Genomic DNA, 72,089 nt, shown 5'->3' on the forward strand with positions numbered 1-72,089 from the left:
CAATAGGGCACAATATGTAGATGATCAGCCAAGGTCAAAACCTCTCCACTTGAGAGGAAAACCCACAAGAAGTCTTCTTCTTATAGAATCTTTAATTAATGAATTCCAAGACCTATAACCCTTAAACAAGACCCTCCGAGACCAAGTCCTTTGATGATATTTCCTTCTCAGCAACTCTTGCATTTTGACCTCTAGCAAATTCTTCTACCCAACAGATTATTCTGCAACTTTGACCCCTCTGGCATATTCTTCTCCAACTTCATCCAACATATTCTTCTACAAAATTCCTAGGTGACATAATAATGATGGATACATTGATCTTCTTTTCTTCTTCGCTTGAGATGAGACCTCATTCTTATCAATCAACTTTCAAGATATATTTCCTTTGACTAGAAAATCAGCCTTCTTGAAGTGATTGCAACTCGATTTCTATTGCTACAAGATGATTCCCTAACCTTCGCACGTATGGAGAATATAACCCAAAACAAACTAGAAATTTTTTCTTTTCTTATCTTCTTTTCAACTCTCTCTTCTTCGCACTTCTTACTCTTCCTTGTACGAATTGGTGAGTGAATTTTTCTCCTCCAAGTGAGGTTGAAGTCTTCATTATATAGGTCTTCCACTAGGTCGAATTGCATCTTTTAGGCCAACTTATCCATGTGTGTAGGACGATTTGATATTTACATCATGACGAGGTATTGGAGGGTCTTTTGACTTTATTTTGACTCAAATAATTTTATCCTTACCATATGTAACATGTCCAAATGGGTCTTCAATACATGACAATGACTCAATTTACTTTATGACAAACCTAGAAACACTCAATGGGTGCTTGACCTATAAAATAACTTTCCTTGATCATGAAACCCATGCCTCAAAGATATCAATAATAAATTTATTTTTCTCATTACATCAAATTCATAAAATAATGATTACATATGTCATTATGAAGACTAAACCTAGTTACATATTTCCACACTCCCTCTTAACTAGGGAGGTATTCATAATCCATACCAGGTACCTGGACATTCTCAATATGAAGAATTCTCATAAGAAGAGTCTAATTGGTAAGCCATCTGTTTATAATCATACCAACCAACATTGTCACATAGAAAGGTCTTGAATAACAACTCAATCTCTCCACAAGATCGAAGCACAATGCTGGCGAGATCGACTGATAGAAACCATAATCATTGTCTCTGAAGGCACGTACCCCAACCAGGTGTTCACAGGGTATGTCCTTCTAGGACTATTCTTATCTTGAATTCCTAGTCCTCAAAGAATATCGGTCCTCTACGACTACTCTTATCATGGATGCCCTATCTCATCCTCAAAGAGTATCAGAGATCATGTGTTTATCCAAACCTCCATTCGTTTTTCTCAAAGTGAAGACAAGAATGATGTGTTTGTCTCTCCCTCTCAATTAGGGAAGATATACCCATTCCTACAAAGGAATGTACCCAAGTTGCCTCTTATCCAAGGACTTGTCCAAGCTCCCTCTTAATTAGGGACTTCCTTTCAGCAACTTCCTGCTCTTTGGTGGAGATCACAGGACCTTTAGTTGCTTGTAGAGCTCCTCTTTTCGATGTCATGAATTTCATCTTTTTCATTATGGAGCCTTCATCTTTTAGCTCTTCTTTGTAGGGAATTGACCATCCATCACTTTCCTACAACGAATCATAGGAGTGAAATAATACTTATGTCATCCTTATTTTAATCAGAACGTGATATTCTAATCCACATCTAGCTTTTCTTCATACAACTACCTCTTCCAAGTAATGTTTCCTTCAAGATATTCCATCTAACCACATGAGTGTTAGTTGTAGGTGACATCTACAAGTCTTTTTTTGGTAGCCCTGTATCAACCCATCCAGATGTTTTTCAAAAATAAAAAATGAAAATCAAATCAAAGTTACCTTTTGTGATGGTCTTTCGTCATGACATATGCTTGCCTACAACATCAACATCCTACACATTCATAAACACATCTCGAAGACTTTCAATGTCAAGGGTCTCCTTTCTTTATAGACCTTATCAGGGTCTTCATGTCTTCTCTAAGGAGATGCCATGGCAAATTCTTTTAGTCATCATATGTTGATTTCTTTTCTTACGTGATCATAGTTTCATCTTTCACAGTCTCTTATTTCTTTCTTCACATATTGCATCCTAGGAAGTTCCTTCATATTTTTGAACCTCCTCATATTCCATATGAGGTAATATTATGTTGATTTCCTCTTTTCAATATGTGGACCAAGTATTCATGCACCTTTTCAAAGAAGAGATTCCATTTTTTTTTATCATTTCCATGAGATAAAGAATTTACCCATGCTATCTGCAACTATATGATGACATGACTTAATATGTCAAATATATGCATGCCTCTTTTCTTTTTTAGGTCATCTAGACTTCCTTGGATAAATTCCTTTCCTTGATTGAAATTACTTCAACCATCTTGACCTACTACACTTGTCTGCACCATACCACCATCCTTCTAAATAATGCATCCCATACAAGGTGGAATGATCAGTGAGACACTTGCTTCTTCCAATTAGAGGTGAATCTTCTAATGAAGATTCCAACGGAGGACCTTGATTATCCTCATCTTGAAAATGCTCCTTCCTAATGATGATATATGATGATCTCTTTTTACCCTGCTAGATGACTTTATTTCAACCATATAAACTATCTATTAATGTGGTTGCCAAGAGCTCCTTCCTTTTTATGATGAATTCTACATATATGTAGACTTCTACTTCAGCTATCTTTCAAGCTTCTATAAGGATGTCATGAGTTCTTGCTTCAATCATATGCTTCTAATATGATGCCATATCCTAATATGATGCATCTAGTCATTCTTATAATGATTTATACCATGATGAAAACTAATAAAAGAACATAGTGAAGGTGATTATCTTAGTCGTAGTAGAGATCTCTCACTCCCTCCTTCTTTGATTTCTTCTTTTCAGCTTCTTCCACTTCTTCGGTGACATAGGCTTTCCCCTTCCTCTTTTGTTTTTTTCCTTCTTGAGTTTAGGATAATTTCTCTTGTAGTGCCCATATTCATGACATCTATAGCATTGGATCTTTGACATATCGATCTTCTTCTTTTTCTGAGGAGAAAACTTCCCAAACTTCCCTTTTCTCTTAGCCATGGCAGCAAATGCTTGAACTTGTTCGCTTGGTCCCACATCACTTTTTACTTTTAACCTAGTTTCTTCAATTTTACATAATCACCAAAGTTCACTGAATTGGGTGGCTTCCTTCTTTTCATATATACTTGATACAAAGTTAACCCATTCATCAGGTAGTGCATTGAGCACCACGATGGTCATTTTTTTTATCAAACATTATTTCCCCCAACTCTTGCAATTGGTCTTGTATTTCTGATACTCTCGTAAAGTATGAGGCTATTCCTTCTTCCTTTGATATCTTCATCTTGTAGAGCTCAGTTCTTAATGATATTACTTCCGTTGCAGTACTTACGAAGAATATCTCTACCAATTTGTCATAGATATCTTTTGACTTTTCCAATTTTGCTACATATGGAATGAGAGAATCCTTGATTGATTCTATAAGGATTCTTTGAGCCCTTATTCCCCCCTTAACATATTTTGTTAGAGCTTGAGATTATTCTTTTGATGATTTGACAATTAAACCTTTAACATGATTAATGACTTCATTTTCTATGAGGATCAAATCTGTCCTCTTTTTCCATGCAATATAGTTTGTTGACCCAACTAATTTGTTGCTTCCCTTGCAAAATGAAGTCATTTTGATAGAAAATTCATACATAAATATAGAGATACTTACTTGTCAAGTGAATATTCTTCCTAATAGTGATATCTTCAACTTTATTCCTTTCTTGATAATGTGGATGATAGAAAATGTCTTCTTGAAGATAACTTCCTTCAAAAGTGATCCTTCAAAGAAAGGGAGATCACCTTGATTATTTGATGATGATGAAAACAACTCTTCTTGCTTCAAGATTCTTCAATGTGTAGTCCTTCTTTGCGTGAGCTTCTTAAGAATGCTTCAAGTGTATAACCTTTCTTCATATGAGATAGGGTTTTGAGGTCTTCTTCTCTTTGAGATGTGATGATCCTTGAAACATGATTAATGGCCCTCCTTAATGATCCTTAGAGTTTTGTGGTCCTTAAGTATCCCTGCTTGATGGTTCATTTTCCTCTTTGATACCTTGACCTTTATTGATACTCCTTTTGATGGTCCTTCTTCAAGATGTAATTCCTTTATGTAGTCACCTTAGCTCCGATACCATGTTGAGAAATCTAGGAGCAACAAGTGTAGGTGATTTCTCTCCTTTAATAATTACTTGTGAAGTCCTTTTAATGATATTGATTATTCTTCTTTTCCTTAATTGTTATTATGTTTTTTTCATCAAATAGCTACCAAAATATAAAGAATAATGAAACAATAGGACAAGATGTAGGCAATCATCCAAGGCCAAAACCTCTCTACTTGAGAGGAAAACCCACAAGAATTCCTCTTCTTATGGAATATTTAATTGATGAATTCCAAGACCTATAACCCTTGCCCAAGACCCTCCAATACCAAATCCTTTGATGAGCTTTCCTTCTCAGCAACTCTTGCAATTTCGACCCCCATCAGATTCTTCTGCCCAACAGATTCTTCTACAACTTCGATGCCTCTAGCAGGTTCTTCTACAACTTTGTCCAATAGATTCTTCTGCATAAGCCCTAGGTGACACGTGTGAGATAATGACGAAGATTGTGTCCTTATTTTATTCTTTGCTTGAGATGAGACCTCCTTCTTATCAACTAGACTTGCAAGATAAACTTCCTTTGACTAAAAAACCAACCTTCTTAAATTGATTGCAACTTGATTTCTATTGTTGCAAGATGATGCCCTAACCTTCACATGTGTAGAGAATATAGCCCAAAATAAATAAATAAATTTCTCTTTTCTTATCTTCTTCTAGTCTCTCTCTTCTTCGCACTTCTTGCTCTTCCTTGTACGAATTGGTGAGTGAATGTGTATCCTCCAAGTGAGGTCGAAGTCTCCTTTATATAGGTCTTCCACTAGGTCGAATTGCATCTTTTAGGATGACTTGTCCATGTGTGTAGGCCGACTTGATCTTTACATCATGACGAGGTCTTGGAGGGTCTTTTGACTCAAATAAATTTTTCTTTACCATATGTAGCATGCCCAAATGGGTCTTCAATACATGATAATGACCCAATTGGCTTTATGACAAATCTAGAAGCACTCAATGGGTGCTTTACCTATAAGATAAATGTCCTTGAGCATGAAACCCATGCCTCAATGATATCAATAATAAATTTATTTTTCTCATTACATCAAATACAAAAAATCATGATTACATATGTCATTATGAAGACCAAACCTAGTTACATATTTCAACATATTTATGCCAATAAACATAATCCTTTTAAAATTAATAGCTTGAATATGTTTTATAAGATCTCATCAGCCATCTATTTTATAAATACATGTATCCACCCGATTTCATTTATTATTTGATATTTTATATGTGAATTTCATAATTGTTTTAGGTAAATATAAAAAGATAAACAGGAATTTAGAGATGAAAAATAGTTAATATTTAAAATTCCCATTACCTTACAGGATACTACCAAATATACCAATATCTTACATTAAAGATTATAAAATAAAAATTTAGTTTAGAAAAAAAAATCTATCAATATTCTATAAAACATATAATATATATATATTAGACTAAAGAGGACATCATCTAATAACTAGTAACAGAACCAAGCTCAGGTGAGGAATCCTGATTAGTGATGGTCCTGTGATAAAAAACTCTGGTCCCTAAAATTCTGTGTTCATGTCCTCCTGAGTGAACAATGTAATGATATGTAAATATTATATCAACCAAAAAAACTCGTAACAGAACCAAATGGCAACATAACCTTAAGTATAAAAACATAATTCATGTAGAATAAGAAATGATACCCAACACACGAAATACTTTGTCGTAGGAGAGACGATGTAAAATTCATTACATGAAGTTGTAAACAATGGTGTTTATTTATTTTTTTAAATTGGAAGATAAGATGCTCATTAAGATAACAAGGCAGCCACTGTCGTAGCGGTAATCCCTGTCGGGGTTGAGAAACTCGAGTTCTTTGAGCTGCCACAATGACTCCAAAATAAAATATATGTACACGCAACCTGCTTCACTGAATAATTTAGCCTTGTTTAACTATTATTCCTCCTTTACAGAATAATGTTATGTTGTAAATTCATGAGTCTGTCCAAAGAAGTTATAAGAGCCAAAACTTCATTGAAATACATCAGTGTGGATCCAGACTCCACAAAGTATAAATATGGTTTTCATTTCATTAACACATACTTGACATCTCCTTACAGGGCATCTAGCTTCTCTGGATCTGATTTTACTTCAGCTACACCTGTCTATATCTTACTGACAACAATATTAAATGTACTGTTACGTGCATAATGCTTCAGCTTTTCTGAACTGTTTTTTAAACATTAAATGATAGTGTAAATCATTAAAATATGGTTTTCATTTTGTATCTCTCTACCAGACCTGGAATTTCAAGTATATCTTGTTATCTCCCTACCACACCTGGAATGCCAAATATATCTTGTTATCTATCTCCCTGGCAGACCTGGAATTTAAAAAATATCTTGATCGAAGATTTGATCAAGGGGAATTTTTTTTCAGGCATGTCATTTCAGGTATTTTAAGTGTCATATTTTTTTGGTATTGTTATATGTAATTTCTTTATAACCATAAGAAGGGAGGTTTGAATGTGTTTACTTTTAAAAGAAAAAAGGTATAATAGCTTATTAATTTAGCTCCATAACATCAAAAGAATTATTTAATTGTTTATAAAATGTATGTAACCATGATTCGTTACTAAAATATTTCTCAGCATTTACTTTTAGCTCTATAACATCAAAAAAATTATTAAATTGTTTATAAGATGTATGTAGCTCTATAACATCAAAAAAATTATTAAATTGTTTATAAAATGTATGTAACCATGATTCGTTACTAAAATATTTCTCAGCATTTACTTTTATCTATAAGACTCTCATTTCCAACCAATTTACTAAAAAAATCTTGACAAGAAATAGATATTACAACAGTGTCTAACTTGGTTTCTGTTTAAAACCACTCATTAAACTTTACTACTGTTTGGTCATCAAATTTACTGTTTCATATTTTTTTTACCCGTCACCTTTAGATGTTTCAAAATTTTCCTTACCGTCAAAGACTCTTATAAAGGCAAAATTCCAGGCCTGCTCCCTCAAAGGGTACCTAGCTTCTCTGAATCTGAATCTGAAGCTACTGAAGTAGGTCCATATTACCGGCTAACAATAATAAATGCACTGCTAAGGTACTACTGCTGCGTGAATAATGCTTCAGCTTCTGTAAGTGCAATGAATTTTTTTGTTGTTGCAGAGTAAACCAAAATTTCATATATACTCACCCCAGATACTGTTGAAGTTCCGACTTCAGCAGCCTTCACAAACATCTGTTTCATCAAACAGAGATAAGCTATATAATACTTCGAAAGATTGGAAAAACAAGAAGAACAGAATTCAGCAGCCTTCACAAACATCTGTTTCATCAAACAGAGATAAGCTATATAATACTTCCAGAGATTGGAAAAACAAGAAGAACAGAATTCATGAAGCATAGAAGACATATCAGTAAACATCGCATTTGTTACCTGAAGAACAAATACAATGATCCCAAAATATAGGACAAACCACCTACTTGCAGAATGATAAGAAATGCAGAAGACAGAAGTTTAGACAAACACACGGGAGCTCACAGGTGCAGATCACCAGGAGCTCCCTCCAGCAAATGCATTTGCTTCCCCTTATTCATTAATCATCAGGAATTAAATAGATACATAGGCAAAAACAGATTCCTAATTAATATGAACTGAATGTCAAATAAAGAGCAAATCATAACTACGTAACCTATTCTCCATTAATTTCTAACATCCCCTTAATGGAGAAAGGGATTTTTAAACACACCTAAAATGTCCCTAAACAAATCAAACTTCAGTCTTCCTAGTGGCTTAGTGAATTGTGGTTCCTGTGTGGGAAGATCAACAACAGTTGTAAGCCTATTAACAACCTCCATAGAGTGCAGGCTCATGTCCATATTGACAAGTACTTTGAAATAGTCTGCTATATGTACTGAATTCATCAACTTCAGAAGCACTTCAACAGCAATTACAGGATTGTTTTCAACCAATTCCGGGAGACAACGTGGAGACAACCCACAGTGATAAACAAGCTTTGGATCAGCTTCAAGCTCCATGAGGACTCTCTGCTGTTGTGTAGGCGCAAGTGCTCCTTTTAGAGCTTTGCCTATCAAATCCCTGACAGTAGCTCCACGACTAGTGTCAGCACACATGCCTTTATCCTAGAGCAACTCATGATTGTTATCAGGTGTAAGCCACACTAACTCTCCATCTTGTTCAGGAAGCCTGGGTGGGACTGGCCTAATCCATGGTGGTTCAAGTCCTTTCAATGATGTATTCTGAATCAGGCCAGCTGCTGCTGTCTCTCTATTTCCACCACCTATTCGATATTTACCTAAGGGAGTGGAGTCATCAAGCTCAGGTGCATCTGCATCACAGCCTTGGGGAATATCTGGATCTCGTATTACATTTTTGATAGATGCATTTTTAAAATAACTTTTATATGACTCTACTGGTAGCTTATCAGAATATTGTTTCTGCAGTTGCTCACGAGTCAAGAATGTATGTGAATTTGGATCAAAAGTCCTGATGTACTCGGCTGCAGTTTGGCTTACAATCTCCTTTTTGTTGTTGTTGCTATGTGTAGAACCAAGAAACTGAAGCAGAAATGCCCTCTCCACAATGTTAGCACTGTCATCAGAGGCAACATCAATGAGGAAAGAATTAAATGGATTCACAAATGACTGTTCCCCACAATAGAGATCATGCAGAATATAAAATGCTACCAAGCGCTGAGACTGCTTCAAGATTCTCTTATCCTCTATGAGGAGGACAAGAGTGCAGCAGATATCGAAATGATCATGGCGTTTGAATTTGGAAAAGAATTCGGGGATGACGTTCTCCAGCGTTCGATCCTGGCTGAGCAATGCCAAGAGAGCCTTGGTATCTGTGACATTAATCATTTTGATATCTCTCAAACTAATCAATTTTTGAGAACTCTGTTGAGGGATCTGCTCGCTCGCTCCCAGCTCTTGGCCACTGTCACCTAAACCTGAAATGACAGAATGGCTTATAAAACGAATAAGCCATCCAAGCCTGAGAATTCCCATTAAACACTCCAAGATGCCAACTAGAAGAGCCAACAGTATTGCAAGCTCTGTGTATAGGTCATCAGTTGAATCCACAATACTGGATAAGGTGTTAGAAACCAAAAGTGAAACCAACGCTACGGGTCCAATGGCAAGTTGCCTCGATGAGCCAAAAATTGCATACGCAAATACAGGAACAAAACCAGAATAAAGTCCATAAATTTGGTGAAGTCCAGCTAACTTTGCATATGACATTGCCTGAGGAACGAGCATTGTGCCGACTGTGATCCCGGCCATAATGTCGGCCTGCAGGTATTCTCTCCATTTGTAGGTTCGAATCCAGCGGGTGCAGGGCAGCAACAGCTCCAGCCATTCCATGGCAGACTTTCTTTGTATCCTGGAAAGCCATTTGGCAAAATGACTAGGACTGGGACACAGATTTGCTTTAGCAATAGAATACTCAGACAACCCAAGATATGATTCCAGAGCAGACAACTGTTTGTCAAACTGTCCGGCGCCATCCTCTGTTTTGTAACAATCGTCTGTCCCACCATCGACCTCAATAGGGGTGTCCACAGGTTTGGCCTTAACAACATCATCGACCGGCTTAATGTCCACAAAGGCAGACTCATTTCCGTCTTCACATATAGAAGAAACTTCTGGGGTATTTATTTCTTGAGCCAACTTGTAGAGTCCGTCTTCATTTGCAGACTTATTTGACGCCATCAAGGCTTGCTGAGGCGTACTTTTCACATCCAACTTGTAGAGTCCTCCTATGCGAATACCTGTAGCAATGGGCTTCATCTGATCCAACAAATCTTTAATAATGCAATAAGATTTAAAAAATTCTACCTTGAGGTCCTGATCTGTAATCTTGGACACAGAAATCAGGTTCTTCTTAATGCCAGGAACATACCACACATCAGATATATTCGTGATCTTACCATCAGGCATAGTAACAAGGACATCTCCATGTCCCTTGATCTCGTACCCACTATTATCTCCAAGATAGACTTTTACTCCAGTGTTGGATTCTTTAAAATTTCTGAACCATTGCTTTTTACCTAACATATGCGAGGAGGCTCCAGAATCCACGATCCAAATATCTGATTCATCCTCCTCAATAGCAGTGTCACCCTCGGCCATAAATAGTTTAACATCCAGATTCTGATCTGGGTCTGTATCTGCATCTGCCAAATGACCTGCATGCCTTTTCTGATTGTACCTCTCTTGATTTGCCTTCTTCTTGCGACAAAATTTAGCAATATGGCCCATCTTACCACAATAAAAACATTCAGGAGCAGAGTCATTTCTATACGAGGTCATACCTTGTGGTGTCATTTCTGATGTGTTGCCCCTCCTCTGATCAGCCATCGCTCTCCATTTTGGCTTGAACTTTGTTATCAATGCAAGATCTGGATCTTGAGGCTTGAGAGACGACCTCCTTTCCTCTTCATGTAGCAAAATTCCAGTAAGCTCTTCAAAACTTGGAGGCTTTTCCCTTGCATTCAATCCAGTTATAAACATCTGATAGTCATCTGTCATACCGTTCATGGTGATTGTCACCAGATCATCATTTGCCACGGTTTGACCGATATCAGATAGTTTATCTTTAACTTCCTTTATCCGAGATAAGAATGACGAAACAGACTCATTCTCCTCCATCTTGATTGAGAGGATCTTCTTCCTGAGGAACAAGGTTCGGCTGGTGTTCTTGATTTCATACATGTCTTTGAGAGTTGTCCAAATCTCATTCGCTGTCTTGCAATCCCGAATATGAGGGATGATGCAATCTTTAACTGACAATTTTAGTAGGACCTTTGCCTTCAGCTCCCTTTTCTCCCATTCTTGAGTTGTTGCATTCGTTCCACCATTTGCAATAGTTGGCTTACCTTCATCACCGATGACAATGCTGTAGGTATTCTGACCTTCAAGCAAAGTCTGAAGCTTAAATTTCCAATTTATGTAATTGGAACCATCCAATTTGCTGCTTTCATTTAAATAATCTGCCATCTGAGAATTCATCTTGAAAAAAAAAACAGGTTACCCGGCAACTTAAAAAAAACGATTATCAAGCAATATTTGATTTACAGGAATCAGTTTTAGCAGAAAAATGATGCTCAGAAAATTTCTGCTGCATGGAAATCTAAACTCAATCTTGATGCTAGATCCCAGATCACTATTGTCGAGGCACGCGCATTCCTGAAACTCTTGGTTTCTTACGGAATTTTGAAGGAATTTGAGAGAGAAGAACTGCAATTTACAATTCGCTCAACGCCCTCTCGGCACAACTCACGATCTGCCTCTCTGACTAGCAGAGCTCAGATCTTCGATGAAGGGGCAACCGCTTCACAACAATGGCTACCGTTGCTGAGTGCACCTAGTTTAAATCAACCACACAAGGCCACTAACGAGAAGACGCCCCTGCTGGGCAACCGATCCTGCAACTCCTCTAGATGCGGACTCCTCTGGCACCACGGGATGCTGTTTTCCACAGGCTTCACTAGATCCACTCTCCACGCTACTAGATCTGAACTCCTTGTAGCCCTACTGGCAATCTAGCCTCCTCCGCTGTTCCCTTCGACGATCTGGCCTCCTCTCTACGGCCTCTTCCCAAACGGCAGTCCTCTGCTCAATGTTCCATAGCTCCAACACCTCCACGCAGCCTCGATTAGCCTCCACTCCGTCAAATGATAGGTACTGTATTCATATCGACAGATCCCTAAATATCACAATTCTTAAACCATCATATCCTGAAACAATGGCTGATTTCAGAAGTTAAACCCTCGATTTGGCCGAATTCAGAGTTCTACAGATTTAGAGAGATTAATTGAAATGAGCTATGAACCCTTCTCGTAGTCATTTCACCCCAGCGCAACGACTCTCTCCGATCTCACTATTATACGCTCTAAGCTCAGCTCACGGACTGTAAAAACAAGCTACCGCTGCTCCACACTAGTCTGCACATCGCAACTATGATTTTCCTTCAGCACAATGGATCCAAATGCACCTCCTCACAACACAGGTTCAGATCTTAGCAGCTCTGATACCATGATAAGAAATGCAGAAGACAAAAGTTTAGACAAACACACGGGAGCTCACAGGTGTAGATCACCAGGAGCTCCCTCCAGCAAATGCATTTGCTTCCCCTTATTCATTAATCATCAGGAATTAAATAGATACATAGGCAAAAACAGATTCCTAATTAATAGGAACTGAATGTCAAATAAAGAGCAAATCATAACTACATAACCTATTCTCCATTAATTTCTAACACAGAAGCCATGGAAGCTGCTAATAGTCAGATGGGGTATATACACAAGTGAAGAACTTAGATGTCCTAATTCAGCAGAGAAGATGGAGGCACGTTGAGTCACCCATCAAGGTTCATTTCTGCGAGAGACAGAGCTTTCAAAAAGACACTTGTAACACATGCAAAAAAAATATAATACAAAAATATATTTCAAACACGCAAAATCCCGTGGGCCCACAATTTTACCACCACCTGCCTGCCTCTCGTCCTTCTTGCATACCCAACGTCTTTACCTCTGTCTCTTTTGCATGTCCAACGTATCGCACAGCCATAATAGGCGAGCTTTTGACGAAGCTCTGCAGGGATCTGCCTCTCGTGTTGCCGTGGGGCGTGTCCATCCCGGAGGCTAATCAATCCTTCTTGCATACCCATCGTCTTTACCTCTGTCTCTTTTGCATGTCCAACGTGTCGCACAACCATAATAGGCGGGCTTTTGACGAAGCTCTGCAGGGATTTGCCTCTCGTGTTGTCGTGGGGCGTCCGGAGGCTAAGCCGTTGGGATCGTTCCGTCTACTCCAACAATATCGCTTGGACAAAGGTGGGTGCGGTCCGCGGAAGGGGGCAACTCATTAAGCAAAACCTCAGATGCAGCTAACTCCCTCTTTCCATCTTCCAATTCCTCTTTGAAAAATCTGAGCCACCCACCTGAGAAAATCCTGGTTTCAGTGGCTGTTTGTTGTGAAAAATCTCAGGTACCCACCTGAGACTAACCGGGTGGTTTCAGTGGCTGTGCTGAGATCTTTGGGACTTTGGGTTTGTGGGACTCTGTTCCACCATGTCGATGTATGGGCGAGATCCGTGGGGAGGAGCCCTGGAGATCAATGCCGATTCAGCCACGGACGATGACAGGAGCAGGAACTTGCAGGACTTTGACAGATCCGCTCTTTCCAGGCAGCTAGATGAGACTCAATAGAGCTGGCTGTTGGGGCCTGGAGAGCAGAAGAAGAAGAAGTATGTGGATCTGGGATGCATTGTCTGCAGCAGGACTGTTTTCAAGTGGATTGTTATATCAATTTTATTGTCGGGTTCAATAGCCGGACTGGTGACTCTTATTGTCAAATTGGTGCCCAGACATAAACATTCTGCTCCGCCTCCTGATAGTTATACCAAGGCACTTCACAAGGCTCTGATGTTTTTCAATGCACAGAGATGTAAGTTGGGAGACCCACTCTTTTACATCTGGCTTTAAATTTTATTTTTTTTCCAATGCAAGTCAATTGTTGTGTTACAGATTGTCCTAAAAGTCCAAATTTTGCAGTTTTTGCGTGGTTAGGTAACCTGGTTCTCTTTTCCTATATTGATCTTTGATTCTCTTGGTGAAATGGTTGTAGCGATGTGGCTACAGTATAGAATTCATTTGGCTATAGTATAGGACCGATTTGTGTCAAATTGTGGCCTGTGTGGTTGGTGAAAACTGGTAGTCAATATAGTTACTTGAAAGCTTCTTATCAAGGTTCAAGGTTTCGTTAAAATAAAACTTTCATGTAGTACAGAAGAAAGAGAAATTTCCTGAAAAGGTGAAGAATGCAAACCTATCCCTAGAGTCTCCAAACTGTAGTATATGCAACAACGGATTAGAAGGGTTTGAGATGTAGCATGCCCGGAATACAGGGCCATGCAACGATATGCAACAATATGCAATTCAAGCAATGGATGTTATTATTTGAATTCCAATATCTGAATAGAACCATGAAGACATTTGTAACTGTGCATGAACATGGTAACCACCTGGAGAATGAAAAATCCTGCCAAGCAAGGCATGAGGCAACTATCAAAAGAGAGTCCTTAGTACAGTGTTTGCCAGTCTTTGCTCATGAGGCAATTATCAAAAGAGAGCCCTTAGTACAGTCTTTGCCAGTCTTTGGCAGACTTTACATATTTGGTATTCCGTTCCAAGTAACAGGTTTCCATAAGTCTCTGAAGACTTACTCCTCTTGTCATACTTCATTTTGGTAAGTCCATTTGAATTAAGTAATTAAGAAATTACAGTTTAACTGAATTTAGAAATTCAAAATTGTTTTTTGAAGAAGCATATAAAAAACAAGCTACTGTAATCATTTTTATAACTTGTTTAACTAAATTTCGAAATTCAAAATTGTTTTTTGAAGAAGCATAACAAAAACAAGCTACTGTAATAATTTTTATAATGAAAAGTCATGGTTTTTTTAGGCTGACAAAAAAAAATAATTGAATTTCAAAATTGTACCTCCAGGCGCAGATTAACTCGATAAGATAGGCATTGGGTGAAGCCGTGGATCGATGAAAAAGTGCAAATTAACTAAAGAAGTGTTCAGTGAAATAGTGGATCAACGAAGAAGTGCAATTAGGCTCTTGTCTTTCTCTGCTTTTCTTCTGCGAATTGAACCCGCTGGCTCTGATGCAAATTGAATTGGACCGACTGTGCTCTGATGCAAATTGAACTGTCTGGCTCTGATGCAAATTGAATTGAACCGACTGTATACAATCTATTGTAAGCCACATGAGGATGCCTCTATCAATGTGACTACATGCAAAAAGACTCACAGATGGTCACCACCTATCTCGTCATGTAGTTCATTGCTCTGAACAATCATGTCAGCACACAACAGTGACAAGTGTAAAAAAGAGAAAACTTAGGATAAAATAACTTGCCTTCACTAAAATCACATCGGGGCAAGAGACGCTTGCAATAAGAGGGTGAAATCGAAAGTTTGGTTAAAAATTTTTGAAGCCAAATCGCCAGCAATAAACATTGCTTAAACACTGAAAGTTTACGGTCAACAAAAGAACTAATACCTGGTCAACGCTCAATCGAACGCTATAGTCCCTGCTATGCTGGAGGCACGCTATAGTCCCTGTTATGCTGGAGGCAGGGACTAATAATATTTGATTCTTTAAATTATATTTTTGACAATAGAAATAAATAAATAGAAAATTCAAATTTTATAAAATTAATAACTTATAATTATAATATTTTCAATAGTTAATTAGATTTTGAGTTAAATTGTGTAAATTTAATATATATATATATATATATATATATATATATATAAAAGGAGTAATTTTCCATTATTTTTATAATAATGAGTAATTTTCCATTAACTTTGTGTTTAGTCACAACAAAATATTCGGGAAATTTTATGTTGCAATCTTAGAGCAAGTTTTGCGTGAGGGAAAAAAATAGAAGAACCGAGATCTTCAACGAGTATATTGTTTTTGACATACATATGGCAAACTAGGCGACAATTATAGATATGACAAAACTAACCACATAGAAATACATCATTGCAGATTGAGGTCATGAAACAAGGTTGGAGTATACAAAGATATTATCAGATTGGTCCTCATGGGAACTACTTACATCTTGTGGAGTATACAAAGATATTATCAAATTGTTCCTCATGGGAACTACTTGCAAAGATGTGATGGTTTCCTTCTTTTCTCAGAGTTTTCAATTTGACCAATTGGTTACAGAGGGCGCCAATCTCAATGCCCTAATGATTTACTTGAAGCCGTTGCATTTCCTCAATTAGGTGTAGAATAATATTGGATTGTTGGAAAATATTCCCTTGGAGATCACCATTTTCCACATGAAAATTGATAGGAGGATGTGGGAAGAGGTTTCAAACACTTTTTCCACGTGAATTCTCCAAGTTCTCTTGTTTATATCCTTGGTTTTCCATAGTAATCCAGGGAAACAAGTGAGAGTTGGTGTCCGAAAACTGATTTAGCTAGAGAAGGGAATCCTAAGAACTGGGGGAAGGGCTCATCGTTGGTGAGTGAGGGCCGAAATTTTTGAAATTATGAAGGCTCCTCAAATTGGAAAGAAAATAGGAATCGACCCAATAGAGACACTCAAATTGAATATAAAAGAGAATGACAACCAATTTAACAATAAAAATGAATTTTTTGTACCTTCCTTTCCTCAGTTGACCAAAATTGGTATGTAAAATCACCCGCGACAACTTCCTTCTGACATAGCCTCCACCATCCAAAAAGAGAGGGGCAAGGGCACACTAAATGGTAGAGAGACTTGGATTGTTTTAGCCTAGAGAACCATTGACAAACCAATAGAAAACAAAACCCATCTCCAATCCAAGCAACAAATAGACTCACTGGCAAATATGCAGAGGAGAAACACCAAGAATGAGAGTCAGAGAGTGTTGAACTAGGCACCATTCAAGATACAAAACAAGAGACCCATGCCATTGTTGAATTTCTTTGAACCTCTAGAGATATTGACTGTAAGGGAGCCCCGGTGATCAACAAGAGAGACCAAGCTTCCAAACTAACACCAAAAGCCCATTTATTGCATGTTGAACTTAAGGCCAACTTCCATGAATACAATTTTGGAACCATAGGACACACACACTACAAAGATCGCATCACCCTTATGGTTCATTAAATTTCACATCCCTGAATCCATGAATGAATCAGGTACATAGGAATGCAAATAGATAGGGGAATGACTAACTGTTGAGTTCACCTTAGGTAAAAAGTGTGGAGGCCCATGACATGTAGACCCATAGCCCACCACGTCACCTTTGGCAATAAGCTTGTACCAGGCCACTAATAAATTCACATGCAAATTATAAAAAAAAAAATGTATAACTTATGAAGATGGATCTTAATAACCCCTCTAAAACAAATATTTTTATTCTTAAACTCAAGAATAACAAAATAAAAATTATATATATATATATAAAATTTATTTACCCCACATATATATATATATATATGCAACCTAACAATTTAGGCTACACATACTTTTCATATAACTTTGACCTCTTTTGAATAATTTGTGTTGTTGAACTTTTAAGTGAATTATAAAGTGAAACTTGATAATATGTTCGATGTCTTCTATTCAGGATTTATGCATCGATCCATGGAACAAGTATGATGTTAAACTTAAAGAATAGTATGCTAATTTATAATTAATCTATCTTCCTAAGCTATCCATGGTCCAAGAGGCTTCCACATAAAAGCGGCTATGAGTAAACTTTAATTGTAACTATCAGATATTAAGTTAAGGGTTGATTTGGTTAAAGATTCATACAATAAGTTAAGGGTTGATTTGGTTAAAGATTCATACAATAATTTAATTATCATCTCTAAATAAGTCAAGGTTTGTTTTATTGAAAATGTTAGGTCTACATTTTTAATATTATGGCCCACTAGATATTTTTGAAAATTTCTTTAGTTTTTAGGTGTCTTTTGTCATGTCTACAGTCGGATATACACTAATATAGAGACAAGTGTAGTTAGTAGACATAGAGACAAACTCTCCGTTTTTAAGTCTATGGATTTATTTTCTATATAGACAACGCAAAATACGTAGGGAGGCTGCCCATAATCCAACTATTTTCTAATATAACATGAATATTCATTTCACTAAAAAGAATTAGTTTAAGACATTTTTTAAATAATAATATGATGCGTTAAAAAATAATGTTATTCTCACAATTTTTAGTGGTAATATAATACAATCCAACATGGACACGAATTTCTTGGTGTTTAATTTTTTTTTAATGAGAAAATAGAAAATAAACAATAAGTTGAAATGATTCATTTCTTAATTAGATAATTATTGCAGTATCAGAGTCTAGTTTTTGTTGGGGTTGTTCCAATATAGAGAAGACAAAGAATTGTTAACGTTGCTTTAAAAAAAATTGCGAACTAACATGATATTTCAATTAAATTTATTTTTATTATTAAAATTTATATCAAAATGAATTATCACATATTATTATGTTATTGTTTGTGCACTGATATTTATGATCGAGTTGTGGTTATTAATTTGTATGTATTGTGGAAAGTTTCCAAATTTCTATAAGTAACATTAGCTTTTTGTTTGAATTTTTTGGGTGACGTTAGCTTGCCACCGCATGGTTCCAGATTTTGAGGGTAGACATTATCCTTCCATACACGGTTGATCGGGTTGATTGGATAGTATAGAGGAGAGTGATTTTGTGTACAATGGGAGTTAAGTTGGACCTGCTTTGAGCTATGGTGCCATAAATTTGGTTTTAAGAGTGTTGGTGGACAATTTATTAACAACTTATCGATAATCACATTTCTAATTAATTGTGAGTTGTTTTCTTGGTGTTGTGGCGCTCATTGAAGCTCAAATTCCCATTTACATGCCTGCATTTTCTTTGTGGCATAGCTCTCGCTTCTGAGGCTTCCGTTGTTACCAAGGAAGCTACTTGTTGCATATTTTTTTTTACTTCATCGGGTGCAAGCAATAATTTTTTCTGCAAAACCTTAAAGGTGTTTGGTTATGTGCTAGGTCACAGGATTACCGACCTCCTCGACGACCATCTGACATGTAAATGTATGAACATTAATCTCTGGTTTAATCGTCGTGGTGCATAGTTTGGACTTCTAATGGTTCACTGTTTCGCAGAATTCCTTTAGAATTTAGACAACAACAATTGTTCAGGTAAGCAGATTGTTGGATTCTAGCAACAGAAACTTGGTGAGTTTTTGAGATCTCCCTACGAGAAAACTCTGGTTTAATGCGTGATTTTATTTCTTAACAAAAAATTATGGAGTTTGTGGGTAAATATAAAAATAACACCAAAGTTTCAGTGTTAAATGCATTGCGGGGTCGAGTTTCGATGCTTTGAGTGCAATGTTGTAGGAGTAAAGTAGTAGTAACTGGCCACAACTAAGTTGGAAGTTGGCCCATATTTGCATTTTTGCAAGTCTTGTGAGCAAGGTGCCAACCTCGATTCCATATGGTTTGCTAACCTTGATTCCATGTTTTTCTATAGCAGTTGCGACTAAGTTTTCTAGGAATTTAACACTTTGAAAGTTGCGAAGTCAGAAGTATACACATCTTTGCATTTTCAGAAGGCTCGTGAGCAAGGTGTCGGCTCCAACTCCATATCGTGGTGTTTTAGATAGTCGGGGGGTTGGAGTTCTATTGACATAAACATCTAGATGCGGAAGAAAATAACTTTGAGTTCAGTCAGACGTGACACATAAACACAAGGATGTGTTAATTATTTACTTTCTAAAATTTGCGATGTCAGAAGTTGACGCATGTTTTCGTTTCCACAAGACCCATGAGCAAGGTCTTGACCCTGACTCCATATCATGGCCTTTTAAATAGTCGAGGAGTCGAAGTTTTGTTGGCATAAATATCTAGATGGTGAAGAAAATAACGTCGACCTCAATCAAGCTCGATGCATAGATGCAACGTTTTAAGTTTCTAAAATTTGTAATGTCGGAAGTTGGTCGATCTTTCCATTTCCACAAGACCCTTGAGCAATAAATATATGAACAAATAAATAAATAACGCTGCATATGCAAGTTTTCTCATGGCTTTTACATTCACTCCACTGTCCATAAGACACATTGTTGCTACTAATTTGTTTTTCAAAACACTAAATTTACTGAAATAAAAATTATAATTTAACTGACGAAAAATTACAATAATGTGTAATTATCAATTAAAAAACAAAAACATAAAAAGAATTAACCAGAAAAAATCTTTAATTGTAACTCTCAGATAAGTTAAGGGTTGATCTAGTTAAAGATTCATACAATAATTTAATTATCATCTCTAAATAAGTCAAGGTTTGTTTTATTGAAAATGTTAGGTTTAAATTTTTAATATTATGGCACAGATTTTTGAAAATTTGTGATTATCAATTAAAAAAACAAAAACATAAAAGAATTAACAATAAAAATTCTTTAATTGTAACTGATAAGTTAAGGGTTGATCTAGTTAAAGATTATACAATAATTTAATTATCATCTTTAAATAAGTCAAGGTTTGTTTTATTGAAAATGTTAGGTTTAAATTTTTAATATTATGGCACAAATTAAATTATTATTTCTAAATAAGTCAAGGTTTGTTTTATTGAAAATGTTAGGTTTAAATTTTTAATATTATGGCGCAGATTTCTGAAAATTTCTTGTTAGTTGTTTATATAGACTTTGATGTTAGGTCATTATAGGGAGTTTTTAGGTGTCTTTTGTCATGTCTACAGTTGGATATACATTAGGATAAGTGTAATTAGTAGATATAGAGACAAACTTTTTTTTTTTTTTTGAGTCTCTAGATGTAATTCCTATAAACAATGCAAAATACGTACGGAGACTGGCTCCGAATCCAACATTTTTCACATATAATATGAATACTCATTTCCTTAAAAGAAAATGAGGTTTAAAAAAAAAAAACCAATATTGATATTTAGAATTTTTTTATAATAAAATCTAAAGACATTTTAATAATAATATGATGTGTTTAAAAATAATGTTATTCTCACATTTTTTTTTTTAGAGATAATATAATACCAGCCAAGACAAGCTAGCATGGACACAAATTTCTTGGTATTTATTTTTTTTAATGAGAAAATAGAAAATATACAATATGATTAATTTATTTAACTCTATAATAATTGTATTTAATAGAGTATCAGATTCTAGTTTTGTTGGGTTTGTTCCAATATAGAAAAGACAAAGAATTGTTATTGTGGCCTAAAAAAATTGCGAGTCAACATGATATTTCAATTAAATTTATTTTTATTATTAAAATTTATATCCACACGAGTTATCACATATTATTTAAATATATTCGTTAATAAATTTATTTTTTTAACTTCTTTAATGTATATAATTCAGAGACATTTAATATATATATAAGAATTTAATACATTTCAATGATACATAAAAAACAAATTAAGCACCATATATAAACATCATGATATGTTTATATATATTGTTTAATTTAATGAATATAAGGACGCATATTGGAAACATATATTCATTAAATTAAGCAAACATATTTATTACGAACCATTAATGAGGCATTGCCACTGTATCAATTTTTTTTTTTTTTTTACTTTATACTATTATCGCAAAACAAGTGAATTATATAAGAGTTAAATAATGAATCCATATAGGTGAGGATAGTTTTTAGATAGAGGAGGAATGACTTGTTATAGAGTTTTGTGAACCCAATGTTTCGGACTACAAGTGAGTCCATCATCAGGGGATGCGTCAATAGATATTCTACATATTGACGCATCACCTGATGATGGACTCACTTGATAGTTCGAAACGTTGGGTTCACAAAACTCTATAATAGGTCATTCCTCCAGGCCTCTATCATCCAGGCTACAAAGGAGGCTTAAGGACTCTTGGAGCAAGTGCATGATTGGTTAGGCTATTTGGCTAGGAAAAATAAACCAGTTTACCCTCTGTGCCACCATGCTAATCATTTGTTTAACCAAGTTATGGGTACCAAAGACAAGACATGGCAGAAGGAGCTTCTAGCACAGGTGGATGCCCTCGAGGCCCAAATCCAACAAATCGAGGATGAGTCAAGCAAGGCCAAGCATATCCTTCGTGACCTTAAGTCACCAACACAATCTCACTTGGAGACACTATAGTAGATCAACGAGGAAACGAAAGCACAGTGGAATACTCTCCTGAGGATGCGCGTTGTTAATCCGACTACTGAACTCACGACGTAGTTTCTCGACCAAGCATGCACTCTTATAGGCTCATGGAAGATGACCCTCAATGCATACATGTAGTTCAGCAATTCAGCCATTGAGTCTGTCCCAAAGTTGTGTCCTTCTGTGGAAGGAATCAGTGAAGAAGGAACAACACAAGAAGAAGCACCAACAACAATGAATGAACCACAAAATTGATAAATGATTGACTCAGGGACGAGTCAATGCACTGTGGTCGGGGCCTATTGGGTCCTTCCGTTTTGGGTTGCAATACATTATGGAGGTTGACCACATTTTGACCAGAGGTAACCATTGGGAAGTCGTGGAGAAGATAATTGGAGAAGAAGAAGGGACCCGCCAAAGACCAATAGTTGCAGAAGGAAGGCCAGAGAAACCAGGACTTAGGCAATCACAACTGAGCTGAGATGAACGCTTGACAACTGAGGAAGTAGACATAACCAAGAAAAAAATGCAGTCGTAAGAGGAAAAGGTGGAGCATCCGAGGGAGAAGTCGCAATCCAAGTGAGTGCAGGGTTTAAGAAGGCCGAGCGGAAAGCCGAGAAGGGAGAGATAGAGGGTATACTAAAATCTTCTTGTGGACCCATTTGATCCTGCTCTATTCCTTATTATCTTGTTTATGTATTTCTCTATCGTGTTAGTTTCCTGTTAGTTCTATGAGGCCTTCGAGGAAGATGAAATGTTGCAATGTTGTAGGATTTAATAGAAGAAGAGATTACAGGGATATATGTGTACCTATATGTATGGTCTTTTGTGGGGTTTTCAAAATTTTAACATGCTTGTACCTATGTGATATTACTTCTCTATGCGTGCTTGGGTGTCTAACTGTTATAGTTCACAATATACTGGGTATTGATAACCTCTATGTGGTGCATTCCTACACTGGATTCCAACCCCTTAACTAACTAAGGTCACGACACGTCTCGGGTCAGACGCTTTATTCATCATGAATAAGGTGAGAATGCCAACATTGTGCTAGAATACGACGGAGCCTTTGTTGGTCCCTATGCCTGAACCCAAGTTCTCAACCCATCAATTATTTTTCCGCCAATAGACACCCATTTGAGGCAATTCCACTGATCTCTAAATCAGAAAAATATTTTCGATCGCCAAATTCTTTGCCTTCCATGCATAGTATTTCCTTTTGAACTTCCAATGGAGCAGATTCAAAAAAAAGTTGGCCACGAACTCTCATCCAAAGAGATGACGATGTCTGGTTGAGGAAGACACAACTGCTCTACCTCTTCTTGTCGGTTGCCACATCCTTAGAGCCATAATTAACCTACATTCAACAAAGACCACTACTGCAATAGACCACGGGAAAGGATTTACAGAGGGAGAGGAAGAGTGTAATACTTGGACATGGGTAGTGACACTATAAGCAGTTGTATGGCTAGGCAAAGAGAATTGAATAAGAATACGAACCGTAAGGTGGATTGAATAACGCGGGCTAAAGGCTACTTGCGAAAACCGACTGGACAAATTAATAAGAGCAATTAACAGAGAGACCTGAGAGAGCTGCTTAGGTTGACGAAACTTGAGAGAAAAACTTGGTCTTTGTGGAGGACAAAACACTTAAATGTGCTCTCAAAACTAGATAGAGAATGTCCCTATGTACCATACTCCACAATTAAGAGTACTGGGTAGTTAAACGAGACCCTAGTTGGCTCTGCACTTTGCAAGAAAGTCGGGGACATAACGACCATCAACTCAAAAGATGGGCCAACCCCCATATTGCACAAGAAGAGCACAAAAAACATGGAGTATCTTACCCAACCAGAAACCTTGGACTCCTGTATAGATGAGAACAACATGCAACACTGTGATAAGAGTATAACAAGAATGAGCGAGACCTAGATATGGGTTGAGCACCCAATAATGAAAACAACCACCTTGGATGAAACACGATTCTATAATCTAGTGAACGAGAAAGGATAGACACTGATAGAACATATGATGGGTAAAAGAGGGAACAAAAATTAAACGAACATTGAAATGGAGCGAACGCCCAACAGTAAAACCACCCGCCCATTTTGAGACTCAGTTTAGTTACCCAGAGAATGACATTATCAACATAAATAGGACCTCCCGACCTCCGTAGCCCCAATAACCTTAGCAAATTATGAGCCTATTAGTCAGCAAAATCTGCCTGTTAGGGAATTCTGTGGTGATAGCCAATTGACCATCAGAGGAGGTCACCATGATCACATCAACAAAAGGAATGAGCATGTATCTCAATCCTGGAGACGTGGTTATGTTGAAGTTTGTAGGTGTAACATTTAACACCCGGTGCTGTAACCTGTGAGGTATTGTACCCAATACACATGCTTGCCACGCAGTTAGCATACAGAGGAAGTGGGGGAGGTCGGAGGATTTAATGAAAACCGCCAGAGGTCAGAGTCGGTGGAGGACACGTGTGCCAAGAGTTCACATATGGAATAAATGAGTTATAAGAACTTTGTGTCTACCGGAAAGCGGTGTTTCCCGTCGCCAGAAAATTCCTTTAATGAACACTCCATCAAAAACTATCAATAATCACTCATATTCAAACATCTAATAAACATTAAAATATAAAAAGAAAAAATTAACAAAATTTTAATAATTATTACTCCCATCAAATATAAACTTATATGTAAGAATGTGCATATGTGTTTTTCCTATATATATCTTAGTGTTATTAAGTATTTATATAAAATATATGTTTATCCTAAAAACATATTATTTTTTGATTTGTTTTTTAAATGTATATTACTTATGTATAATAAAGTTTTAAATACTCAGATAAATTGAAAATAATTTTAATTAAATTTATTTTAATTATTTAAAAATAATATCCAAAACTCTTTTTTATAACGTAATTAAATACATTAACTATCCAATTACGGAAATGACTCATTTTAGCTTATTTTATATTTTCCAATAAAGAAATTAAAACACCAAGCATTGGTGTTCCATATTGTCTTATGTGATATTATCACTAAAAAAACCTCTGCGATATCATTATTTTTAAACACATTCCATTAATGGTAAAACGTCTCTCGATTTAATTGCAAGAAAATCTTAATACCATTATGGATAAGGAAAAAATTCAATAGAAGTATAAGTTAGTATAATAATTAAAAACTCATTACAATCAATTTATAATCTCAAAACCTAATCCCTAAATTCATGAATATTTTGACCAGATCAACCTTTAACTTACTGAAACATGACATTTAAAGTTCATTGAAATGTACTACGTCTCTGAATCTAATTATTGCCAATTTTATTCCAAAAAGCTTCTTAAATTATAGATCATTTATTAATATAAATTAATTAACATTTTTATATTATTTTTTTGCATTTAGTATTATATTTTTTTTCCCTAGATTTATGCAATTGAATGGAAACCATTAAACATATTATCAGACTTTACTCTAAAACTCGAGTTCAATAAGACATTTCATTTGTTTTGTTTATTGCATGATTATTTCAAGTTACATACTTTGGAATTTTTCTTAAAATCTTTTAGTGTATCATTTGTTCTAAGGGTAAAGAATAAAAGCTTGTAATGAACACATCACCTTCTTTCTAGGGACCAAGGTTAATGATCTCTTTGTACACGTACTTTTTTTTTTTTTGGCTCACTTTGGAGTTGCACTTTGTGAACATGAATTTGGTAAAGAGGAGTCATGACACAGAATTAATATTGATATTGTTAGATAGTTAATTTTTGGGGTTAAAGATTGGGATAGTTTGAATAATTATTAAAGTCTAAAACAATTCGGAAATTAATTTAACAATTTTTTGTATGTATTAATATGTACATATTATATATTATTGATCAATCTTTGTACATGTATTTTTTTTAGTTCACTTTAGAGTTGCACTTCAGGAATATGAATTTAGTATAGATTAGCCATAGCACTGAATTAAATATTGTTAGAGAGTTAATCTTCGGGGTTAAAGATTGAGTTAGTTTGAGTAGTTACTAGAGTCTAAAAAGACCCGAAAACTAATTCAACAATTTCTTGTATGTATTAATATGTACATATTATATATCAATGATTGAAATAATCATTTATATACTAGTTTCACATTTAAACATCTTACAAATATAACTATATGACAAGGCCTTTAGCTGTGAAATAGAAAATATAATCCCTAACAAATATTAAAATTACTCATTATAAATATATATATAATAACTTAAAAGATATAAAAATATGCATAAATATTTTTCAAAATAACATATACAAAGTAAATCCTATGTTTCACATACCAATATGATTGGGTTGATATGCTTTCATTTCAATTTAAATAAATTCATATTAAAATTACTCATTAAAAATATATATATTATAACTTAAAGATATAGAGATATACATAATATTTTTCGAAATAACATATACAAAGTAAATCCTATGTTTCACATACCAATATGATTGGGTTGATATGCTTTCATTTCAATTTAAATAAATTGATATCAATGACTTTCTATGGCAATTTTTCCAATTACATCATACATGTCTGTACCTATTCACAATATTTTTTTTTTTTTAATTTTTATGTATAAATATTAGTTATAACCCTCAACTTTGAATATAAGAAAAGTTGTATTCAAGGAAAATGTAAAACATTAAGAATGTGAGAATATGGATAGATTAAAATTAATTTTAATCGTTGAACTTAGAGAGGTCATAAACATGTGAATTTTAGAGTGAATGGTATGTGCTACTCATGCCTCATCCAATCACACGCACTGTAGCGGGTTGTTTTTCACAATGTCATGCCCCTGAGACCTAATGTGATATAAGGAATATTTAGTGTGTTAACAAGTCCATTCATAGATTAATTATCGTTACTAGATGTATATAAAGGTATATTTTTACTTGCATACCAATAAAATGCTTTATAGTTACCTAAGACTAGGTAATTTTATACATGCATGAATAGTTATGACGAATATGCATTCCCTTTTTTATTGTAAGATATTGAAAATCATGTTTGAAGTTTATATTAGTAAACAAGTAGAACTTAGTTTTATGTTATAAGGGAAAATAAAAAGTTTATTTTACGGTGTAAAACTGTTATGAAACTAGTTCACAAAAAGTTAGAAAAAAAAAAAAGATAAACGCTTTAGAATTTGGCTTTTTCAAGGGGGCAACCTCTTTTACATTACACAAGTGAACAATCTTTGGATGATACAAATGACAAGACGTCCTTTCTATATATAGGAGTCTAAGGGGTCATAATATAATTAGAGTTGGCATAACAATAATAATGTAAGGGCACAATAATAACAATAGTGGGCTTCTATGAGGCACAATAAATAACAATATGGGGACTACATGGGCACAACAATATAATAAAGGGGTTGTACTGATAACAATAAGGGGTTACACTAGTAGTATAGGGTAACAAAAACTTACATAATGCATGTTATCCAAAATGTTATTGGATAGTTTCTATATTTGGATTATAATGGTATAATATATTTTGTTGGTTAAGTTAATGATATTACAAATATAAATTTGTGGTTACGAAGTGTTATTATAGTAGAGTATGCATGTAAGAGTACTTGCATGTTAGGGTTTAGTATATAAAATCAAATCTTGGTATAGATGTACCTAATGAATGTGGAATAAGTGTTATAACATATATTTTTTCTTAAAAGTGGATTATTACTAGTGATGGTATGAATATTTACTTTGACAAAAGATTTTGGGAAAAAATCGCATTAGTGGCATATGTAAATTTGGAATTGAAGATAAGTATGAGTTTATAGGGGTTGTGTGTGGTTGGAACTCAATATTTGGGAAAAGTTAGATCCTCCTAACTAAAAGAATCACAATCAGTCTAAACAAAAGAAAATCTTATTTTTAGCTTTGAATTTTTGCAAAATGAACACCAAGCTACACTAATATGCATGCACAAGTCTCAAAGCTCATTCAATTTGATTAATATATATGCACAAGTATCAAATTTCATTCAATTTGAGTGGTTCAGATTGTAAATAATTTGTTAAGTTAGTTTACATAATTATGAATACTTATTTTTGTGCTAGTCATAAAATGCTTGATTGTACAAAAATAGGAAATAGATGCCTAGTAAAACCCTAGATGCACGTCCGGCTTGTAAAAGGTGTGCCAAGGTTATATTATACCTTATATTTGAGTTGTTAAATTTGCTTTCCTGATGGGGGTAACCTTCTAGTGAACAATGATCGGAGAAACCCTGCTAGCCGTTTTCCGACATTCGGGTAATCTTACGACAATGAGTGACATGCAAAGGAATTATTTGGCCAAGCTGGAGGCGACCTTTGGGGGGTGTGCCATACCCTCCACTTGGCTCACTACCTCATACGCGTGGCTAGGGGCTTTGCTAAGGGATGTGGCTGTTTGGTTGAAGGCTTTTTGCATTTATTTCACGAGGGTTGATAACAGTGGAGATCGGTTCATTTATTCCATAACATAATTGTTCTATGATTTTGATGCAGGCATGGAGGTGCATGTATACAGGGGATTGGACGTTGGGGTGATCTGTTCTGATAGATGATCACATTCCATTAATGATCGCCATATCATGTGAGATCTTAGGTAGGCAGAACCCAAGGGAAGGTCTTACATTTGGCGCCTGTTGGGATTATGGCTTTGGCCTTGTTCAGGGACTGGGAAATGGTGATTTGTGTCTACAACATTATATATCACCTTCTTTGACGCACTGGGGTGGAAAATTTTGGTAGTACACTCGGGGTGGAGCCTCCCAGCTTCATTCCTCTCAGGGTATTTTCTGAACATTATTTTTTGCCATCGTAACTCAGTTTTTCAGGATAGCCTTAGTAATTCTACTAGATTACATGCTTTGGTGCTTTATAGCCCCAACATCTGCAGTCTTGGTTAGTTTTCGTTTTAGTACTGGTGCGCATTTGACATTGTTGAATTTTCATCTAATATCAAGCATCTTTATGCTCAGTGGTCATCAGGGTTTTTATGCTATCGGTCTAGAACAATTGAAGGTACATTGTTGTTCCTCGTTCTTAGTTTTTGGAGGTTCAGACTGTCTCAAGTCTTGTTATTGGGTATTGTTATGGGTGGGTGGTATTTTTGTGGCTTAGGCTCTTTTGTGAGTCTCACACAAGAAGTATTATAGGAAGTGTTGTGGGGTCAAGTGAAGGAAACAAATGTTCTTTGTGTGTTTTCTACACAATTCATCATCTGGGCCTTCATTTGAGTTGGTTGTGATTCTCCCTTTTGCTGATTTATAATCTCTTGAACCCTATGGCATATTGTTTAACTTCCCTGTTTTTTTGTCAGAGTCTGGTATACCAGTTCCTTTTTTATATGGTTCTAACACTGTTTTTAGTTGAATCTCACTGGGTCACATTGGGACTCATAGGGAGCTGAACTATTTGTTGTGTTGCAAATCAATTATTGTTGTGTCTGTCTAGGATTAAATATCTATGTTTATGGATTTCTAGATGATGTCATTTTTGTGTTTCTGCCAGTGTTTTCAAAGATCCCAGTGCCTTTGAGTGTGATAAACTGGAGCCTAGTTTGTCGATCTCACCTTGCCGTTCAACCAAACTTTTTAAGTGTTGGGTGTGTGTTATATTCTTTCCACAACTAGTTGCAGGCGTCACAGGGGGGTTTCAACCCCCCTGTTCGTTTCGTCGGGCACAACAAGGGAATAATAGGGGGGCACAACCCCTCCTATTTGGGGGTTGCATGGGGGTAGTAGCCCCCCTGTATGAGGTTAGGGGAAATACCCCGGGAATTTTTTTTGGACACTAGATTAGGTGGGTGGACCTACCTATGGTTTTGTGGGATTTTGCACATGTTTTTGGACATAATGGTTTTCTGCCCATGGTATTTTGTAGATCCGGTCAAGTGAACTATGGTTATGTTCTAATCCAAGGTTAATGGATTGGGGTTTATGAATTCTTCGACATGTATATCTATATATATATAGATGTATGTATATATATTGTAACATTGAAAGGAATATAATGAAAAATCAATGTGGTAGTCCTGGTTTTGGGAGCTAGGGGAAAATCTTTGTGTATTTGTTTTGTGTTTCTCGCCATTGTATATTTTCTATTATCAAGAATTTGTTTGCAGGTAATTTCTGTACAGGTTTAAAACCTACATTTAGTAGGTAGTCCCAAAGGCTCTTTGTGAGGTTGGTTTGCAGGTCAAAAATCCATATGGATCCACAGTAACATTTAACGAACCGTAGAGGAGGAACATTAATGACATCCTCCTCCAGTCATCGATGACTGTTCAGTTGAGAGTCGGTGTCCAATTTATTTGATGCTATGCCATTGAAGGTGCGTAAGGAAATTTTCACCTTAGAAGTGAGATAATTTGGTGACATAATGTATCATTCAAAATCTGAGCTTTGTGTTGGTAAAACCAAATGGGTACTAGACCTAGGAAAATGGAGGAAGGGAAGGCTTTACTTTCTACACTCGTTATTTACACACAGATAGATGGATACTCTTCTTCACACGGTGTTACTAGATAAACAGATGGATAATTAAAACCTCTTTGCTGGGGGGGGGGGGGGAATTGAAAAGGATAATGAGGGATATCTGATATGATATGGATGAAATTATAGTTCCTTTGAACAAAATAGAATGCTATATAACCTCAGACTCAGATGCTGAATCCATTGCACCTCAGAATGGAGAAGTGGTCATCAATGCTACCCCAATCAACATGGTCAGTGAAAATTCCTCTCCAGATCAACTCGATGATCATTTTGGATGAATGATTCCACTTCTATATCTGTTCCTCGAAGTTGTTCTCATGTTCTCTTGGTATTTTGGTTTATTGCTATTGCTACTGTCCTAATATGTTTGTATTTACTCTCTGTTGTAGCGGCTACAACAGCCTCCAAAATTTTTCCTTAGCCTGTTTTGGAGCCTCCCCTACCAACCTTACACAACACTTTGTCTTGCTTCGTCAAGTACTCAAGCTTCAACATTTTCCTTGCGCAAAGGCAACCTTTCGATCACATTTCATCCATTCCCCTCACAAGTTTCTCACCCAGACTTGGTCCAGTTGTAGGCTGAGCAGCTTCCCCTTGAAAATTGTGCATTCCTGGAGGGAAACCAGCCTTCCCTCTAGGAATTGCACAATCCTCTCTAACAACCTGCTGGGCTCTAAGATTGCGCAATCCTACTAGCCAACCCTCCTAGCAGGATTTGAGCAATTTTTCCTAGCAGCAGGCTGTTTAGCCTAGGATTTGTGCAAATCTGGGCAGCAGTCAGCTGCTCTGCCCAGAAATTGCGTAATTCCCTTGGGCAGTCAGCCCTGCTTACAGTCAAGAATGCGCATTTTTCTCAAGAAGTTGAGCACTGGCATGCATGGACAGTCTGGTTGACTAGTTCCACCCGGGATCGAGGAAAATTGACTTGCATGCATGCATGACTTGATATTCCCCAAATAGCAAGAGACAACATGCAAATTGCATCCCATGATTTAGGGAACTATTTTTAGCAGCCAGGGGTTACATGCAAAGTTGCATTAGAAGTTTCCCTCAAAGTGTCTCTTTTTCCTCAATTTGTGGCATGCGCGTCATGAGACCAAACATATTTATTTCTACACATTAGAGCTCATTCATTCACATCGATTTTGGAACTTTAACATCCCACAACACATCTAGGACTCTTCGACACATTTGGCTCAGCTATGCACGGGTAAGTGGCCTTAACTTGTCTTTTTCATCATTTCTGTTGCTTTTTGTGTATTCACTTGTGTGAGTGTTGTTTTCTTGATTTCTTTGAACGCCTGATGCCGTTTACATATATTCTAGCTTGTCCTAGCTCTATTTCAATTTTCGTTGCTATCTCATTGTTGTCGCATGCATGAAATTGTTTTGCATGGACATTCACCCAACCGACGAATGACCTCACACACATGCATGTTGATATGTCTGCTGAATCTTCCATTCATGTTTTTCATGCACTGCTTATCACTTCTACTATCACTTAGTGTCACCGTGCATTTCATCGACGCACTTGATTTCCATTGCCCATTGGCGAGTTGGGCCAACCTTGGCCCAGTCTCTGCCTTCACCAAGGCTTCATTGTGTAATCGGGAGAAGGAAGGCTCACCTTCCTCTCCATATTTGCGCATTTTGGCCCAGCACTGGCCTCTTGGACTGATTTGTGCATTTTTGGAGGGCAGTGGTTGCTTGGCCGAAGAATTTGCACAAATCTATCCCTGGGCCAACACTCCTTCTCAGTTGGGATTGCACATTCTGCAGTCCCAACAACCAACTATCTGTTTGGATTGCGCATTTCAGAGATCCAGTAGCCAGTCCAGCCTCCCAGTGAGTCTAGATTGCCTTTTGTGTAGTTTTGGCAGCCAATCACTCAGCCTCCCAGTGAAATTTGTGCAATCTTGCTCATCAGTTTCCCAGGTATGTGTTGTGTCCTTCCCAGGATTTGCTTTGTTTTCACTAACATATTTCTTGTCATGCATGCTACTTGTTTCCAGATCTTTCAGGTGTTCATCTGTCTCAATGGCTTCCACGAGAATAGGATCTTAGGACACTGATGGTATGGTAGCTGGAACAACAACTTAGTAGGTGTCGTTTGCTCTACCGATTTATGAAGATACGAAGTTGTATCTAGACAAGGACATCAAACTGAAGTGGCAAGAGGTGAATGAAACATTTGCAGGTACTTTTGGGGAAGACCTTGAATACCATCAGGTGTACGTGAACATTCATAAGTCTAGCTTGTATCGGATTGCATGCAGATACCCCGTGTTCCCATGTGTAGAAATGATTCACAGGATCATCTCCCACACTGACCCCAAGACGATGACCTTGAGTAGTGTCAGTGGGACGAAGCTTGCAACCTTCTGGGCACAAGAGTACGATGAGATGTTCAGATGACCAAGCGCAAGATTGTCATGACTCCCTCGTTCAGCTTGCCCAACAACAGAGGCCACTGTAAGATTCTCACTGCAGATTAAACTAATTATGTAATGTACTAAAGAAAAATACTTAATCTACTTCTACTATCAAACTTGCGGAAGCTTAATCGATTTTGAGAAAGATCAAATAGAACACATATAATGGAGAAGAAGATTCAATCACACATGAAACACAAAAGAATACTCTGGGGAAAGCCTCAGCTAAAAACCTCGCTATCTGTATTATCATATAAGTGGAAATATCTTAGGATTACACAAAGCTTTAGCTCTCAAGCTATCCAGCTCTCAGTACAATCCCTCACTACTGCTCATAGATAGAATAAACAACACATATGCCTTCCTTCAGTCCTTAAAGCCTCCTATTTCCTTGCACAATTTCTCGTGGGTCCTCCAGTTGCCACCTATGTGATTCTCACTTCACACACTGCTCTGACCTCTGAAGTAACTGCACAATCCTCAAGGAATGAATTCCTTCTGCATGCAAGAGATATTCACATGGGAATATTCTAGCAATTGATAGTACATTGTCCCTACCTTTAATCTTAACTGGGTCTTTGTCTGAATTGACGTGCATGAGTTATTTATGAGAGAATATTCAGTTATCTAGAGAACACTAGTTTCATGCATGCATGCATTAACTGACTAAACTCACAATTAGTTACACAAACTGTTTGGAACTAATTTAACTAGACTTAACTCAGTTAACTGAACTAACTAATTACAACTCAAATACAACTCATCCTTATCTCCTTAATTAAGGGATAACTTCCTCAATCAAAGGGATAATTGTTGCATGTCTTCACAAAAACTTCATGTTTGAATTTATCCAACTAATTAACTCAAGATGAATTAATTAATTATTTTTCAAACAGCTGGTGAGACTAAATTCGAATTTTAATTCTCAATTTTAATTTCAAGGACAAATTAAAATTGGAACATATCCTGAAATGTTATCTATAACAATGCTATTTTTAGCATTTCTTATTGCTATTTTCACTACTCCATCTCAACAAAAAAGGGATTATCTGTCACCCCAATCCTATCTTTGTGGAACTCGAATTTACACTTTGATAATGCCTTAGTCAAAATGTCAGCATCTTGCTCCTCAGTCGAAATATACTGCAACAACATGATCCTCTTCACCACACAATCTCGAAGATGATGATACCAAATGTCGATATGCTTGGACTTGTCATGAAATACTGAATTCTTAGAGAGTTTGATACAATTTTGATTATCACAATAGATCACAATTGGATCCATCCTCTGATCAAACAAACAAACTAGAATTTTCCACATCCAAATGGCCTCACATGTTTCCTGACTTGCAGCCATGTATTCAACCTCTGCTGAGCTGAGTGCAACTGACCTCTATTTCTTGCTGTACTAAGAAAATGCAGTTGAACCAAGGTTGAAAAGTACTCCAGATTTTCTCTTCCAATCTGATAGACTTCCTGCCCAATCTGCATCTGTGAAGCCCTGTAGCTTCACTCCCTTTGACTGTCTATACCATAATCCAAACTGAGATGTGCCTCTGAGGTATCTCAAAACATGCTTCGCCGCCTTCCAAAATAGCTTGATAGGCTGAACCATAGCTTGACTCAGCTGGTTCACCACATAGCACAAATATGGTGTGTGTTCACTAAGTACATCAGTGAACCCACAAGCTGCTGATACACAGTAGCTTCTACTACTTCTCCTGAAGTAGCATCCTCCTTCCTCCAGTTACCTGCTAGAGGAGTCTGCATGGGCTTGCACTTCTCCATGTGGAATCTCCTGAGTATCTCATTGGCATACTTGCCTTGAGACACAAACACTTCCCCATCCTTCTGCCACACATCCATGCCTAGAAAGTAGTGCATGAGACCCATGGCTTTCATCTCGAACTCTCTTGCAAGGTCCTCCTTGCAAGACATGATCAATTGATCATCACCTATCAATATCATATCATCAACATAAAGAATAATGATCAACTGCTAACCTTCCACCATGATGTGTTACAAGTTCGCATCTGCTTCACTCTTTGTGAAGCCCAACCTGGTGAAGTAGTTTTTGATCTTGGTGTACCAAGCACGAGGTGCTTGCTTTAGCCCGTACAAAGCTTTCTTGAGTCGACACACATGTGACTCACGATCGAAGGTCTCAAAACCTTTTGGCTACTCTATGTACACCTCTTCTTGCATCCACGTTGCTACTCATCCTTTCTCCCAGCACTGCATCTGCACTGCACCTCCTCTCATCATGTTGCGTCGTGATGCCCACTACTGTACTGTAACTCAGTTACTGAGAAGTAACTAACTGATCTCCCAACTGACCTCTCGATTGGGCTAGAAACACCCTCTGACGCTGAAGCTCCCTCTGCCACTCCATCTGCATCTGTCTCTACCCACTCATCTAGTCCTGCTACTCCTCGTCGGGGTTCCTGTAGCAAGGTCTAATCAAAGAGGTTGGGTACCTCAAGGATCTTGACCCTATTTCAGCCTTCATGAGACTATCACTTCACATTTCCCCGCCTCACACCTGGAGATATGGCTGCATGTGATCCCTCTGTTGGCTTCTCCAATTGTGGCTCCTCCACAATTGTCTGAGACTTCTTTTGGCATTGCATTTTGAGAGGTAATGTACTCTCCCTCTCAACCACCAATTCTCTAACATTTTCCTTGCTCCTCAAGGCTTTGCATGCATATTGAACCTCAAGAGCATACAGGTTTTATACCCATGAACTGATTTGTTTCACCTGACCCGTGGTGATGTGTCTAAGGAAAACCTTTCCCTTACTTAAGACAACATCGTAGCCTTTGTCCTCCAACATCGTGATTGATACCAAGTTTTTCTTCAGTCCAGGCGCATACTTTACATCAGTCAGGTGAGAGGAGCTCCATGCTCCCTCTAAAACACAACTGTACCTTCATCCGAAACACAGTACTTTCCATCATCGTCCATCTCTATGTGCATCTGGAGGTCCTTCTCCTCCAAGGTATTGAATAAACTCTTATCACTGGTCATGTGGAATGAGGCTCCACTGTCAAGAAACCAACCACAACCCATCATCGATGAAACCATGCATGCAATGCGGGTAAAATCCAATTTGAACTGAGAGGTCAATGCCTCACCTTCAGATCCTTCCGAGGATCCCTTCTTGGATTTCTTCAATGGACAATTAGTTTCATAATGGCCCACCTCGTGACAATTAAAGTATCTCACTTTAGATTTGTCAATCTTCTTCCCACCATGAGAAGAACTCGATTTGGGATGAGAATCCTTCTCCTTCCTTTTCCTTGCCTTGCTAATGATCCAGGGATCTTTTGCTTATAGATGTATGTAAAGAATCACATGTAGAAATTGTAGCTTAACACAGAAATCTAATGTGCACACATAAAAGAAGAAGGAACACATACGACACAAAAAGAAGAAAACAAGACTTGAAATGAAGTTCGTCCAACTCAGAGTACGTCTCCGGGCCCTGCTCGATCAATGGGGAGGCCTTCATATATTAAATGGCATGAAAAGAAGAGAATTACATTCACCAATTACATAAAAAGAGGCTTATACCTCCATTCTGGAAAATGGTTGTGAAATGGAGACCTCAGATGGAGAAATGGACAACACCAATGCATTCGTGGCATTGAGAGGGGCTGAAAACATATAAAACTTGTCCAAATCAGATAAAATGCACTATCGGCCACCTGAAAGCTCTCTTGCCTTGAACTGTGTGCTAAATATCCTCTCTCTTCATGCTTTCTTCATTCATCGGGCTTTATAATCCTTGTTTTGTTACACGTGTGCTTAAATTGGGGGTTGTTCGATTATAATAGAAGGCGGTTCTAATAGATGGATCAATCAAGCACTATGAATCCACCCTTCCCTCACAAAATCCTCGAAATTGGCCTTTTTTTGTTTAAAAGATAATACACAAAAAACATTGGAAAACCCAATCGATAGCCTTTACCCGGATTTCAAATTATATGAAATCGGGCTTTAAAACATAATCAGGTCCGCGCTAATCGCATATTGCAATGGCCCTGGGGTTGTTCTTCTGATTGTGCCGATCGTCGATCGCTAATATGCCGATATCGGTGTATCGCATCAGCGCTATTGCATCACTATGGTCCAGGGTCCCAATCCTATCCGTTGGGTTTCGCCGACCCGATCTGCTGATCCGATGATCCTTCGATCGCCGATGCCGATCGCATTTCGCCTTCCTTAAGTCCCAATATCAGAGATTGCTTCCCCCCAACTCCGATTAATCGGAGATCACTGATCGAGGGTTCTAAAGGCCTTGCCTTAAGTCCGCCCCTTTGGACCCTCCGATTGCGATTTTTCCCTTTAAAGGCTTAAAGCCACTTTTAAGAGAAAATGCCTCATTTTCAAAGGAACTAAGGCAAACTCTTTCTGCCACAACTTCATCATCCGAACTCGGATTGGAGTGTCGTTCGCACCGTTGGAATTAGGGCGACGAGCACTTTGATCTGATGTCAGGATACTTGCTTTTCTACCACTTTGAATTTTGAGATTTTCCATGCCACTGTATCTGAAGATCCACTTGGATCAATCCTCCCCATTGAGGAGCTTTTGGACCGCCAAAAGCTTTCATTAGTCAATTGGCAAGTGAGGGAATTGTTCCCTCACCCTTTCCTTCTCCAGCCATTTGGCCTTGCTGGGGTGCATTCCCTTGAAACCAACTCAAAGGTATTCCACATCTCCTTGCCATGAAGTCCTGGTCCTTCTGTCAAGGACGATGTCTTCAGGTAACTCATTGAGATATTCTGGTGCAAAATCATCAACTGTAGGAACTGTTCCCACCTCGTCGGTGTCCATGATCAATGCTGGTTCATACAGCTTAAAGTTCTCTACATTCACTACTAAGTACATCTGCATATATACCAGAAAATCAAGATGAAAGGCATTGTTTCCAATATTTTCCAATATGGTGAATGGACCATACCAGATGGGTCACAACTTCTTCCCTTCACCCTTCATCATGTCCTTGCTGATGTGGAACCACACTTTGTCGCCCACTTGGAATTGGTGGTCGACTTGGTGTTTGTCATGTCGAACCTTGTAACAGGATTGAATTTTCTCTAACTGCTCTTGTACTGCTTGGTGAATCAATTGGATTCGCTGAATGAACTGCTGAGCTTTGTCCCTATCATTACGTCCACTGGAACCATCTTCCTTTCCAAAGGCCATATCAAAAGGGTCCTTTGGTAGGTAACCAAAGCAAGTCTCAAAAGGTAAACGTTGCGTAGATGAATGCATTGCTCGGTTGTAGGAATGTTGTACATATGGGAGATGTTCATCCCACAACTTGGGATGTTTCCCACAATAGCCTCATAACAAGTGTACCACAGTACGGTTGACAACCTCTGTCTGTCCGTCAGTCTTTAGATGAAATGTCGTGCTTCTTTTCAATTTGGTGTCCATCATCCTCCACAAGCTGGTCCAAAAATCTCCAAGAAAGTGAGAGTCCCACTCTAACACAATCGATGTGGGTAATCTAAAATGGACCCAAACATGCTGAAAGAAAAGAGAAGCAGTTTGCTCTGTAGTGATCTGCTTTTTACAAGGTATAATAATACACATCTTGCTAAAACAGTCAACAACAACATACAAATAGTTGTGACTCTTTTTAGACAAAGGAAAACCTCCTACAAAGTCCATTGACACAATTTCCCATGGACGACTTGGAATAGGGAGCAGTGTGTAGAGCTTGAATTTTCTATTAGAGGGCTTTGAAACAGAACACATCACACAACCCTTTACATAGCGAGTCACAATGTTTTTCATATGAGGCCAAAAACAAAATCTTTGTACATGAAATAATGTCTTTTCGACATCAAAGTGTCCACACACAAGAGAGGTGTGGGCCTCTCAAATTACATGTACTCTTTCCCTCGTGGGAATACACAATTTACCAAGGTGATACAACAGTTTCCCCTGCAAGTGATAGTTGTCCACCTATGAACCATGGGTTAGTTTTACATAAATCTCCTTAAAGTCATCATCGTTAGCATATTGTTTAGCATAACTCTCAAAAGACAACGAAGCATTATGAAAAATAACAGAAGCATAAATAGGAGGCCGAGATAGCATATCAGCCACTTTATTGCTAATGCGCTTCTTATACTTTATTACCAGATGAAACTGTTGAAGAAAACCCATCCACCTAAAATGACGAGATTGCTGCAACTTGGTTTGTGACTGAAGGTACTGCAAAGGCTGATGATCTGTATGGATGATGGTCTCCTTGTCGATCAGGTAGTGTTTCCACTTTTTCACACTCTGCACCAAGGCATAAAGCTCCTTGTCATAAGTGAGATAGTTTATCACAGCTTGAGAAAACTTCTCAGAATGGTAACAAATCCTCTTCTTTCGCTGCATTAGTACATCTCCCATGGCATAACCGCTGGCATCGGTTTTGATCTCGAATGCTTGTTGGATATCGGGTAAGGCTAAGACTGTCGCGGTGCTGTTCTTTTCCTTCAATGTTTGGAAGGACTTCTATTTTCTTCCTCCCCATTGGAAAACCTATTTTACACCTGTCAATGTGTGCAAAGTTGCTGCAATAGCAAAGAAATTAGCAATAAATCTCCTCTAATACTGGACTGCAACTAAAAAGTTGCGGATGTCAGTTACACTAGTAGGCTTAGGCCAATTTACAATTGCTTCAACTTTAGAAGGATCAATCTTTAACTGACCATGACCAACAATATGACCTAGGTAACCCAAAGAGGTTTTCCCGAACTCACACTTTGAAAATTTTACAAAGAGGTTTTCTTTTCTCAGTACATCAAGCGCTTTCTTTACATGACACACATGTTCAACCCAACTTTTACTAAAGATAAGTATATCGTCTAAATATACAAGAACAAATTCATCAATGAAAGGCCGAAAGAGATCATTCATGACCCTCATAAAAGTGGCTGGAGAGTTGCAAAGTCTGAATGGCATCACCATCCATTCGAACAACCCCTATTTGGTCTTGAAGGAAGTTTTCCACACGTCCTGATCTGCAATTCGGACCTGGTGATAACCATTGCGCAAATCCAATTTGGTGAAATAAACAGAATTCTTTAACTAATCTAATAAGTCATCAATGCGTGGAAGGGGGTAGCGATTCTTCACTGTGATTTTTTTTAGCGCGCAGTAATCCACGCACATCCTCCATGTGCCATCTTTCTTTGGGACTAAGACAATCGGTGAGCCACACGGAGAAGTGCTCGGCCTGATGACCCCTTGGTCCAACAATTCCTGCACTTGTTTCTTGATTTCCTCCATCTCAATGGTTGACATCCTGTACATGCCAATATTTGGCAAAGGAGCGTCATGCTGCAAATGGATCTCGTGTTGGATTTCCCTCTTAGGAGGTAATACCTTCGGTTCCTGAAACATCTCATCATAATTAGAAATTAATTTAGATAGTTCCTGTTTATGTTTTTGATCATAACCGTGGAAAGCATCAACGAATTCTTCCTCCTTTTCCCTTACAACCATAAGCATGCAACCCTTACTGGAATTCACCAGTCTTTTCCTTTGTCCAGCTCTTACAAGGTGGGCATTGATTTTATTTCAATAAGCCCTTACTATATATTATACCCCATCTTTTGTGATTTGGTATTTGTTTTCATGACGGAAAAAGACTGCCTTTCTATCATACAGATATGGACTCCCTAACACCATGCCACAGATATCCAATGGTATTACACCTAGCTCTACTTCATCTACTAGCTTAGAATCGATCACAAATTTTACTTTACACTGCTTAGTTACATTCAGTTTTGCTTTATCACGTATCCATCCAAGTGGGTAAGGTTTCAAGTGTGGTTTTGTTTCTTAGCCGAGTTTCTTTACCAGGGATTCTGCGATTAAGTTTTCTTGGGATCTAGTATCAAACATAGTTTCAACTTTAGTATGATTTACAACAACTCTGATATGAAACAGTTCAATTCTCTTTTGATCATTAGGAAGGGACTCATTTACAGAACCAGTGCCTTCATGCGATACAAAATTAACATGAGGTGTAGGAGTGTTGTGGGGAAAAATGCCTATTTAGGACGATCCTATCCACCTAAGGTGTGACAGCGCCTTAGCAACAAACGAATACAACTATCATGATTTCTTCCTTTATGAAATATGAAAGAGAGGAGATCGGCAGACTTACCGTTGTCTTCCGGTTGTCCCTCGAACTAGATCCTCTTCTCTTTGTGTGTCCACAGCTACTTGCCTCCTCGCTTGATCAAGAGAACAGCTACTTGAATCCCACGAGATCACAAGAGAACAGCTACCTGTGAAAAGAGAACAGCTACTTGCAACAAGAGAAGAACACAATACAAAGGCAAATATACATATTCATAAATGATTCAGGATTAGAAGTAAATCAAATATACTAATGCAATCATACAAAATACACCAGCATATAGGAAAGAATCAAGATAGCTTTATTGAAATTAACAGGATTCAGGAAGAGATACAACCCATAGGGCTCCAACCCAGCATCTCCTTCCCAGCAGAACGGAATTCCTTCTTCAGCTCCTTTCAAAGCATAACACACCCAATATTTCTAGCCACAAACCAACAACAATTCTTTGCAAATACCAAATTCCCCTCCCCTGACCTCATGGAGAGAGATCTATATATAGGGATATTGGAGAGAGGATGAGTCAGCTTGAGACTGGTCTGAGACTGACTAGTGTCCTCTCCCACTTCAGTTCTTGAGTCCACTTGGAGGTTCTTGCTTCCACTTGGAGATTTGGAACCTCTTACTCATCACCAGTCGAATTCCCTGATCCAAGTGTCATTTTGGAAGCTTCCTGGGCATTGACACCTTGAGGAATGACTCTGCCACTTGTCCAAACTCGCTCAGCGCAGGTAGCCTTCTTTGCAGTTGACATTCAACGCAGGTAGACAGTGGAGCAATTGACATTCAGCGCAGATGCTCAGTGGAGCAGTTGACATGATCCAGAATTGCCTTGTTTTGAGTGTTTTCAGGTGGAGAACTTTTGTGAATTGCTGTGGTTACTTGGCCTTGTTCCTCTAGGGGTAGGAACAACATGTTTAGGGACTTTGGATCCCTTGATTATTGACATTTCATGCTCAGTGGTGCAAGGCACAAAAATGTCTATAACAGTTGCCCCCTAAAGTATGAGGCCGTTTATCGGGTGAAATGCTTTATCCAGGAGGGTCCGAAGTTCATCCATCTGCTGGGAGGAGACCTGTAATAAAATACAATACAATACATTATGATTCATACTGCTTTCATGATCTAGCTGAGGCGGGCATTCCCATGCTCAGCTTTATAAATTCATTTTTGTACATAGAACAGACGATCGTCTGATAGTAGACTGATAATTTTGGTGAAAATTATCATCCTTTGAGTAGGATGATCATCTGCTGCAATGATGTACATGTCAAATGTCTTTATTTTTCCTGAATATATATCGCAGCCCGGATGGATGAAACTAGATCCGGGGTCTTCAAACTCATTCGATCTTCACTCTAAGTACAAGTCGATCCATGTGAGAATTGCGCTGAAGTCGAACATGGAAAGACATCGCTTGATTACCGGTCAATGATGTAAACCGTTAACAAGCGCGAGAGGAATCACTGATAATGATAATGACCCTCAAGTTACTGCAGTACAATTCACGTGGTGTGAATAAAGGACTTGGCGTCGAACACCACGCAAAATCTTCTGGTCGAAGGTCATTGATGTATACCTGTCGCCGGAAGTGAGAAACTTGCCATTGAGGCATGCAAGCTTCAAAGTACTGAAGGGGTTGTTCCTAGATCAACTCCTTGGATAATGAGTTGATGTCGACAAAGAGCGATCCGTCAAAGGAGGGCCTTAATGAATCCCACATCAGTGACACGGAACGGAGCTAATGATTTTAATGGAGGTGAAAACAATTTGTGACATATGATTCAGGGTGGCGGTCATGAATGGATGAAGGATAATGTATGGCAGTGGATGGGACCTGGTTGACTCTTTCTGAATGACTTCTCTTGAACATATGGCGACACTGATGCGATGGATTGGTAGCATTACCCCAAATATGGATGGTACGGCAAGACCATGGTGATGTGACCGGTGAATGAAACAACCCAACCCAATTGTGGTACGGAGGAAAAGTGTCATGTTCAAGAGCGACCTGCTACCATCAAAGTTTTCTTGATTTTTCCCAATTTTTCCCCAGTCATTGCTGACCAGTACCTCTTTATTCTTGTCAAGCTTGAGGAGGATAACATATGCTTGTTCTATAACCTGCCCTTCGGGCAAGCCCATCGCTATGTTTTAACGAGCCTAGCGATAGGGAAACTCGTTCTCGTCTAAAGACAAGTTTGTCGCTATTTACCATTTTAACGAGTCTAACGACAAGGATAACTCGGTCCTTTTCATTTTTAGAGAGTCTGAAAAGGCACATAAAGTTAACTCCAAAATTCCTTTTTCGTCATCTAATCCCTTAAGTCCGAAAAAGTATAAAACAATACAAAAGGGATGAGTTTTCGATAACTTTAACGAGCCGAATAAAACAAGCGCTCGACCTTTTTGTGCAATAATCCCTCAGGTCCAAAAAGATTAAAATCTAGAGGAGGGATAGCTCTTCTTGTCCTTTAACGAGCTGGGAGGCCAAAACTCGGCAATCTTTTCATATTTTACGAGTCAGTTGAAAAGAGCTTAAAGAAGACTCGTCTTTTGAGGAACGAGTGATAAACAGGGATAGCAACTGATTCCAGGTACAGGTTGGAATTTTCCAATCACGGCAGTGTCACAAGGATGGCTAGGTGAAATCACTCTTCGCAGCTGTTCCTCAAAATGGGTAAACAATCATATGGAGGTGAACGATCGGCCAAATGACAAGTGGAGGTGGCAGGTGCAAACACGACCAAGGCTTTTTATGGCTGATAAATTTACGATCACTGTGGTTATTTACCGGGATAGGTTCATTTTTTAGGTAAAAATGAGCTTAAACTCTGGAGGAAACATTGCTCACTGCTTATATTTATTTTTTAACGAGCATGAAGACCGCGTTAAAACTGCTCGGATCTTGCGTTTGTTTTTTAACGAGCATGAACTTTATTCTAAAACTGCTCGATTACCCAGTCATAAGATAAGAGTGTCTCATCAAGATTCTATTTTTTATGGAGCTTAATCTCACTAAGCTTTGCTCCCCATCCTTTCTTTATACAAGTTAGGAAACGGCTAACCCAAAAAATAGATAAATAACCGCTCTTTGCTTGCACTCCAAAAGGTTTGCATGCCCCCATGTATAAAACAGAGTTTCAAGGTTACCTCTACTTACCCTCCGCCAAAACATTTGTTTTAAATCGAGAGAGGCTTACCTCTTTCAGGTTACCCAAAGATTGTCTCGTTAATCTTTCAAACAAAACACTTCCTCGGCAATGTCTACCGAAGCAGACAAGGGTGAATGACTGGTGCCAAACACGTAACTTTGACAAAAGAATCCTATTCTAGAACAACCCCTCTTCCATCCACGGACGGGGTACGGACTAGTCATATTCTCCCGCGGAAACCTACCCTATACCCAAAGTTTCCCTGCCGAAGCAGGCCAGGATGCATGCCCCCTGGGTTCCAGTCATATCCTCCCGGATTACTCACGCTCATCAGGAGGACGGGCCGTGGGTTGAGACACTTCTTGCGTGAATAGACCATTTAGGGATGGCACATGACTATTTGCGATGTGTGATCCGGGAAACGAAAGTTGGTCCACGAGCTTGACCATTCTTCCTCCATGCGGAAAACACATTACTCTAAAGAGTGAGGAGACTACAGCTCCCATGCAATATATATAGTCTCGTCCAAGGAGTAGGTTATAATCCAAGGGTCCTTGGACGACCATCACGTTCATTTGAACGGTCTTCCCTTTCAATGTTATTGGCACATTGGGGAGGATCCCTAAAGGTCGACTGGTTCCTTTATCAAAACCTGATAGACTTCTCATCTCAGGTAAAAGTGCTGGAGAACCAAGCGCTTTCCAAGCAATAGAGGAAAGGATACTCACAGATGCCCCCTCATCAATGATAGTGCCAGCCATTACCATTCTGTATATTTGACAAATAATTCTGAATGGCACACTGGCTGGCAACCGGGGTCTGCCTAGTTGGTTCCAATCAAAGGACACAACCAGGTTGCTTGGTGGTGGGACCGAATATACGGCCGGATAGCGCTCTGATGAACTTCCTTCCTGCGACAAAGGAATGGTGGCATTGCCCCCTTGATCATCAGAGTCAGTGCTGATGAAGAGAATCTGGACGGTGTCGTCTTGATTCTCCTCTGTGATGGTGTCATTCGAAGATGGAGCCTCTGAAGGCAAAACCGGGTCAACTGCCGTATCAACCTTTTGACTTTCATCAGGCATGGATCCAGACGGTTCTTCTTCAATGACAGGTGCTTCGGCTGACCATCTAAGTGGCTCAGCCGGATTCTCAACTAGTGAGGGACTTGGCAGGAGTCTTTGATATCCAGGAGGAAGATTCGCTCGTAAAATCGGGCGATCTTCCAGAACTCTTTTTGCCTCATCTAAGAAGGGACAACAGTGGATGGCGTGATCGCCTTCACACAGTCTGCAGGGAAATTTAACTCTCCCATTCTGTCTCGGAGCTTCACTCCCACTAGTTGACGGCGAGCAGTCGACATGGCTATCAGAGGTCGATGCTCCCGAATTGTGCAAATGGGGGGACCAGTCTCTTAGTATCCGTGGGATACAGGGACAATCTCTATGGAAATGGTCTCCCCTTCATATGACGCATGGCGATTTAGGCCTTACGAGTGCGGTGTGTGGATTTTTGTTAGATGACATTTGTTTGCCCCCAGTCGCCTTAGGCTCCTTCTTCTTCTTTTCTTTCTTCTTCTTCTCCTTCTTCTCCTTAGGAACCCAATTTTTTGATCGACTAGTTTCGTCAAGCGAAGAGGAAGGAGGGGAGGAAGATGAAGTGGAAGGCTGGGAGGCAACTCTTGTCTGATCTAACTGTTGACTCGACTGTTCAGGAGTGGTGGTATTCTGAACGACATTGGTCGAAAAGAGCCAAACTGGTAGGCCAATTGTCAGTCCTGGAAGCGACAATGTGGCCATGTGGGGCGCACCAACATCTCCCCAAGAGGAGAAGGGACTAGGATTTCCACCCAAGGGAGCTCCTTGGTTGGTGTGCTCCATCTTTTCAACCTAAAGATCAACGCAGGATTAAAGGGTGATTGTTCCGTTTAAAATAAATTGTTAACGACGCTTTTTAGACACAACTTGCTTTTTCAGTTTTAAAGAGTCGAGAAAAAGCTAAAGATGACTCTAGTCTCCTTCGATGTTTTAACGAGCCCGAAGTGACAAATGCTCGGATGGACTTTTTCTGTTATAGAGTCTGAAAAAGGCCAAAAGAAACTGCTCTGGAGATCTAGGCAGAGGGTGTGCCAAACTTTTCGCAAAACCACAGAATACGTTTTACGGTACGGGTGGTCGATCTTCGTGAATGTTGTGTTCACTGCATTGCGATTAGTAGGGCGGCCGACACGGTTTCCTAAGGATAAAAGATATATGCCTATAGGGGTCTCCCAATATATACGCGACGGTACGTGGGAGCACAAATCCATACTAGCGCTACCGTCTCTCAGGAGGAATCACCCACCTTCTTAGAGATCGACAGTCACTAGGCTTAACGACGCCGGAACACGTCTCTAGCCTAGACCTCTATGTTGTGCGTTATGTTACAAAGCGTTGTTAGGTTCATTCAGTTTATTTTAGGTTGATCTTTTTTAAAGTTTGCCTTTCAAGGTTCACCACGAGATGTATGATACAAATTCCTAAATGCAGTCTAAGATGATAAGTAAGCTTTACAATCTTTCAACTTTGAAAATCCTAGCTACTAAGGGAAAAGAGAGAAACTATCTTTCCTCAAAGAGCAATCAGCACACTCTAATGCACTTTCCCTAAATCCAACATGCAAACTATCAAATGCAAAATGCACAATGCAGGTGTTTGTTTTTACTTTCTTAGTATAAATGCCTACAAAGAAAGCTTTTTGCACAACTTTGAATTTGCTTTTACAATGATCAAAATAAACAAGTTCACTTTCTTCGAAATCAACAAGGGTAGAAGAGATTACAATCACTTTGCGACTTTCGAAATAAAGACTTGTTCTGATACTTTGAAAGAGACAAATTCAAACCAATAAGCAAAAGTAAAACTATAATCAATCTGAACAAACAGCCAATGAACTCTCTTCTAAGATCACTCTCAATCAGATATGAATCAAAGGCTACAGAAAGACTACTTTACTCATGCAAAGGAAGACTGTAAATGACGCCACAAACACATAAAAACATTCACAATCTTTTTGTACAAAAATGGGGCGGAATTCAGGCAAAGAAAAGGGTTATCAGGCTAGTACCTATGCTGGTTAAAGGCTGCAAAAAATAGAGATCAAAACAGGGCAATAAAGGACAAAGAACCCCAGCTGCTCAAGGCCACACTGGTTCAGCGCAGGTCCAACACTGTCAGTTTGACATTCAGCACAGGTAGCCCCTTCGGGACCTGCGTTGAAATGCAGACTGGCTTCACAGTGCCTGCGCTGAAGAGAGAAACTCTCGTTTCCCTTGGTTTCTGGGTCACAAAATGCTCAAAAATCAACTGTTTCAGGCCAAATCAGAAACACAAGCAAGGTATAAACAGAGGGATGCTTTGATAGGGTACTAAAGACTATCACAAGGATCAATCAAATCATTTGTGGATCTAGTTTAGATCATAGACAAGTCCAACATACTGGATCAAAGCAGCAACTTTTACTTTGCATCCGGGAAAGATGCAGTTCAAGAATTGCTGTCAAGTCTATGAAGTAAACAAATGACGGAAACACAAATGAAATGAATAAACAAGTTCTTCCCCAGCGGAGTCGCCAATTTGTTGTGGGGAAAAATGCCTATTTAGGACGATCCTATCCACCTAAGGTGTGACAGCGCCTTAGCAACAAACGAATACAGCTATCATGATTTCTTCCTTTATGAAATATGAAAGAGAGGAGATCGACAGACTTACCGTTGTCTTCCGGTTGTCCCTCGAACTAGATCCTCTTCTCTTTGTGTGTCCACATCTACTTGCCTCCTCGCTTGATCAAGAGAACAGCTACTTGAATCCCACGAGATCACAAGAGAACAGCTACCTGTGACAAGAGAACAGCTACTTGCAACAAGAGAAGAACACAATACAAAGGCAAATATACATATTCATAAATGATTCAGGATTAGAAGTAAATCAAATATACTAATGCAACCATACAAAATACACCAGCATATAGGAAAGAATCAAGATAACTTTATTGAAAGTAACAGGATTCAGGAAGAGATACAACCCATAGGGATCCAACCCAGCATCTCCTTCCCAGCAGAACGGAATTCCTTCTTCAGCTCCTTTCAAAGCATAACACACCCAATATTTCTAGCCACAAACCAACAACAATTCTTTGCAAATACCAAATTCCCCTCCCCTGACCTCATGGAGAGAGATCTATATATAGGGATATTGGAGAGAGGATGAGTCAGCTTGAGACTGGTCTGATACTGACTAGTGTCCTCTCCCACTTCAGTTCTTGAGTCCACTTGGAGGTTCTTGCTTCCACTTGGAGATTTGGAACCTCTTACTCATCACCAGTCGAATTCCCTGATCCAAGTGTCATTTTGGAAGCTTCCTGGGCATTGACACCTTGAGGAATGACTCTGCCACTTGTCCAAACTCGCTCAGCGCAGGTAGCCTTCTTTGCAGTTGACATTCAACGCAGGTAGACAGTGGAGCAGTTGACATTCAGCGCAGATGCTCAGTGGAGCAGTTGACATGATCCAGAATTGCCTTGTTTTGAGTGTTTTCAGGTGGAGAACTTTTGTGAATTGCTGTGGTTACTTGGCCTTGTTCCTCTAGGGGTAGGAACAACATGTTTAGGGACTTTCGATCCCTTGATTATTGACATTTCATGCTTAGTGATGCAAGGCACAAAAATGTCTATAACAAGGAGTACCTTTTGTTCCTACGGCTATGATTAACGCTTCATCTTCGGAATCCAATCCAAGGTCTTGTTGTGCAGTTGCCACTATCTTTTGCTTCCCTTTTCCTCCATACTTATTTGGTCACTTTTCTGGGTGCTTTTTCCAACAGTGATCGTCATCGTGGCCTTCCTTTTTGCAGTGATTGCAATACGACATTTCTCCTTCTTTGGCTGTTGCTGTCTTCTTCTCCTTTCCTTTCCATTTCGCTTTAGATTTTGCATTGGGAGGTTTGAACGGTGGTTTTATGGACTGATCATCTCTTTCATTTTTGCCCCTGTTATCAATATGAATTGCCGTTACGCTGGTTGATTCAATAGTGGTTGGTTCAAACAACAACAATGAATGCCTAATGTAGCTATGCAATGAGCCAATATACTTAGTTACAACTTCAGGTGTATCAAGTGCAATACCTAGATTAAGTGCTTGCTTTCTAAACTCCTCTGTAAAACTCTGAACATCTTGACCTTTGCCTTGTCTTAAATAATGCCAATTCATTAATGCTTTTTGCTTGTATCCTAAGGGATAAAACTATTCCTTTAACATAGAAACAAAATCAGGCCATGAGGAAAAGAGGTTACCCACATTCTTATTTCGCTGCAACTTGCTCTCCCACCAAACGAGAGCGGTGCTGCTCATCCATAGAGAGGCCAACTGAATCTTTGCCTCACCCTCCACAATCTGCTGAATCCTGCAGTAGACCTCAATCTTCCTAATCCAATTACTAAGCTTCTCTGTGTTACTTTCACCATTAAACATGGGAAGATCAAATTTAACATCTAATTTAAAAAAAATCTTCTTAGACGCATCCTTTGAATTTCTACGATTATGGTGGTGAGAGGAAGGAGAACCTTCACTCCCGGAAGGAGAAGGAGGGGGTTCTTCTCCACCATTCCCATGTGTTGAACCTTGTCCTTCTAGGTTTCTCTCCTCTGCTTTCTCCAGCCTTAAAACTAGCTGACTGATATTCTCTGCCATTGAATAGAAGGTTTTGCGGAAATTGCGCTCCTCTTCAAGATGAGCTTCATATTCTGCCATGTTTCTCCTTCGATGTGCACACCCTACTTCGGGATCGAAAGGCTCTAATTCCCCTTTGCATCTTTGGAGTCTGTCTCTTGTTAGCATACAAACATGCAATTCACATCTAAAAAGACCTGCTTTGATACCACTTGATCCTGCGATGTTTTTCTTATACAGTATGAAAATAATCACATGTAGAAGTTGCAGCTTAACAAAGAAATCTAGTGTGCACACATAAAAGAAGAAGGAACACATATGACACAAAAATAAGAAAACAAGACTTGATAATGGAGTTCGTCCAACTTGGACTACGTCTTTGGGCCCTGCTAGATCAATGGGGAGGCCTTCATATATTAAATGGCATGAAAATAAGAGAATTACATTCACTAGTTACATAAAAAGAGGCTTATACCTCCATTTGGAAAAATGGTTGTGAAATGGAGACCTCAGATGGAGAAATGGATAGTACCAATACGCCCATGGCGTTGGGAGGGGCTAAAAACATATAAAACTTGTCCAAATCAGACAAAATGCACTATCGGCCACCAGAAAGCTCTCCTGCCTTGAACTATGTGCTGAATATCCTCCCTCTCCATGCTTTCTTCATTCATCGGGCTTTATAATCCTTGTTTTGTTACAAGCGTGCTTAAATCGGGGGTTGTCCGATTAGAATAGAAGGCTGTTCTAACGGATGGATCAATCGGGCGTGATGAATCCGCCCTTCCCTCACAAAATCCCTAAAATTGGCCTTTTTCCATTTAACGGATAATACACAGAAAACATTGGAAAACCCGACCGATAGCCTTTACCCGGATTTCAAATTATATGAAATCGAGCTTTAAAACATAATCAGGTTCGCGCTGATCGCATATCACAATGGCCCTAGGGTTGTTATTTTGACTGTGCCGATCACCGATCATTGATACGCCAATATTGGCGTATCGAATTGGCGCTATCGCATCGCTGTGGTCTAGGGTCCTAGTCCTATCCCTTGGGTTTCGCTGACCCGATCCATCGATCCGATGATCCTCTGATCACCAATGCCGATCGCATGTCACCTTCCTTAAGTCCCGATATCGAAGATCGCTTGCCCCCTGCCTCCGACTAATCGGAGATCGCTGATCGGGGGTTTTAAAGGCCTTACCTTAAGTCCACCCCTTTGGACCCTTCGATTGCGATTTTGCCCTTTAAAGGCTTAAAGCCACTTTTAAGAGAAAATGCCTCATTTTCAAAGGACCTAAGGCAAACTCTTTCTACCACAACTTCATCATCCAGACTCGGATTGGAGTGCCGTTCACACCATTGGAATCAGGGCAACGAGCACTTCGATCCGATGTCAAGATACTAGCTTTTCTGCCACTTTTGAATTTTGAGATTTTCCACGCCACTGTATATGAAGATCCACCTTTATCAGCGAAGGCTAGATTTTCTTCATCATCATTCTTAGATGAAGAACCATCTCTAGTGCTCCTCCTAATCTCCTCCTGCATCAGATCCGACCATAGTCGTTCCCAATCCGAAATTTTCTCTCTTCCATTCATTGAGTCCTGGTAGCTATGCCAACTCTTAGGAAGACTGAGGAGAGCAAGACTCACCATATAATCATCAGTTGTCATGATTCCTACACTTCCAAGCTCATCTCTGCAGGTGGTGAGCTTGTTCAGATATATAGCGATTGTGTCTCCCTTTTCACACTTGATTTTCTGAAGCTTGTCCTTCAGTGCCAGCTTCCTCTCGTTGTTGTTGTTCTGATATAGGTCCTTCAATGTCTTCCACATTGAAAATGGAGTCTCCTTCCCATGGAGACTCGAGACAATATGGTCTCAAACTCCCTCCAGAAGAATCCTCCTCGCTCTCTCCACAGATTTCTTCCATTCCACCAATTCTTGGGCATTTGTTGCTGTTGGCTTGGGGACCTTCTTGATCAATGAAGTCCTTCAAACCATTGTCTTCTAATATCGCTTCTGTGCGATTGTTCTAGGCTATGTAATTCGATCTGCCATCTAGGGCATACTCGAGTCTCAAGCCATCGAATGCCATTGGTGAACTTTGAGATGTGATAAGAAATCGGTTTTTGATCCTGATTTAAATAGGAATGCAACAAATTATATAGATAACCATAAACACAGAGATGCAGTGGAAATAATACTTCATTTCATTAATGTCAAATACTGAAATATGCTTACAAACAACAATGGAAATAAACTAGCTAGGGCGATGGTAGCTTATCTCTGAGAAGAGTTGTGGCAGCTATATGCGTCTGAACTGTGTTACAATGAGGCTTAGAGGCCTATTTATTGTTGAGAAACAATGGAAAACCCTTAACATCCCAAAACCTAACCTTAGAAGATGAAACACCAAATTATGGGTCGCGCTTTAGGTAAGTTGGTACATCAACTTCCCAGGGTCGTAACTTTGGCACCTAATCTTCGTTTGACGCGTACAATAGCTCGTTAGAAAGATCTATCTGAGAAATAGAACTTTGGGAAGAACAACATCGGTCCATGGACCCATGTGTCTCCTAGATTTCCCAAAAAACGTCATTTAGGGCCTCAAAACGGCTTCGAAAGTTCAGGACCCGAAAAACTGCTAAAAATAGTAAATTGTGCTACAATTAAGGAAATTGAAAAACTGAAAGAGATAGTTGTGGGGGTCCAAATGGGATACGTGGGTGGCCACCAACATCCACCTGGATCATTCCTCCCCCCCTTAGGAAGAAATGCTCCCCATTGTGTTGAGTTCCTCCATCTGCTGAACTTGTTCTCGGGTGAGCTATTTTGCAATCTCGGATGTGTCTAGTAATGGTGGGAAGCATGGTTGAGGGTAGTACACATTGAACACTTGATGCAGGCGAAGGAATGAAGGAATGTTGTGCTCCAAAGAATTATTTACCATAGCCTTGGTAATGGTGTAAGGACCATGTCGGCGTGGTCGGAGCTTCTGATGGGCTCTTGTAATGTGTTCTTTTTGCATATGCAACCAGACTTTGTTGCCGACCTGAAGTTTATGTGGTACCCCTGTGGGTGAGGGGAAGTTGTTTATGTGTTCTGTCATGACCGTATCCCTTTTTTGCTGTTGCTGCGTGGAGGAACCCTCCGCAGGGGTCATGGATGTGGTGACGATCTTCCCCTTAGTTTGGGAGCGAACTAGACAGAAAACGAATTTCCTAGTCTGGGTGATAAGCTTGCTGCCTTTCTTGGCAGTGATCAAAGAGGTGGCAGTAGGTGGGGCTACCTCCAATATCCTGTATAATGAATTACCCAAAGAAATAATGACAGTGCGAGGCCTTGACTAATACACAATATGTCGCCTCCATAGGTATGGCCAGCCTAATAGTACATCACAAACATCCAGAGGTGTAACATCACACAATACCTCGTCTGTGAAGGGCTTGATGCTGTAGGGAAGGTAGCATTGCTAGCAAACTTTGAGATCTCGTCCTTCATGAAGCCACCCAATACTGTATGACTGCGGGTGTGGTGTAGTCGGTAGGCCCAACCGCTTCACGACCTCTGCTGAAATGAGGTTCTTTTGGCTGCCACTATCGACAATGAATTGCAGCGGCGAACCCTTCACCCACATTTGTGAGTGGAAAAGGCGCTCCCCCTCCTCTGGGTCTTCGGGCTCATTCTTCTGGATCTTGGCGGTGGCAACAGTGATGCTGGGCTCCATATCAATGATCTGCTTCCCTTTTCCATTCCCCTTGTCGGGTTTTGACTTAGGGTCAGAACATGCATTTGATTCTGAAGCCTTCAACTCGGCCACCAGCGACTGCTTGGTCCAACACTCACTTGTGTTATGAGTGGGACTCTTGTGGAACTCACACCACTTTCCTGTGTCCTTCTTCGACTTCGTGGTGTTGTTATTTTCTTGCGGCTTTGATGGGTTGTCTTGGGTCACCCTGCCTTGGCTTTGTCCTTTGGTCTTTGGATTTGCAGATCCAAAGTCTCGCTTCTTCTGTTTGAACTTTTGCTTGATTTTGACAGTGTATTGGTACGCCGTGCCGAGCGAGGAGATGTTCAGGAAATCCATCTCATTCTGGATGTATCTATGTAGGTAGCCATGGTATTTGAGTACCAAATGTAGCTTAGAGTCTTTGATACCCAACTGTGTGCGAAGGGTATGAAAAATGTTTGTGAACTCTGACACATCTTGGTCCCTTCCCTGCCGTAGTGTGGTCCATTTGATGTATTTGTCCTCATAGCTTTTGACAGGGTAGTATTGATCCTTGATGGCATCTCGGAATGAATCCCAAGTGGGTATGGATAAAAATAGTGAGCCCGTACTTTCATTCTTCTGCTCAAAGTAGGTTTCCCACTAGTCCTTGACGTGGGGGGCTGCTTTGAGAAGAGTGAAAACACTCTTTTCCCAACTCGAAAATTCATCAATAGAAAAATACCTTTCTAGTAGATTTAACCATTTATCTACGACATCTGGGTCTATCTAACCCTCGAAGATGGGGATTTCAAAATTAGCTTGTACCTTAAATGGTGTGGCATTTCCAGAGTAGCTGTTGGAAGCCGATGCATTGCCTCTCGGTAGCCGCTGAAGGATCTGCGCAAAGCTGTACATCATCTTGTTCCTTTGTCACTCGAGGGCTTCTTTGAGCAAGATTTTGATAGGATCTCCTGCCCCCTCATCTTTCTTTTCATCCGCCATGGGAGGCTGTCAGGATTTGTGAGCTTCTCTTGCAAAGGTTTGACCAGTTCAAGCCCTAACTCATATCTCGACCTCGTTGGGGACATGCAAAGAAAAAAATAGAGAAAAAGTAGCCTGCTCTGATACCAATGATCCAGATTTAAATAGGAACGCAACAAATTATAGAGATAACCATAAACACAGAGATGCAACGGAAATAATACTTCATTTCATTAATGTAAAACACTGAAATATGCTTACAAACAGCAATGGAAATAAACCGATGGTAGCTTATCTCTTAGAAGAGATGTGGCAGCTACATGCCTCTGAACTATGTTACAATGAGGCTCAGAGGCCTATTTATTGTTGAGAAATAATGGAAAACCCTTAACATCCCAAAACCTAACGCTAGAAGATGAAACGCCAAATTGTGGGCACCGTTTTGGGTAAGTTGGTACATCAACTTCCCGGGTCGTAATTTTTGCACCCGATCTTCATTTGACATGTACAATATCTCATTAGAAAGATCTATCCGAGCACTACAACTTTAGGAAGGGCAGCATCCATATGAACTAATGCTGCTCCTAGATTTCCCAAAAAATGTCATTTAGGGCCTCAAAACGGCTTCGGAAGTTCAGGACCCGAAAAACTACTAAAAATAGTAAATTGTGCTACAATTAAGGAAACTGAAAAACTGAAAGAGATAGTTGTCGGGGTCCAAATGGTATAGGTGGGTGGCCACCAACATCCACTTGGATTAGTTTTGTACCTACAATCAAGAACTTCAAACTTTAAACTTCTCCCTTCTTTGTATATTGATCTCTGCTTTGATCACCTTTGCTCTGATACCATGTAGAAATTCTCACTGTAGATTAAACTGATTATGCAATGTACTAAAGAAAAATACTTAATTTACTTCTACTATCAAACTTGCGGAAGCTTAATCAATTTTGAGCAAGATCAAACATAACACATATAACAGAGAAGAAGATTCAATCACACATGAAACACTAAAGAATACTCTGGGGAAAGCCTTAGCTAAAAACCCCGCTATCTGTATTATCATATAAGTGGAAATATCTCAGGATTTCATAAAGCTTTAGCTCTCAAGCTATCTAGCTTTCAGTACATTTCCTCATTGCTACTCATATACAAAATAGACAACACATATTGCTTCCTTCAGTCCTCTAAGCCTCCTATTTCCTTGCGCATTTTCTCCTGGGTCCTCCAGCTACCACTTGTGTGATTCTCACCTCACACACTGCTCTAACCTCTGAAGTAACTGCACAATCCTCAAGGAATGAATTCCTTCTGCATGCAAGAGATATTCACATGGGAATATTCTAGCAATTGATGGTACATTGCCCCTGCCTTTAATCTCAACTGGGTCTTTGTCTGAACTGACATGCATGAGTTATTTATGAGAGAATATTCAATTATCTGGAGAACACTAGTTTCATGCATGCATGCATTGAGTGACTGAACTCACAATTAGTTCCACAAACTGTTTGGAACTAATTTAACTGGACTTAACTCAGTTAACTGAGATAACTAATTACAACTCAAATAAAACTCATCCTTATCTCAATTAAGGGATAACTTCCTCAATCAAAGGGATAACTGTTGCATGTCTTCACAAAGACTTCATGTTTGAATTTCTCCAACTAATTAACTCAAGATGAATTAATTAATTATTTTTCAACAACTGGTGAGACTAAATCCGAATTTTAATTCTCAATTTTAATTTCAAGAACAAATTAAAATTGGAATATATCCTGAAATGCTATCTATAGCAATGCTATTTTTAGCATTTCTATTTTTATCATTTCTTGTTGCAATTTTCAACAGCCACTCTAGAGACATTTTGAAGGATTGGGTAAAGGATCCATCTCATTTCAAGATGACCCCCAATAAGAACTATAAGACGAAGATATTGAGGAAGGCATACCAATACTTGGTCATATTTGCATGTTGACTGAGCGGCCAAGCAAGAACGGAGACCTTCCCTCAGAGTTGGGTGGTCACACTGGACCAACTAGCTAGAGAAGAAAGACCATGCAACTAGTCTAGGATACTGGCTCATTAGCTGAAGGAGCAAGTCACAAAGGCTCGACAGTCACCCGAAGGCATGCATGCAAAGATTTACATGTTCGCCTACATTCTAGATGCAATCTGTGCTCAACATGAGTTCTCGAGCTTAGAGTGGGCATGTCACCGACAAAGACTGTTGTGAGCACGTATTTCAAGTTATTGTCCTAGTGCAGCTTCAGAGGAGTGATCATACAACTATCCAACCATCTTGTCACCCCAGTGTATAGGTTGATATTCGAACAGGATCCACCCTGCATGTCAAAAGAAGGGATGAAGGCATTGTTAGGCAATCCAGATTGGTATGCCTCAATGGACGACACATTCATGTGAGTGTTCAGTGCGGAGAATCCTCTGCATGTTCTGCCAAAGTTTGCGTTGGACATGCTTTTCATGCACGAAGTAACATATCATATCTCAACAGGATTAACAGCCAGGTTGTAGTGAAATAAGAAGGCATCTTGGCCCACTCTTCCATTGGGGATTGGGTTATACGAGATCCAGAGCATCATGCAAGCAGATGTTGAAGTTGAACAGATGAAGAAGTACCTGTTCCACCTCTGAAGTTTCAACCTGTATGACCCACATTGCATTGTGAAGGATCACTGCATGAGAGTTTAGTTCAATTGGATCCATGGGGCATGTCATTAGGCCGAGGAGGACTCATGGAGGTATTTCTTCAATTCCTCCAGACCCAATGAACAAGTTGGTTTCGCCATAGAGTGGCTAGAATAGCAGCATCACAGAGAACACCAACAATAACAACAACAGTAGAAACAATGGAGCCAAGCATACCTATGCGCGACAAAGGGAAGAGAAAGATTGTCGACCGCATGGAGGAGGAACAAAGCTACAAGTTTCGAGCAGATCCACTTGTAGAAAAAGAAGCTATGGCTATTTAATAGAAGAGGCAGCAGCGCGACAAGTGAATCACGTGAAGGCAGAGGGATAAGAAGAGAATGGAAGCATCAGAGAAGGATTTGCATGAGCTGAGGGAGCAACTCGAGAAAGAACAAGCGCTGCGCCAACATGAGAAGGGAGTGCAACAACAACAGATTCAGTAGGGGTTGCATCATGTGCATACAGACGAAGCAACACCTGTACAAGTAATTTTCTCTTGAACAACTGGCATCAAGCAAATAGGGTGAACCCTCACAGGGGCAAGAATTTTCTCATGAGATAGAACAAGCCCTTGAACAGTTAGATGTAGACATGGAGAAGTAGGAGTTGGAACAAGATACTGACCTCATGCCTCACCAAAGAGAGGTCGACTCACCTGCTTCAATGCATCCAGATGATGAGCAAGTCTCGGATGAACAAGGAGGTACTGAGATTCTTGGTGGTCAACCGGAAGCAGAGATGCACAACATCTCCTTTGATGAATCTCATCACAGAGTTGTGCAATCTCAGAGAGTACCGATTCCAGAAGGCCAAGCATCCCCTACGCAATTTGAAGAGCAAGTGATTGTGACTGATGTGCACAAGCATCCAACTATATTGGCCGATGCAACTAGAGTGTATGTCGAAGCCACTATCTCAAGTGTTCGTTTTCTCATAGCTGAGAATGAGCGAATGACAAAGGAACTCCAGGTGGCCAATCAGGGAGGAGACCTCGTGACAATGTCTGCCCAAGCTGAACTGAAGAAGGCAATATTGGATGAAGTGTTGTCCTTGGACATAGTTATGTGAGCATTGTACTCCAAGTTTGGTACAGCACATCAAGCAGTCGTTCCCTGGGCCAGCAGTCCAACAGGAGCTTGACCAAGAAGCAGGGAAACTGGTAAACTGATGAGCAAGTTTGCACAAATTTCACTGGGAGGCCGAGTGATTGGCTGCCATAACTACATCTTGGTAGGCCACTTACCCGTGAATCCCACAGCACATCTAGGACTCTTCGACACATCCAGCTCAACTATTCACAGGTAAGTGGCGAAGACCAAGAAGCAGGTCCAATAGGAGCTTGACTCGTACTTCGATGAGCTGATGCGCACTGCCACCAGCCCAGACTTGCCTATCAGTGCAGACATCATGCACAAGTACGTTGCTGGTCCAACCACACTAAAGACAATGATGCACATGCTCATAGACGAGTTGGACAAAGGAGCCCAAGCAATGTACCTAGATGCTATGGAGGCAAGGTTCAAGTTTCAGACAGATGTCACAGCAGAACACATAGACACTCTCAAGGACTACCAATCTTGGCATCAATATGTCACTATTGATCAGCATGAGGATGTCGAGCAATTGGACTTCTATGGTTGTCTAAGTCCAAATGATGTCTAGTTTGGCTTGTCCAAGCCATTGTTCACATGGGTACATGTGCATTGTAATGTTGAGTCATGTCAAGTGTAAGTCAAGTGTCAAGAGTGGATGTAACATTCATAGAGTAGGTGAAGAGTCATGAGGGTAATTGAATGGTCACAAAGGGGAATGTCAAGGGTCACCCCACCCTTTGCTATAAATAGTCCCTCATTACTCATTGTATAGGTTTTTGGTCATCCAAGCTTCTACTAAGACTACCTTCAAGAAGGCTTGGACAGTATTGTAATACGCCTTGGCTTCTCCACTGCACAGAGCTAGTACATCTCTTTGGAGGAGTAGGCGGATGTGGCTGTAACATTCCACTGTAAAATGCACACCCAAAATTCCTTGGACATCTAAAAATTGTTTTATAAGTTGGAATATGGAATTAGATATATGGTAAGTTTACTTATTTCATTTAAAGTGCAATTGAATAATATGCTAGGTTGTTTTCATGCACATAGATTTGGGATTTCATGCAAATTTGAAGGCAAACCACCTTAGAGTAAAATGCATGGCCCTAGTCAGTTTTGACCAAAATTGAGTGGTTGAACTTGAAAAAGGTGTAATTTGTGATTTCACGCCTCTTTATAACCTTATATTTCCACTTGTAGACAAAAACCTACTTGTGCATAAAGGCTAAAGATTGCCTTGTAAAATAAAGGGGCCAAAATGTTAAAATTGACTATATGAAAATGCATGCCCAAAGTCTGATAAGCCTCCATAATTTTAAATTTAATTTGTAAATTGATGATTACAATATTGATAACATGTTTATACAATTCACCAAATGGGGTGCCCAAGGTGGAAAAAAGGAAAGAGGTGGGGACTGGGGGAGCATGTTTCCATTGCCTCAGTAGCCCACATACCAGTGGGATGTGGCAACAAACACCCCTAGAGAAAATTTAAGTATTGCATGATATTTCCATCGTTGTAAAAACACCACATGTGACAGGTGTCAAGTATAAATTAGGAATCTAAACTAGGACATGATTTTATAACAATTGGATGTTTGTAAACTTTGAAGGACACTATAGTATGCAATATGAGTTAAGTTAGATGGATTGTCACTTCTAAGTCAAAATTAGAAGCTAAATTCAGGAAGCATGAAAAAGAATTCTTAACCTATTCATATATACTTGAAATGCAATCACTCTTAATTGACCTAAGAATACTTCAAACTAGGAATATACTGGGATCTCTCACAAAAATCCAAGTTCTCTATGCGATCATGTCCAAAATGCCAAGTGTTCACTCAAATGATGGGAATATGGTCAAAGGGGTTTTCAATCAAAGAGGTTGACTAATGCATCGGGTCCTTCCTTGCTAGTGGAGGAAAGTGGACCCTCCAGTTGTATTTTAGTCAACTTAGTCAATCTAGAACTAATACTAGTTGTAGAGATGAGAATGCACTACGACCTTCTTGATCTATGAGAGTGAAGATGAAAAGTCACTCATAGTCTTCTACTCATCTCTTTAACTAGCATGTACTTGAATCATCATTCTATTCTTTGAAAGAGGTAAATGGAAGCATGAAACTATGGCCTTTGAAAGGTTTAAGGAAAAAATTCAAAGTCCTCAAGAGGTTGGGGCCTTCTTCTCCTCGCAAATTGGTGAATGGAACTCTTGATGCCTTGGTTACTTTTACCACTTAAGTTGATTTTTAGACAGTAACTCACCTATGATAATCAAGAATCGAAAACGAGACTAAAATATATGGCTATTGGAAGAAACACAAATTCAGCGATGCAATATAATTTCCACTTAACTCATTAAAATACAACTATGATCTCCATGATAGTCAAACCAAAGTATACCAAGCCAATGAAACCAAAATATATTTAAGCTAATAAAACCTTAATCATATCAAAAAATTCTAGTCAAATCTAAGTATGTTTAATTAATATATAATCTAATAACTAATTTTTAATCAAAGTTTAAATGTCTAGGAACTAGGAATTAGTAGCTAGTATAACTAGTAACTATGGACTAATGACTAGTACTTAGTATAAAATAACTAATAAATCTTTATTGACTATAAAATTCACTAAAATCATTTAATTATTAAGTAATACTCCTTAAATGTATTTATACTTTGGCAAGTGATGCCTTGCATTGAGACAAAATTAAACAAGTATCGCTGCTTATTTAATACTAAAAGACTAAGACTACTCTAATAACTATTGTACCAAATAACCAACTAATAAAAAGAATGTTGGAACAACATTAATAGCTTTGATAAATGAAGATTACATTCAGAAAATAAGAAAGACAAACATATATAAACAACAACTTAGAAACTAGCCTTTAATTCTATCTACACACTATCTAATGAGCTAATTTATAACCTGATTGAAATTTGAAAGTACATGAATATGGACAATAGATATAAACATGAAGATATGAAATAAATAAATAATGAATGATAAGTATATACCATATATTTGCACAATGAAAGAGAAATTGCACTAACTCGAGATATGAGGGCCCTCCATGGTTCAAGCAAGCACATGCAATAAACATTAGGAGCTAAGACTTCAACAACACTTCATTACTTGATGAAAACAACTATCAATAAGTTTAGAGCTTAATTTTAAACCTATAGGTCGAAATATGAGTCTTTGATCAAAATAAAAATATAACATGTGTTTTGGAAACTCAAGTCTCTTGCGTTTATAGGAATATTTCTAACAAAATATGTGTATATCGTGTTCATAATATGCATATATTTCTAATAGTCTATATTAAGTTATCTGTTCTACATTTTAACAACCCATCTGCCTTCATTGACCGTACATTAACTGGGAATTTCAGGATAGTTTTAGCTCGAATGAATATGTATTTCACCATCCTTAGATACCTATGAGAAAAACCCATGTCTCCATTTTAGCCAAGCTTTCCTCTAAATATGACAATGAATGATGAATTGAAAAATCTATGATTTGGTTTTCATGATGCATTTAATTATACAAAATTTGAAAAAATAAAATTTAATAAAAATGCCTTTTCAAGGCTTGCATTTCTTGGAAAGTATTTTTCAATTTCTTAATCCTTTTTTTATTTTCCTCGAGAGCTTGTTGTTGTGGAGATATGACCTATTTAGGTGAAGCTACACAAGGTATTTCAACTTGCCTTGGTGATTTATTTTTGATCAATTCTCTTATCTGTTCCTTCATGGTTGTATATTCTTCTTCCTCATCAACATAAGTGTACTTTTAAGCTAGTTTTCCTTTTTTTTTGTGGTATGTTGTTCCTCCTTTTCTTGAGTTTCCAATGCTTCAATATAGTTGTATAGGGTCTACTAATCTTTATCAATATTGTCAATCATCCTCTACTTGAATCACAGGAGGAATTTGAACTTTATCTTTCTTGTCCTTTTTGAGAGGTATAACCATCTCCTCCTCTCTATTTCCCTATATTGACATAGATATGTTTATTCTATTTGGAATTGATTGCCTCTCTGGTTTCTCCTATGTATATACCCACTCTTGGATATGTACTTGTTCAGGCTGCTATTCTACCTATTCTAGCTCCTCTTACACTTGTTCTTCATTCTCATTCTATTCTACAGTTTCCTTTTCATCTATTGTAGCAAATTGAAGCCTCTTGAGTAAAAATTCCCATGTTTCATGCATGTTAGTAAGCTCCCACTCAAAGATCATCTTTATGAGTCCATGGTGATAGAAATGCTTATCACTGCTTGGGTTATTTTGTGCTATTTTAGACATCTTGGTCATTCTCAAGAAATAATAAGTTCAAAGTGGTTTCTTCCTTTAGATATTGAAATATTTTAATATGATAAAAGTAGATTGAGCTAAATATTCCATCCCACATGACATACCTTTATATTATTAATGCCATTTCATCCTAAGGATGCATTAGCCAAGTGTTGGGCATCTCTTTTTTCCAATCTAGCCTTGGTGTGGACCTTTTGATGAAGAAAGTCGAGGGTCTATCTTGCACATGTTGTGTCTTAAACCATTTCTCTCCCTATTCAGATAACCCTGTGATTTGGCACAATATATATTTAGATAAATGAATAGTCACCTGAGCACACTTACCATAAGATATTAACACAAATACTTTTGAGACATTTTTGTTGTGGCCTTGAAACTTTAGAAGAAAATATACCCAGTTTCTCTGCTCCAATATTTTTAATTGTATCAATATGGTATTTGCTCATTTGAAAACCATAAGGTTCTATCTTTCTAGTCATCTTGTTCCTCTATCTACTGCCCCTTTAATTCTCTATTTTCTCACTGTCTTTTTAGCCTCGTGTGCACTACTCTTGTCATTCCTATAGGTTCACTATTTTGTCAACATATTCTATTTACCCTCTTCTTTTATAGAATATGAAAACATGACATTCTTAAATGTTATGACTTAAAGTCTTATCTCTTTTCAATTTTTAATACCTATTTTGTTATAAACACTTGACTTCTAGAGTAAAAGGGAATTTTCAAGTCTAAGACAATGACTGTGAGATATTTCCATGATATTCTAATTACAAGAACACAATGCTCTCTCTGTTGTTTTATTGTGCATGTATCCACTAAGTTGAAATAAATATAGGCTTTGAAACATTTTTCACATAAAAGTTTTCAAAATTTCCTCATTCCTTTCACACTAATAATAAAAAAAATGATAGTTAAACCTCTGATATTTAAACCATTGTGTTGATCTTGATTTTTCTTAGAATTTCTTAAAAATGGAAAATTTCACTGAGAAATGGTCAATTTAAGGCAATAAATCATTTTTAGGGTTTTGCATTTTTGGTTTTTCTAAAACAAATTTAACCAATACCCTATGAGAAATGTATTTTTTTGGGGAAAAAATGTTCTTCTAAACTCTAACTTCAATCATTGAGAAGGAAATTTTGATTTTCAATTTTCCATGAATTGTTTTGCAAACCCTAATTTTATTTTTTGAGAATAGAGTACAATCCATTCCTACTTGATGAAGGGTTTAATGAGTGGTGAATGATTTCCTGAGTGGTCAATATAGTTTCATGAGGGGTCAAAAGTTTGTTCTTTCCTTCAAACTCCTTAGACTATAAGTTTATTGAGTATTTTTTCCATTGGCATACATATGGAAAAAAATGCAAATGCATTTTCAAGACTGTCACAAATATATGTTGTAAACAAAATAGAGGGTTTTTTCATAGTTACCACTATACCCCTGTATATTGTTTGTTGGGTGTCACTGTAGCCTATTTTATAACCAATTTCCTCATTAAAAAACTGAATTCGCATGTTGTAGGGTTTACTACGACATTTCACACTTGAATCATATATTTCTTGGAGTTAGACATCGTTTAAAATAGCAAGAAAACATAAATTTTTACCTCTGTATATGCATAGAATTGCTTGAGCTAAAATTATTCACATCTCATACCTTTATGGGAAATATGACTAGATTCTCAAATATATTTCCTTTAGCTTGATTTAAATTAGTTTTTCTGGTTGACATGAAGACATATTTAGGTCTAATATCTTTCAAATAAGGTCTTCTCTTATGACAAATATTTTGACAAAAATTTCACATACTCTTTTTAAAATAGAGCTTCAAAACAATGTTTTGTGTCAACGTTGAATTGTTAGATCTCATGGAGATACTTCTACGTTTTTTACAAACAATTTGCTTTCTTTTTGTGACCATAAAATATTCAACACCTAGATTTTGTAAGGATTTTTTGTAACCTTATTCTCCCAAACAAAACAAAGTATGTGATAGTGGTTTAAAACTCACTCATTTTGCTCTCAATTGAAGACCAATTCAACCTCAAACATCAGCCCTAGCACTTGAATTTACTAATCTCGATTTTTCTTAAGAGACGATCCTCATTTAAACATAATATAACATGTTTTTTTTTAAAACTTAGGCTTTCAAAAATAATGGTGTATTTTTCAAATGCAAAGTAGTTTTCTCTTTTGAGTGAAGCTCAGTTCTCTAGCTTTAGTGCTATGTTCTCATGATAAAACTTGTTTTTTCAAACTTGTCATATGTATGAGCTCTTCAATAAGTCATTATAACACCATTTCATTACCATTTCTTGTGTCATGCTTAGGCTAAGTTCTTTATCTCTTAACTGATCTGTATTCTACTTTTCAAAAACTAAATTTGATACTTGAAAACTATTAGCATTATGATGCATGTGTTGTACTTGATGGCAACCCTATCATAGAAGAACATCTCACTTAATGAATCATCAGAAGAGATATCAGATGTGACTGAATGCATGGGATGCAGGATTTCTCAAAGGAATCAGATGATAGTTCTAAGTGTGACAAGTTAGCTTTTCCATCAAGTCCAAAGGGGGAGATTGTTGGCATCATGAGACAAGTGTTGTCCTTGATGGCAAATCACACATATGTCAAATCATAGTGCAGAAGGTCAGCAGCAAGGAATTGATGAGCAGAAGGTTAGCAACAAGGAATTGATGACCAGACTACAAGTATGAAAAGAAAATACATATACGCAGGTTCATTGTGACCGAGCCGCGTATACACGCGGGTTAGACGTTTCCAAGGCGCGTATGCGTATACACGCACTTTCATGCAAGGAAAAGCGCGTATATGTTGGAGAACTTACTTTTGGTCTGTGGTAGTTAGTCCTCATAATTTGAACCTATGGTTTTGGACCATAGTATCTCGTCAGATGTGTTGATCCCAAGTATTGGGTCCATGGTATTGGCTTGTTATGGTTTTGGACCATGGTATTGAGCAAGGCCTAAGACTATAAAAGGATAAGAAGATCATTAGGCAAGAGTATCGAAAAAGTCTTGAATATCTGAAGAAGTATGAGATCCAGTATGCAGGTTATGGGTTGATGATGCATTGCTTGATCTGAGCTAAGGAGGGATCTCATCGGTTGATGGAGAACAAGATCTAAGGATAGATCGGGATCAAATGGTTTGAAATAAACTGTCTCTATATGATTTATTATGTTAATTCTAGATCTATATACTGACGCATGTAATGATCTGAACTGGGTTTAACTTAAGTTTGAAATCGCTGCAAGCCATGATTGAATATTTATAGATCTGTACGCGGGTTGGCTTTGGTGTAAGCGCGTATGTACGCGGGTTTGGTTCATTGTAGTAGCGTATACCATTTGAGCTATGATGTCTGAAGTTACAGCTGGTTCTAATTGATGATGAGTTCTGATGACAATTTAATGGTGTCAGTATTCTGCATATTCAGATTGATTGATTGTGTTTTGATGGATGAGAACTAATATTGGATTAGGATCTTAATGACTCATATTTATGTGATTTGATGGAATAGATCTGGGTGCTAACACATATATTACCTTTATATATGTAATGATCTGGGTACGACTGAAGTTAGGATGTGCAGCAAAGTTATGAATAAGTAATTAATGACATATACGCTGGTTCGCTTTGGTGAAGTTGTGTATACACGCTGGTTCGGCACTTCCAAGTAGCGTATGCACTTTGATGCATGACTTTGATGGTTCAGTTGGTTCTGATTGTTGTTGCAGACTTCTGTTGTCTGCTTTGTGTTCTGGTGACTGTGTTGTTGACAGGGTTTCAATGATTCAGAGATTGATGATGCTAGTATTGATTGTTTTGTGCTTCAATGATATTTATGGGTCCGGTATGAAAATTTGATGAAACGTGGCCTTCAGATTATAGTGTTGTGCTTTAGGAGTATCCAGTCTAAAAATGTATGAAATGTGGTCCCTGGAGGATGAAAGGAGATTGTAGGCCGACGCCTACGTACTAGTACATCATCTAGTACAAGAGCAAAGGGGGTAGTGGCTCCCTTCCGGTAGCAGCTGGAGAACGAGTGAAGATTGGAGCATTCAGTAGGCAGGCACCTACGTACTAGTAAATGGATCAGCTAGTACAAGAGCTAAGGGGGTTGTAGCTCCCATCCAGAAGAGTCTGGAAAACGAGAGAGGGTTGTAGCCCTCTGCAGGTAGAAGCCTGCGTACTAGTAAAGGACTGCACCAGTACAAAATATTGTAAAATGAAGTATCTTATTGAAAGAATATAGAGATGACTTGCAGCAGGTGGTTTTCACCCACATTGGGTTTCCACCTTATATCATGGTGTTCATGTGTGCTTCTTGTGTGTGATGATCTGTTCTATTTTACTGCACCTGCTTACTGTTCATATGGTTAATGAAGTTCTGATGCACTAACTAAAGATCAATATTTAATGGATTAACTGAATCATAAGTATTTTGGATATACGCTAGTTGCTTTAAACACAATTGCGTATACACGCAGGTTCCTTTGAATGAGGTAGCGTATATGTATCTAAGTATGGAAATGAAAAAAAGTTTTACTGATCTGATAATACTGATTCACCCCCCCTCTCAGTATTATTTCCAACAAAAACCTTATGATATCAAATCCTATTTTGAAAAAAATATTTTATATGTTCATAAGGTGAATTAATAAAGTAACAAAATAATGGCTTATGGATTTAGTAATAAAGTAAAGGAAAAATAGGAATGGTAATATAAGAATGAAAATAGTTTAGGGAGTATTTAAGGTTTTTAAGAGAAAGTATTAGGGTTTCTACAAAATTTTAGGTTTTAAACCACACAATTTTGCAGCATGGAAGATTTTTTTTCAAGGAGAAATGTATTCTTATTAAAAAATTTAATTCTAAAATTTAATCCAATAAACTAAGCATTGTAAAATACATTTCAAACCATCAGTGTAGGTGGATATGTATCATTTTGTTGCTTGAATTTGTTGTTTTCTTTTGGAAGGTCACTCTCTAATGTTGATTTGATGTTTATTGTAGGTCCTTCATAAATTAAAATATTAATGAATCAAGTCCCTTTGAATATGGTGTTTTTCAGGTCCCTTTGAGGTTGGCTTGAGCTGAGAATACTATTATGTTTGATGATGAAATGAGGCAGTTTTCAAGTTCATTTGAAAAGAATAAATTGAAGTTAATGATGCTTCTATCAAATCATTCCATGGCTAAGAAAATAGAGTTTTCAAGCCCCTCTGATGATAGAATTAAGCGGTCAAGTCCCTCTAAAGATGGAATTGTACAGTCAAGTATCTCTAAAGATGAAATTGCACTATCAAGTCCCTTTGATGATAGAATTGCTTATGTGCTTGTCATGTCCCTCTGTAATTTGAAGATTGTCTTTAGATTTTTGTTTATGAGCTTGAGTATCTTCTTTATTTGGTGGATATGTTGATTCTCTTTCTTCAATTGTTTATTTTCTTCCCTAAGGTTCTCAATTTATTTGATGAAATCCAAGTTTTTCTAGGATATAATTTTTTTTTCTCCTTAAAATTTTGTGGAATACTCCCTATGATATCATTGAAGGTAGTGATCTCATTGAGCATGGAAGATAGAACTTAATGATCTTGTTTTCGTTAATGAATGATGATGCTTCTTTCTTCTATAGTCTTAGAAGGACTTTTCATTTTGATCAAGCCATATAGAGCTTTATTACAAGAAGATTCAAATTCTTGAATATGTACAAATCCTACAGACTTTACAAATGAAGATATATACAATAATTTAAAAAGAAAATTTTCCCCAAGTACTTGGATTCTCCCAATGATCGTTAGAAATACGTACAACTTTTGAAACAAAATTTATTGGATGGATGTGTTATTTGGATTTTCATTGGCCAATTGTTTGGTTTTCCAATGAAAATGCAAGTTTAGGATGTGGCAGGAACCTATATTTTCACAACGAAACTATTTTATTTACTTTGTAACTTTTCGATATATTTTTTCTTCTTCTTTTTTTTATTGGAAAATTAAATTTCTAGATGGATGAGGGGTAGAATTATTGTTGTTGATACTCACAACCTGAATCTCATCTTGCTGAAATATTAGGGAAATAAAATCATCTTGAATTAATAGCTTGTTGTAGAGCTTCAATTTGTGCCATTATCCACAAATGAGACTCCCTCCTCACCAATTTCCCTTATCTTGAGAGGTCCAATATCAGATACTTATTTTACTTCATAGGGGCCTAACCATTGAGTGGTAAATTTTCCCTTGAAATATTTGAATTTGGATTCAAAGAGAAAATCCCAATCACCAACTTTGAATTCCTTTTTTATTAATGATTTTTTCATGTCATTTTGACCTTTGTTGTTGGATAATGATGTTGTGTTGAAGTCCTTACTGTCTAGTTTCATCAAGATGATTTAATTACACAATTCTTTCTTTTGAGCTTGAGACAAATCTAAGCCTAATTATGCTGCTAGTCTAAATGTTTGGACTTGGAATTCAATAGGAAGAAGAATTTTCTTACCAAGCACTAGTTCATATGGGGTAAAATCGATAACACTTTTCCAAGTGGTTCTATATGCCCACCATTAGAGAAATTTTGATGTCTAAAATGGGCCTCCTCGGGATTATTATAAAATAATAGTGGAAATGATAAAATAAGATTATATTACATCATCAAATTTTAGAGGAAAATAATAAAAAATTAGTTTTTTCAACTCATACTTTCAACTTATCTCCCTATAGTTTTACTCAAATTTCAAGTGGGATCACTCGTTGGATGAAAAATTTAATTCCTCATCCAAGGAGTACCCATGTTGCATAACTTTGATGGATCCTACTACACGAAAAATGAGAAATACATGAAAAACGTGATTGCAATCATGATTTTCATGTATTTCTTATTTTTTTTGTAGCAGGGTCTATTGAAAGTATGGAACAAGGGTACTCCTTGGACGAGGAATTAAATTTTTCATCCAATGAGTGCTCTCACTCAAAATTTGAGTAAAACCATAGGGAGATAAGTTGAAAATACGAGTTGAAAAAATAGTTTTTTATTTTTTAATCCTTTTTACATTTTTACTCCAAAAATGGTGAATCATCCCCCGTGGTTGACATCATCATATTGAATCCTATTGGTTCTTATAAAGTTTATTTTGGTTGTACATTTTTGTTTTGAGGCCCAATTTTTACCTCAAAATTTCTCTAATGAAATCGTTTGGAAGCCTATGTGCCTAGTCCTTGCTATGCATTTGGACTCTCTTGGTCATGATTTCTTCAGAATATTATTAGTTGATTCAAATTTTCTATTCTCTTGTGGGTGTTAAGGAGTGGATTTTATATGCTTGATCTTGCATTTTTCCACTATTTCTTGTACTAGCTTGGAAGCAAACTATGCTCCTACGTTAGTAACAATTTCTCTAGGAATTCCAAGTCTAACAAAAATATCTTCAAAGAGAAAACAGACTAATTATTGTTTAGAAGCTTTGGATAATGCCTTAGCTTCTACTCATTTGGCAACATAGTCAATACATATTAATATATAACTATTCCTCTTGATTTAGGGTTCATAGGTCCAATAAAATCTAAAGCCCATTTTGCAAATGGATCTAAAAGAATTTGTGGCTACAATGGAATTTCATAAGTTGTTGTTCTTCAACCCATCCTTTGACAATGATCACAACTTCAAACATATTTTCTTGTATATTTAAACAAGGATGGCCAATAATACCCTTAATTAAGGATATTGTATGGCATTATTTTTTCTGCAAAATTCCCATCACAAGGTTCATCATAACAATATTTAAGAATATAAAAAATGTCATCCTCTTTACCACATAGTCTAATAACAAAATCAAACCCTGTGTAGAAAAGATTGCCATTAGAGTTGTAACTTGCACTTTGCTTGATTATTTTATTTTTCTCCTTAGAAGTAAAATAAGGGAGAAATTTCCCTAAGGACAGATTATTGGTTACATAATAAAACCATGGTATTTTAATTTCCATAGAAAATAAATGTTCATATGTAAAATCATCAAATAATGGAATGATCTCACTAAGTTTTTTCAAGTGAGATATAAAGTTTGCTACTTGATTTTCCCTTCTAGGACAATCAATAATAGTAATATTGAATTCTTACAATAGTAACAATTGTTATGTAATTCTACCATTAGTAATAGGTTTATTTATTAAATATTTAATAACAGTGTGGTTAGTGTGGATAAAGAATTGATAACCCATGACATAGTGTCAAAATTTATTTATGGCATGCACAAATGCTAACATTTCTTTCTTAGAGACAATATAGTTTAACTCACTTAAGGTTAATTTTTTTCTAATGAAGTAAATAGCACATGTCTTAAGATCTTGTTTTGGACCTAATTCCATCCCTACTGTAGTATTAGATGCATCAATGGAAATATGGAATGGTAAGGACCAATTAGGTCCTTTTAAAATTGGTGCACTAGATAATTTTTCTTTGATGACTTCAAAGTAATTTGATAGTTTTCATTCGAATAAAATTCTACCTCTTTGGAAATCAATTTTTTTGGGTCCTTTGTTTTTTGGGTAGTTTTGACCAATTTTGGCCAGAAAATACTTGCAGAAGTGATTAGCGAAGCAAGAAACGAAAATGGCAAAACAAGTTGGAAGTAGAGGAAAAGAAAGAGAAAGTAGCAAGCGTAGATCAAAAGCAATTATCTTGGGACCTACTAAAGTCAAAAAAGAAGGATCAAAGCACCAGTTTTGAAAATATCAAGAGGATATGGGCCAAAGCACTTGGATTTCGTCAAAGGGATCAAAGTGGACCAGATCAAGCAAGCATGGATCAAAGTGGAGAAGAAAATATATATAAGGCCACATGGAGCGAGGTGAAGGAGAGAGAGATAAAGCTTATGCCGAAATGTCGTTGGAATAAATATGAAGCTTCATGCCTGTATTTTTATTGTAATATGGCTTTGTCATGATTTAATCTAATATTCTCCTAAAAGATCTTGCGTATTTTCACAGATTTGTTATGTAATGGTCCATTGCTGATAATATGAAGAAGGTGTTACAGGGTATTATTTTGTGTTTCATGGAATGTATGTTGACCTGTTATGCTAGCTTTTAAAATTTTTATAATACTATGTTTTGTATCTATTATGGTTTTGTTTACTATGCACAAACTATTTATTTCCCTACATATATAAATTAATAATGAAAAATGTATGTTGTAATTCAAACATCGACGTTATCTATCATTTCGCATTATCTT

General features: G+C 37.9%; 1 protein-coding gene across 1 annotated transcript; it reads right to left on the bottom strand.

Annotated features, from left to right (window-relative positions):
- Nucleotides 1-8,194: 8,194 nt before the first annotated feature.
- Nucleotides 8,195-12,983, bottom strand: LOC149146086 (uncharacterized). The gene is made up of 4 exons (XM_089452654.1): nt 12,845-12,983; nt 10,627-11,226; nt 10,363-10,488; nt 8,195-10,116 (listed from the first exon to the last, which is right to left on the bottom strand). Exons 1-4 carry the CDS (start codon nt 12,981-12,983, stop codon nt 8,432-8,434), a joined length of 2,550 nt encoding a protein of 849 aa, XP_089308780.1. The 3' UTR covers nt 8,195-8,431.
- Between the last annotated feature and the right edge of the window lie 59,106 nt (nt 12,984-72,089).

The sequence above is a fragment of the Pinus tabuliformis genome, chromosome X (assembly GCF_031772625.1).
Source record: "Pinus tabuliformis cultivar Carrire ecotype Pingquan chromosome X, CPIR1, whole genome shotgun sequence".
Lineage (NCBI taxonomy): Eukaryota > Viridiplantae > Streptophyta > Pinopsida > Pinales > Pinaceae > Pinus > Pinus tabuliformis.

Coding starts and splice junctions, on each gene's coding strand:
- LOC149146086 (XM_089452654.1), bottom strand. CDS start 12,983: ATGGGTATGCAAGAAGGATTGATTAGCCTCCGGGATGGACACGCCCCA. Junction 11,227..12,844: donor GACATGCAAAAGAGACAGAG/GTAAAGACGTTG, acceptor CTTTGCTTGAAG/GTCAGAATACCTACAGCATT. Junction 10,117..10,362: donor AGCCTCCTCGCATATGTTAG/GTAAAAAGCAAT, acceptor GCATTATTAAAG/ATTTGTTGGATCAGATGAAG.